Raw genomic sequence first — 72089 nt, forward strand, 5'->3', positions numbered from 1 at the left:
GAGTTCCGTCGGTTTTCTGTTCTCTCTCCTTTTTCCTCACCGTTTTCGTTTCTTTGCAGGTTCTTTCAGGGTGGCTGAAGGTCGGGGACGCGATTTGTGGCATCCCAGCCCTCGGCCGCCCTTTGTGGGTCATGTGCGAGTGAAAACTCCAGCGTTCGCCGGAGTTTTCGGCTCTGCCAACGACCCTCATTTTTTTTTGGTTCCGTTACACGTTTATAATCACAATCGTAAGAACAAATATGATAAGATTTTTTTTCCAAGATCTCAACGTGATCTTTAGGAAGAAAATGAGAACAAAGTGAAAAGTTGATGAATAATGGCGGAAAGGACGACAAGAAAATAAATGGACAGATTTAAAGAAAAGATAAACAATAGCAGAAATCAGAGATAAAATCAATTCTAGAAGAGTCGGCCACAAAGATCTAAACATAGGCTCTGATACCAAACTGATAAGGCAACTCTAATCCTCAGCCCAACGATATAAGTTTTTGTTGAAGCAAAAATCCTTGAATCAAAGTAATTAACACCTCCTTATACGAAATTTGGATCAACTAAGAGATAAGGCTAGAATTAGATTATCTAAGATTAGAAGCAAGATTTGGAAACCTTGTTCTAAATTGACTCACTCCACAATCGAACTTGATCAAGGCTGGATTGAATGGCTCGGGTGCAATTCTACCACAAGAATTGCTTGAAACTTAGAAATGACGAATATGATGCTCGGATTTCTAAGAAAACGTCTCAATTTGAGATCTGAATTACATTCATCCATGAATCTGAATTTTACATAACATATTGTGGGTATTTATAGTCTCCCGACAAAAGACGTCTGTGGACGGGATTTATTCTCGATCATCTTTAATCTCCACAAAAGAATAAGTCAAATTGACCATTTGACTTTTACATAATTTATGAAATTAAAAATAGTTTTTTTTAACAAATGTTGATGTGCTTGAGTCGCTAATGCGACAGGTTTGAAATTAATTGAGCTATTCGCGTGTAGGTTCGAATTCTGTTGTTGACATATTTATATTTATTTATCTTAGGACCTAATTTATTCCTTGGGCTCTACTTCCTCTTCCGGTTAGAGTTGAATGCATAATACTTCTCTGTACGTCACTTGACTATGGACTAGTTCACATTCACATTACTGAAAACCGATAGAAAAGAAAGAAACACGAATAATATTGCATGTATGAGGTCCTATTAAACATGTACGATATCATCGTTCAATGAAACAATGGAAGCAATACTTCCGTATTAGTCATGTTGTAAATTCTATACGAGACGTACAGACATATCCAAGGTATTTCATTCATACGTACAGACATATCCAAGGTATTTCATTCATTCTTATCAAACACGATATATCATAGTGTCTCGAAGGGCATAAACATGGTAGATAAAAAGAAATTACATACATACATCATATTGTTCATTCATATCACATAACATAAATAATAGCACATAAATAAAGCCATAGAGTACGTGTGGTTGATGCACAAAAAAGCCAATGGAAGCAATACTTCCGTATTAGTCATGTTGTAAATTCTATACGAGACGTACAGACATATCCAAGGTATTTCATTCATTCTTATCAAACACGATATATCATAGTGTCTCGAAGGGCATAAACATGGTAGATAAAAAGAAATTACATACATACATCATATTGTTCATTCATATCACATAACATAAATAATAGCACATAAATAAAGCCATAGAGTACGTGTGGTTGATGCACAAAAAAGCTCATCAAATCTAGCTCATTGACGGTTTAGACTCTCCTGTGTTTAGTTTTAGTTTTAATAGCACATAAATACATCATATTGTTCATTCATATCACATAACATAAATAATAGCACATAAATAAAGCCATAGAGTACGTGTAGTTGATGCACAAAAAAGCTCATCAAATCTAGCTCATTGACGGTTTAGACTCTCCTATATTTAGTTTTAGTTTTACTTGGTTTAATTTAACCTACAATATTCATCCATTTAGAAGAACGAGCTTAGAGTTTATTTGTGGAGCCAACAAAACTTAAATCTTCTAATATCGTCTTAAAAAGCAAAAACGAGGCTAAAACGGTTCAAAATAATAGAATGAGACAAAAAAATCAAATTGTAAAGCTTATTTTTCATAAAAGTAATATGCATGTCACCTTAGAAAATGAACACCACCCTCTAACAAGTTTTGCTATCTATTTTATTGTTTTATTTTTAGTAATTGTAACGACCTAGGCCCACCGCTAGTAAATATTGTCTTTTTCAGGTTTTTTTTTTTTTGGGCTTCCCCTCAAGGCTTAAAAAAAAAACACGTATGTTAGAGGAAGGTTTCCACACCCTTGTAAATGGTGTTTTGTCCTCCTCCCCAATCAATGTGGGACATCACAATTCACCCCCTTTGGGTCCCAGCGTCCTTATTGGCACACTGCCTCGTGTCTATCCCTCTTCGGGGAATTGCGAGAAGGCTGGCACAACGTCCGGTGTTTGGCTCTGATACCATTTGTAACGACTCAGGCGCACTGCTAGCAGATATTGTCCTCTTTGAGTTTTCTCTTTCGGACTTCTCCTAAAGGCTTTAAAATGTGTCTGCTAGTGGAAGGTTTCCACATCTTTGTAAATGATGTTTTGTCCTCTTCTCCAATCAATGTGGAACATCACATTAATATTCCTTTGTTTTAGGTCGTGACATTATCTTTCACAAATTTATAATTTGCATTAACACGACACATTAATAAATGAAAAACAAAGTCAAAATATTCACATATATATTTCTCTCATGGAGTAAGGAAACCTAATTTGATACAAATTATATCACCCAAAAACTCTTATTAAATTTTTATTAAATTAACATAGATATTTACACATTCTTCAAATTAAAAAAATAAATAAATAATCAATTTAAATTTCTCCAATCAAAATCTTAAGATTTAAAACAAAAGGGTAAATCTATTTTTGGCCTAGAAATGAGAAAATATTTATTTACCTCGTGAATTAAGCTAATATATTTTAATGTCAAAAGATCTCGTCTTTTATTCTATAGAAAAAGACATGTAAGACAAGACTGGTGAAAAGAGATACAAGGTTGAAGTTTTATTAAACAAATTAGGTGTGATCTAAGATGATTAAGATCGAAAAATACTCCCATCCACAAATATTGATCGATTGAAATTGATTTTGAAACTTAAATAATACTTAAAATAGAATCAAAATTAAGTATAAAAAGTGAGGATCACTAACCAAGGAATGAAGAGGCATAGATCAATTATAAAATAGGAGAGTGATAAGAATTTGAACGGGAGAGTAGTTGTGTCTGTGCAAATAGACACAAAAAGTTATCAATTCTTTTAGACAGACACAAGGGGTCAAAATGGTTTTGCTAAAACTATCAATCTTGTTGTGTATGATATTGTTTAGCCCTTCCCTTTCAGGGGCTACTTCTCCCACCAACATATTCATCCTTGCCGGTCAGAGCAACATGGCTGGTCGAGGTGGGGTAGAGAAAATTCAAAACGGGAAACTTGTGTGGGATGGAAAGGTCCCATTGGAGTGTCAATCCGACCCATCCATCCTACGGTTGAACCCTGAGCGCCAATGGGAGATAGCACATGAACCTCTCCATTTGGGGATTGACATTAGTCACACTCCAGGGATTGGTCCGGGGATACCGTTTGCTCACCAGTTCAAAGAAAAAGCTGGACAAAAGGCAGGCACCGTGGGTTTAGTTCCTTGTGCTAGAGGTGGCACTTTAATTGAACAATGGATAAAAAACCCTAGCAATCCTAGTGCAACTTTTTACCAAAATTTCATTGAACGAATTAAAACATCAGAAAAAGAAGGTGGAGTTGTGCGTGCTTTGTTTTGGTATCAAGGAGAAAGCGATGCGGCTATGAATGACACCGCTCAAAGATACAAAGACAACTTAAAGAAGTTCATCACCGACATCCGCAATGATATAAAACCTAGATTTTTACCGGTCATTATTGTTAAGATATCCCTTTATGACTTTTTTATGAAGCACGATACTCATAACTTGCCGGCAGTGAGAGCAGCTGAAGATGCAGTCCAAAAAGAGCTTCCAGACATCGTTACTATCGACTCTCGGGAGTTGCCTGTAAACTTTACCACATTTGAAGGCTTTTCGTGGGATCATGGCCATTTTAACACGGAAACAGAGATTGTTTTGGGTAAATGGTTGGCAGACACATATCTCGCCCACTATGGTCATTTACTATGATCTTATTATGTGTCATTCTCTAATCTCGATTGATTGATCTATTATTCTATCTCAATAAAATCATTTAAACCACATCTTTGTTGAACCATAACATACTTAATACACTTTTGTGGAAGTTTCTTATTTAAATAATTAAAAATAATCAAATTTTGTTCTTAAAGATCAAAATTAAAATAATAACCTAGATGCATTGAGTGGCACATATCGAATGAGGCAAATGAAATTATCCACATTGAAATATTATCTATCAAAGAAACCTAGTTCTTATTGTTTATGAGATTTAAGTAACTATCAGCTAGGTTATTATTGGTGCTATCGTGAGTCAAGACCCTTAATCCACCAAATAAACTTTGCTACTCATAAAATTTTAATGCTAAGAATATTATGGCATGCCAACATTATATATGAAAATGACCAACCTTTCAATTCAATATAAATGGCCCGTTAGAGTTTAAACCAAGAATTAGGGAGAAATGACCAAAATGTCCTTAGAACTCTTTATGATATTTCAGGACCAAATGATCTACTACTTTTTGTAAGGAAATAAAGATATAAGATGACAAATATGGAATCTAAACCAAGTTACGAAAAGAAAAAGGAGGATATGAAATACACGAAATGTATCAATTCAATAATGCTTCTTTTTTAAGACTTTAGCATGTATGGGATTCAGGGTAGTCCTTTTTTCATTCACAAAAAGAAAGGGGGATACTAGATCATATATATCTACATACATATTGAGATTTTTCTATAGTATAGACTATAATGGTATCCACTTATATGGCAATGTTCTATTCGATGGGATGGAATATAAATCAAATAGAAATTCCCTTTTGGAGAGATGGCCGAGTGGTTGATAGCTTCGGGCTTGAAAACCGGTTCGGTATAGTGTTCGAAACAAAGAACTATCGAGGGTTCGAATCCCTCTCTCTCCTTTTTCTCGGCAAATAGATTTGGTTCTTTCTTTTCTTGTGCCCGACTCAGTATCATAAAAGGGAATGGCGGTTGATATTATCCGACATCCCTCCAAGACCAGAACTTCTTGTTTCAGAGGGCGAATGGCGAATCTATCAAACTGGATCAACCATTAACGAGTAATCCGAATGTGGGAGGATTTGGCAACCATTAACGAGTAATCCTAATGTGGAAGGATTTCTTGTTTCAGAGGGCGAATGGTGAATATATCAAACTGGATCAACCATTAACGAGTAATCCGAATGTGGGAGGATTTGGCAACCATTAAAAAGAAATTTTGGCATTTGGCAACCATTAAAAAGAAATTTTGGCATCTGTTCTTTTTTGCATAACGTGCCCAAGACCTTTGTTCTTTTTTGCATCTGTTATTTTGGCACAAATCTTTTTAGTTCTTAAAAAGAAAACGTTTGAGAAGGTTCAATTGTCCAAGATGAATTTCTAAATCTACGTATTTATCAACATCAAGTCATTTCTAAATCTGCGTATTTATCAACATAAAGTTCGTAAAATAAATAAAATTTTTCCTTCTAGAATTTTCTAGAAAAGGAATTGTGATTTCATGACATTTTGAAGTCACGTGGTTGGACCATTAAACCCTAGGAGGGTGGGTGGGGAAGCTATAGGAGCACCCTAGTTGTTGAAAGCATGTATGTAACGACCCGGGAAAGAAAAAGAAAAATAAAAGAAAAAGGGAAAGAAAAAGAAAAGGAAAAAAATAGAAAAAAAAAACTCAGTCACTGGAAAACTCGCCAGTTTTCCAGCGACAGTCGAGTTTCACGAGCCCCACACGAAAGGACGGTCACACCACGCCTAGCCTTCAGCCCATGACTCCCAACACCTATCACAATACCTGCAAAGGGAGAAAAGAAAGAAAATATGAGAGAGAGAGAGATTTCGGATAAACGTCGGCAAGTTTCCAGTTTCTCCGACGAGCCTCCAAACCACCCAAAAACCGACACCAAACAATCAGTTACCACCACGAGAAGGATCTCTAACGAAAGCACAATAACTCAAGGTACGTTTTGTGCTTTTTCGTAAGCGCCGTCGTCGGTAACCGAGGTCAGAAAATTGGATTTTCCTAATTGTTCTTAGATATGTGGTTTTAGGAACTTTTAGGCCGCAAAACTCATAGAAAATAAAGAAGGACGACAAATAAAGAGGAAAAGAAAGAAAGAGGACCAAAATCGGCAACGGAAACGCCACGGAAAGGAGAGAGAAAACTCACCGAAAAATCGGCCGAAGTCGGGTAAGGAAGACGAGATCCACGGATCTGGGTCAACCCGAACCCAAAACTCGAGAGAGCCAGCCCATTCTTTCCCTAGGCCTCTGCCTTCGGCCAAGCCCAACTACAGCGGCCCAAAGCTCAAACCAACCCAAAAGCTACGGTTCAGTTGAATCAACCCGAGACCAGACCCACGATCTATCAAGCCAGCCTGCAACCCAAACACTTGCGGCCCAGCCTAGTAAGCCGAGGCCCAACGATTAGTCTTGGCCCATTATGTAACGACCCTAAATTTCCACATATCTAGAGTCGCCACTAACATCTTATGCTCATCTCTAATGCATAATATAAATCTAAGAATGCTCATCTTTATTAGCGAAAAAATTTTAAACTTCAGAATACGTTAAAACATGAGAAAACACTACCGGACTTACGTGTTTCAAACATCGTACTCGAGTTCAAAATAAGATAAAAAAACAATTACAAATTAAATAATTTAAATAAATGAAATGCAAGCACCATATCCTAACCAAATCTAGGTATTTTAAATATGCAACTATCCTATGCACGCGCCACAGTCTCTGATCACGATGCCACCGTCAACGATACATGAGAGTCTTGCCTTTACCTGCAAAAACAATATGGCACACGACCTGAGTATTTCGAAGAAATACTCAATAAGTGACCCCACTATAGGGGCCATGCTAATGCAAACACATGCAATCTTGAATTAGGGACCTATCTCTAATAATTTTAAGGGTGGCCTTCAGTCTCGGACAAATTGGATGTGTAGTACTTCCCTACACACGACTCACACGTGCGAGTGTGAATCCCAGGACGCTCGCACACCCCCTGGACCCTCTGGTCAAGCTAATCTGTAGCGACGTCCGGAGGTCAGCGAAACCCCATAGTGTCATGCACCTCATGAACACCCTCATCTGTGTGCTTTCGCATCTGTGTGCTTTCGCACCTGTGCGCATTCGCACTCATCATACGGTGCGCGTCCGCACTCATCATCTCTAGGGGAAGTAGCCCTATGATTATGAACATACAATATGCATGAGGTCCCTCTAAGTCCAATTATACATCTCTTCTGACACAACCCTCTAGTCTCATCTCTTTGTTACACTTTGTAACCCGTGCTCGTGGATATTTTCATTAATATCATTTTCATACTCTTAGGATTGTGTCCTATGTCGATTTAATGACATGATGCAATATGGCAAACAACATCATAAGGCATGTTCAACATGGAAAACATCATCATGTTAATAACATCGTCATGCATACATCATACTCATCGTAAAAGCCATTAAGTGCATCAAATATAACATGTACGTCATGCATCGAAACATAAATAGCGTACATTCAATAGACATCACAACCAATGTCATACTTACACATCATCATAACTCAAATAATCTTTAGACTATCGTATAGTAAGGCCACTTACTTGGTTGACCTTGGCTGAAGTACTCCCTAAATAGCTAAATGTAAGCTCCCATTCCGTGAGAGCTGCTTTCTACGTTGCCGGGGTTTGTTTCCTATCACACCGTTCACCACTTTTCGTTAGTATTTCACAATTAATTTACGTATAATTCAATAAATGTGAAATACTACTCTAAAACAGCCTCGAATACCTTAATCGGGGCCGAAAACAGATTCGGGAGGGTTGAAACAGTGGAAACTGAGCTGAAAACAGGTAAGCCGAGCCGAACAGCCATTGGGAGCCGCCAGAGGAGCTGCCGGAGCATCACCGGTGGGAGCCCGAGCAGTTTAATCTGAGCCGAGCCAAGGGACCACCTGTGCCACTATGTGACAGCAGTAGAGCGAGCCACGTCGTGCGGTAGCGTCGGGTCGAAGCGCGGGTCGCAGTCCGGTTCGGGTTGTGGTCCGGGTCGCGGGCTGCAGAAGGCTACTGGGCCAAGACTAATCGTTGGGCCTTGGCTTATTGGGCTGGGCCGCAAGTGTTTGGGTTGCAGGCTGGCTCGATTGGACCGTGGGTCTGGTCTCGGGTTGGTTCAACTGAATCGTAGCTTCTAGCCTTGTTTGAGGCTTGGGCCGCTGTAGTTGGGCTGGGCCGAAGGCAGAGGCCGAGGGAAAGAATGGGCTGGCTCTCTCGGGTTTTGGATTCGGGTTGACCCGGATCCGTGGATCTCGTCTTCCTTACTCGACTTTGGCCGATTTTCTGGCGAGTTTTCTCTCTCCTTCCCGCGGCGTTTTCGTTGCCGATTTTGGTCCTCTTTCTTCCTTTTCCTCTTTATTTGTTGTCCTTCTTTCTTTTCTGGTTGTTTTGGGGCCTAAAAGTTTCTAAAACCATAGATCTAAGAACGATTAGGAAAACTCAATTTTTTGACCTCGGTTACCGACGACGGCGCTTACGAAAAAGCACAAAACGTACCTTGAGTTATTGTACTTCTGTTTGGGATCCTTCTCGTGGTGGTAACTGATCGTTTGGTGTCGGTTTTCGGGTGGTTTGGGGGCTCATCGGAGAAACTGGAAACTCGCCAACGTTTATCCGAAATCTCTCTCTCTCATATTTTCTTTCTTTCTCCCTTTGCAGGTATTCTGATAGGTGCTGGGAGTCGTGGGCTGAAGGCTGGGCGTGGTGTGGCCGTCGTTTCGTGTGGGGTCCGCGAAACTCGGCGACTGAGTTTTTTTTTTCGTTTTCTTTTTCTTTCCCTTTTTCTTTTTTTCTTTTTCTTTCTGGGTCGTTACACATTAGCCTTCCGCAGCCCGCGACCAGGACCAGGACCCGAACCGGACTACGACCCGCGCTTCGACCCGACGCTACCACACAACGTGGCTCACTCTACTGCTGCCACGTGTCACACAGCGGCGCAGGCGGTCCCTCAGCTCGGCTCGACGCAAACGGCTCGGGCTCCCTCCGATGACCCTCTACCGGCTCCCAGCAACTATTTGGTTCGGCTCACCTATTTTCAGCCTGGTTTCCACTGTTTCGACCCTCCCGGATCTGTTTTTGGCCACGATTAAGGTATTCAAGGCCGTTTTAGAGCTGTATTCCACATTTATTGAGTTATAGGTAAATTAATTGTGAAATACTAATGGAAAGTGGTGAACGGTGTGATAGGGAACAAACCTCGGCAACGTAGGAAGCAGCTCTCGTGGAACGGGAGCTTACGTTTAGCTATTTAGGGAGTACTTCGGCCAAGGCCAACCGAGTAAGTGGCCTCACTATAGGATAGGCTAAAGATTGTTTGAATTATGATGATGTGTGAGTATGACGTTGTGTTGTGATGTCTGTTGAATGTACGCTATTTATGTTTCGATGCATGACGTACATGTTATATTTTATGCACTTAATGGCTTCTATCATGAGTATGATGTATGCATAACGATGTTATTAACATGATGATGATTTCCATGTTGAACATGTCTTATGATGTTGTTTTCTATATTGCATCATGTCGTTAAATCGACATAGGACACAACCCTAAGAGTATGAAAATGATATTAATGAAAATATCCACGAGCACGGGTTACAAAGTGTAACAAAGAGATGAGACTAGAGGGTTGTGTCAGAAGAGATGTATAATTGGCCTTAGAGGGACCTCATGCATATTGTATGTTCATAAGCGTAGGGCTACTTCCCCTAGAGATAATGAGTGCGAACGCGCACCGTATGATGAGCGCGAATGTGCACAGGTGCGAAAGCATACAGATGAGGGTGTTCATGAGGTGCATGACACTTTGGGGTTTCGCTGACTTCCGGATGTCGCTACAGATTAGCTTGACCAGAGGGTCCAGGGGGTGTGCGAGCGTCCTGGGGATTCACACTCGCACGTGTGAGTCGTGTGTAGAGAAGTACTACACATCCAATTTGTTCGAAACTGAAGGCCACCCTTAAGATGATTAGATATAGGTCCCTAATTCATGATTGCATGTGTTTGCATTAGCATGGCCCCTATAGTGGGTCACTTACTGAGTATGGCCGTGTGCCATATTGTTTTTTAGGTAAAGGCAAGGCTCCCATGTACGGTTGACAGTGGCATCGCGATCAGAGACTGTGGCGCGTGCATGGGATAGTTGCATATTTAAAATTCCTAGACTTTGTTAGGATATTGTGCGTGCATTTCATTTATTTAAATTATTTAATTTGTAATTGTTTTTTTTTTATCTTATTTTGAACTCGAGTATGATGTTTGAAACACATAAGTCCGGTAGTGTTTTCCAATATTTGAACGTGTTCTGAAGTTTTAAATTTTTTCGCTAATAAAGATGAGCATTCTTAGATTTATATTATGCATTAGAGATGAGCATAAGACATTAGTGGCGACTCTAGATATGTGGAAATTTAGGGTCGTTACAACGTACAAGGACAGGGAAACGAGGAATTGTTCCCAAGAGGACTATATAGTTTGAAACGTCTTCATCATCCATAGGTTGATGTGTAATTGTTCCAGTAGTCATGTGTTAGTAGAGTTACCAACAAAACAATGTAGCAACTTAGGTAAGGAAAGTAGACAAGAGAATGTCCTACTCTTGTAATTGGGCATTAGAGCTTTTGAGAACAAAAGTTTTTAAGGAAGGAAGAATTTGTAACACTCGAGCCTCCACGAAAAAATTAAAACTTGATTTTTTCTCTAAAGTCAAACTTCTTGGATTTTATTAAGAATCTTAGAGACCGAATTTGAAGATGAGTTAGAAGAGAAAAATGCTTACATAATCTTAGAGACCGAATTCAAGAAAAAGTTTTAAATGTTTGTTTATGTTTGTTATAATTTCATTTTGGTGTCATCCATTTAAAACTCTTTAATATTTACCATACATTTTCTTTCCTCCTACTGAGTGTTTCCTTTTCTTTTTATTTTAATTAAGTTCGCAATTATCTTTGGCCAATTTTAATAGGTTCTTGAATTGTACAGATAATCAATTCTATATCTCCCATTTTTTTACTTTTATGTATTTCAACTGTGCTTTCACAGAATCTTATCTTCCATTTTTTTTTCTCTATTCCCTATTTACTTTTTTTTTTTCTTTTAATTTTGTTGACAAATATTGGCCTCTTTGATTTGAGTTATTTCTCTAACCTAACATGATAATTAAAATCTAAATAACTAGCCAATACATCTAATTGTGAATAATTAGATAAAGGAAAAGGAAATCTGATTCCAACTGATTTCTTGTAACACGATTGCATATATGAGAAGGAGATCTCACTCCAATTATATATGAGAAGGAGATCTCACTCCAATTAAATCTCCTCTATCTCTCCAATTAAATCTTCAGCTCTCTGTAAATTTGGTATTTTTTTTTCTTAATTGATGTAGGAACACCTATGCTTCTTCTAAATTTTGACGAAGTAGTTGGGAGAGGAAGAGGGGTCAATGGAGATTAGTTTTAGGGAAAATTATTATTTTTATTATTTTTATTATTTAATTATTAATTATTATCATTATTATTATTCTTTTTTTTGTACGGTTGTTATAATTCGAGAAGTACCTACATATTCTTCGATTTCATACATTCTTATCAAACATGATACGTCATAGTGTCTCGAAGGGCATAAACATGGTCACATCAACATTGCAGTCATAATCAAAGATAAAAGAAAGTACGTACATATATCACATTGTTGGTTCAGATCACATAACATAAACAATAGCACATAAATAGAGCCAAAGAGTACATGTTATTGATGCATCAAAAAAAATCATCAAATCTAACTCATTAACGTTTTAGGCTCTCCTTTGTGTTCTTAATCTCATTTTGGTCAGACGTTCCTAGGTTTAGTTTTACTTGGTTTAATTTAACCTACAATATTCATCGGTTTAGAAGAAGGAGCTTAGAGTTTATTTGGGGAGTCAACAAAACTTAAATCTTCTAATATATTTTAATGTCAAAAGATCCAATCCTTTATTCTATTGAAAAAAACATGTGAGACAAGATTGATAAATAATAATAATAATAATAATAAAATAAAAATAAAAATAAAATTCATAGTTGAAAATTTATTTTTATACTTCTACATATATAGATATATTAGACAAATTAGGTGTGATTTAAGACTATTAAGATCGGAAAATACTCTCAATCCACAGAGATATTGAGAGATTGAAATTGATTTTGAAACTTAAATAATACTAAAAATAGAATCAAAATTAAGTATAAAAAGTGAGGATCACTCACAAAGGGATGGAGAAGCATAGATCAATTATAAAATAGAAGGAGAGTGATAAGAGTTTTAACGGGAGAGTAGTTGTGTTTGTGCAAATAGACACAAAAAGTCTGCGCAAATAGACACAAAAAGTAGCTTTTCCTTTATACTTTTCTTCTTCTGTGTCTATTTGCAGACACAAGGGGTCAAAATGGTTTTGCTGCAACTATCAATCTTGTTGTGTATGATATTGTTTAGCCCTTCCCTTTCAGGGGCTACTTCTCCCACCAACATATTCATCCTTGCCGGTCAGAGCAACATGGCTGGTCGAGGTGGGGTAGAGAAAATTCAAAACGGGAAACTTGTGTGGGATGGAAAGGTCCCATTAGAGTGTCAATCCGACCCATCCATCCTACGGTTGAACCCTGAGCGCCAATGGGAGATAGCACATGAACCTCTCCATTTGGGGATTGACATTAGTCACACTCCAGGGATTGGTCCGGGGATACCGTTTGCTCACCAGTTCAAAGAAAAAGCTGGACAAAAGGCAGGCACCGTGGGTTTGGTTCCTTGTGCTAGAGGTGGCACTTTAATTGAACAATGGATAAAAAACCCTAGCAATCCTAGTGCAACTTTTTACCAAAATTTCATTGAACGAATTAAAACATCAGAAAAAGAAGGTGGAGTTGTGCGTGCTTTGTTTTGGTATCAAGGAGAAAGCGATGCGGCTATGAATGACACCGCTCAAAGATACAAAGACAACTTAAAGAAGTTCATCACCGACATCCGCAATGATATAAAACCTAGATTTTTACCGGTCATTATTGTTAAGATATCCATGTATGACTTTTTTATGAAGCACGATACTCATAACTTGCCGGCAGTGAGAGCAGCTGAAGATGCCGTCCAAAAAGAGCTTCCAGACATCATTACTATCGACTCTCGGGAGTTGCCTGTAAACTTTACCACATTTGAAGGCTTTTCGTGGGATCATGGTCATTTTAATACGGAAACAGAGATTGTTTTGGGTAAATGGTTGGCAGACACATATCTCGCCCACTATGGTCATTTACTATGATCTTATTATGTGTCATTCTCTAATCTCTATTGATTGATCTATTATTCTATCTCAATAAAATCATTTAAACCACATCTTTGTTGAACCATAACATACTTAATACACTTTTGTGGAAGTTTCTTATTTAAATAATTAAAAATAATCAAATTTTGTTCTTAAAGATCAAAATTAAAATAATAACCTAGATGCATTGAGTGGCACATATCGAATGAGGCAAATGAAATTATCCACATTGAAATATTATCTATCAAAGAAACCTAGTTCTTATTGTTTATGAGATTTAAGTAACTATCAGCTAGGTTATTATTGGTGCTATCGTGAGTCAAGACCCTTAATCCACCATAAACTCTATCGAAAAATGGAGTGCTATCATATAGCTTTAAATCAGCTAAGTTCATGAATTGGAGATAAGCGGCCTCGAACCGCTTACATCCGCCACAGGGTAAACCACCGCCTCTCAGGCCCTAGAATGATTCTACCATAGAGGCCAACGATAGACAATAACTCCCCCCGAACATAGCTTACAACTTTCATCGTACTGTCTCAAAATCTCAAAAGGTATTGAGTTAGAATCTCAAAAGGTACTGAGTTAGAATACCATTTTAACTAAAGATTCTTGTGGTTTCGGAGAATCCAGCTACAGGAGAACGAGGAACGGAGAGCTTTCCCCTCTTTTCCGCCCGCCTCCTGGAATTCCTTCCAAAACTTGTTGAATAATTTGTATGGATTCCGTATATGAATCTGTTGCCTCTTTTATCTCAAGTCTTGGATCACCTACTAACTACTGCTACGCTACAAGGACTGAACCTGTAACCATATGAAGGGGTGGAGTGTATAGGTCTCGATCACGTGGTTGGGAACAAATTGGATGTATAGTACTTCCCTACACACGATTCACACGTGCGAGTGTGAATCCCAAGGGCACTCGCACACCCCCTGGACCCTTTGGTCAAGCTAATATGTAGCAACGTGAGGTTAGCGGAACCCCATAGTGTCATGCGCCTCATGAACACCCTCATATGTGCGCATTCGCACTCATCATCATACTGTGCAAAACCATATATATATCTGGTCCGGTAGAGCTTTGAAAATGCACTTTTCTATTCTCTGTACTCTCTCTTGTTGTACATCCCTGGACCCTCTGGTCAAGCTAATCTGTAGCGACGTCCAGAGGTCAGCGGAACCCCATAGTGTCGTGCATGTCCGCACTCATCATCTCTAGGGGAGTAGCCCTATGAACATACAATAGGCATGAGGTCCCTCTAAATATGGAAAACATCTCATATTAAGGTAAACGTCACGCAATCATCATACTCATCATATTGCCACAAAGTGCGTCAAACATATCAAGTACGTCATTCATCAAAAAATATATATACTGCACACATCATCAAGTATCGTAACCCACACATCATCATAACTCATACATCATCATAACTCATATACCGCATTGTACGACATAGTTCATACATCATCATAACTCATACAATTTTTAGTCTATCCTATAGTAAGACCACTTACCTGGTTGGCCTTAGCCGAAGTATTCCCTAATTTATTTAACGTAAGCTCCCGTTCCTCGAGAACTACACCAAATGTTGCCAAGGTTTGCTTCCTATCGCATCGTTCGTCACCGTATCGCATCGTTCGTCACCTTTTGTTAATATTTCACATTTTAATTAATAATCCAACTAACCGTGTGAAATACAACTCTAAACGGCCTCAATAAAAATCCAATTCCATGTTTTCATTGTTTCTAAATTATTTAAGATAATAAATTAAAAATATGTCAATATTATTAATATTTTATGTGGCTTGGATAAAAGTTTAATGTTATATCCTATAGATACAAATGTAATTATTTCTTATATCTTCCATTTTTCTTCTCTCACTCTATTTCTCCTCTATGTTATATTTTAATTCTGTTTGAACAATATTTGCCATTTTCAAACCGTTCTAATTTTCTTTTCTTTCCTAAAATCTTCCCTCTCTTGTTTTTTGTTTTTTTTTTTCTTTTAACTCTAATTTTTTAAGCAGTTCAATTCTACTTTCATATATAATAAATCTAATTTTTTTAATCCGTTTCTTCGGTTTAACTCTACTCCATATCTAAATCATTTAATTCTATTTTCAGATTTTTTTTGTTTTACTCTTTTAAGCAGTTCAATTCTACTTTCATATCTAATAAATTTAATTCTTTTAATCAGTTTCTTCGGTTTAATTCTACCCCATATCTAATTGTTTAATTCTATTTCCAGATCTTTTTTGTTTTACTATTTTTTTTATTTGATCTGACCAATTTTAATGGACTCTAAGATAGATAATTTCTAATTGAGATTATTGATACGGAATGATTCAGGGGAGGTGCGAAGAGATTAAAGGAGAGGTGGTCAATTTTTTTTTCTTTTATTTATTTTGTTATTTTTATTTTAATATATATATATATATATATATATATATATATATATTTATATATATATTAAACCTAACGGGGCGTTACATAATCTATATAAAATATATTAAATAAAGAATATGTAGTTGAAACTAGTATGAGACTCAAATGATTTAAATATGTATTAGGATATCTTATAATATTTAAATATGATACCAATAGGATTTCATATTTTCTCTCTCGAGAGTCATGATTTTCTTTAAAGCTCTACTTTTCCAATCCATTTGGATATATCTACAAGACTCGCCATAATTTTCTCATGTTTTTTCAATATAAGTTCGCTTAATTTTTAGTTTTGTTTAATTCTAAATAAAATCAAAATCGATTTCAATGTCTTCTATGCCAGTGAAACATTCATTACCAACATTTTCTTTTTGATTACATAATGATAGGAATTTCAAAGTTGAACGTGTTTGACTTGGACCAAATATTTGTTGGGTCATCTCCTAGAATGTTTTTGAGGAGGACAAAACATGTTAAAATGACCAGGTTGGTGTGTAGGAATAATCTTCACTTCTAGAAGCAGTTTCAGACGAGACAAGTCAAGTAGGTAAAGCATCATATTGTTGGGATGTAAAGGAAAGCCGAGACCATTAGATGTCAAATCGAATTTCGAAACATGGGTATGGGGCGTCACATATGATATTAGAGTGAAACCTTCCCTAGTAAGATGTAGTTCGGGGACGAACCAAGACAAAAGATGGTGATAATGTGGCATTCGAGAAAAGACAGTACATAAATGAATCAATATCATATAAATTGAATACATAATCATGCACTGTGTCAATATACGTAATTTTGTATTTACCATCCGTTCTCGATACGTACATCGTTTTCGTCGTGGCATTACCATTTTTGGGGAGCAATTCAAACCTTTCACTTCAAATGGTGAGCCTACTAAAAATTGCCATTTAACATTATTTGGTAAGTTTCGTAACAAAGACACGATGGATAGGCCCAAAAATTTGGTCATCTTTACAAGAATCCAAGCTTGAAGCTGAAGAACATGCCTAATTTTTGTGTTTTGAAGTTCATCGATAAGAATCTGGGCGTCTCCAGCAGTGTTTTTGATACCTGTTCTTCATTCATTCCCATGGAGAATCTCATCTATCTCATCCTTCTCATCTCCATCTTCCCCATTTCAATCCAATCCAAAGTTTCGATTTCGATTTCCCCTTCTACTCTCAACAAATCCGGCGATCCAGTTCAAATCCAATGGTCTGGAGTCGAATCTCCCTCCAATCTCGACTGGCTTGGAATTTACTCGCCTCCAAATTCGTCTCACAAGCATTTCATCGGCTATGTTTTTCTTTCTTCTTCTCCCGGATGGGAATCCGGCTCCGGATCCGTTACAATCCCCTTAGTCAACCTCCGATCCAAATACTCCTTCAGGATTTTTCGATGGACCGAATCGGAGATTGACGATAAGCATCATGACCACGACAACAACCCTCTGCCTGGAACGAAGCACCTCCTTGCATCCTCGGAAGAGCTCCGATTTAGCCCCGGCCGCGGTCCGGAGCAGATCCATCTGGCGTTCACGGACCAGGATGATGAAATGAGAGTGATGTTCGTGACGGAAGATGGATCGGAAAGGTTCGTGAGGTATGGAGAGAAGGAGGAGGAGCTTGATCAGATTGTTGCGGCTCGTGTTGCGAGGTACGAGAGGAAGCACATGTGCGATTCCCCTGCTAATGATAGCATTGGCTGGAGGGATCCTGGTTTCATTCATGATGCTGTTATGACAAACTTGCAGAATGGATCTAGGGTTTATTATCAGGTAACCTTTTTGCCTAATTTTTTGTTCTGTTGTATCTGATGGAATTTCAAATGCTATTAGCTTTGGGTTTTGATCATTGGCATTAGTAGTTTGGTTAGCTAAATCATATGGTTGTTATGATGTTTTCTTGTGATGATTCATGCTGCTTGTTTCAAATCTTGATTCATTGTTGTAGTGTGCCCTGCTATAGCCATGAGAAATCATGAAGGAAATTGGTACTGTATGATGGTTCATTGCTGGTGTTTATGTAACCGTTCAAGCCCACCGTCCATAGATATTGTCATCTTTGGGCTTTCCTTTTTGGGTTTGCCCTCAAAGGTTTTTTAAAACACGTCAGATAGGGAGAGGTTTCCACACCCTTGTAAACAATGCTTCACTCTCCTCCTCAACCGATGTGAGACCTCACAATACACTCCCCTTCGGGGCCCAAGTGTCCTTGCTAGCACACCGCCTCATGTCCACCCCCTTCAGAGCTTAGCCTCCTCGCTTACACATCGCCCAGTGTTTGGCTCTAATACCATTTCTAATAGCCCAAGCCCACTGCAAACAGATATTATCCTATTTGGGTTTTCCCTTTTGGGCTTCCCCTCAAGGTTTTTTAAAACGCATATACTAGGGAGAGTTTTTCACACCCTTATAAAACCCTTATAAAGAATGCTTCAATTTTTTCTTCAACCGATGTGGGATCTCACAATACATCCCCCTTCGGGTCCCAGCGTCCTTGCTGGAACTCATTCCTCTCTCTAATCGATGTGGGACCCTCCCAATCCACTCCTCTACCAGGCTTAGCGTCCTTGCTGGCACACCGCCTCATGTCCACCCCCTTTTGAGCTCAGCCTCCTTGCTAACACATTGCCTAATGTTTGGCTTTGATACCATTTGTAACCGTCCAAGCCCACTTGTTCACTGCTGGCGTATATTGTCATCTTTGGTCTTTCACTTTTGGGTTTTCCCTCAAGGTTTTTTAAAATGCATCTGTCATGGAGAGATTTTCATACCCTTATAAATAATGTTTCATTTTCCTCCTCAACTTACGTGAGATCTCACATTATGATTTGGAAAGTTAAAATTATTAACTCTGCATTCAAATTAGAAATGAAGTTGATGGTACCTTTTTTTTCCTTTTTTTTTTTTGTGTTTTTTGTTGAGTTGACCATACCATAAAGGTAAAGAACTATAATGCAATGGTGTTCGCTTTTACCAGGTCGGAAGTGAGTCCAAAGGTTGGAGTAGCATTCAAAGCTTTATGTCTCGTAATGAGGACTCAGATGAAACAATTGCTTTCCTTTTTGGTGACATGGGAGCTGCAACACCATACACGACCTTTGTCCGAACACAAGACGAGAGTATATCGACTGTTAGGTGGATACTTCGTGACATCGAAGCTCTCGGTGACAAACCTGCATTTGTCTCTCACATTGGAGATATCAGCTATGCAAGGGGTCATTCATGGTTGTGGGACGTTTTCTTCAATCAGATTGAACCTGTGGCATCCAAGGTTGCATACCATGTATGTATTGGCAATCATGAATATGATTGGCCTCTTCAGCCATGGAAGCCCGACTGGGCGTCCGGTATATATGGTAAAGACGGGGGAGGAGAATGTGGGGTGCCATACAGTTTGAAGTTCAACATGCCAGGAAATTCATCGGAACCGACTAAAACCAACGGCGTGCCTACTCGAAACCTTTTCTACTCGTTTAACATGGGATCAGTGCATTTTGTATACATATCTACAGAAACCAATTTCCTTAAAGGAAGTAGGCAGTTTTCATTCTTAGAGCATGATTTGGAGTCTGTTGATAGGAAGAAGACGCCGTTCGTGGTAGTACAAGGACATAGACCGATGTACACGACGAGCAACGAACTTAGAGACACGCCATTGAGGGAGAAAATGCTGCACCATTTGGAACCATTGTTTGTGAAAAACAACGTGACATTGGCATTATGGGGTCATGTTCATAGGTACGAGAGATTTTGCCCACTTAAAAACTACACTTGTGGAAGTATGGGTGTGGATGGAGAAGACTGGGAGGCATTACCCGTCCATCTTGTTATTGGGATGGCTGGACAAGATTGGCAGCCTATCTGGGAGCCGAGACCAAACCACCTCGATGTCCCAATCTTCCCACAACCAAAGAGATCAATGTACCGAGGCGGCGAGTTCGGGTACACCAGATTGGTTGCTACGAAAGAGAAGCTAACAATCTCTTATGTCGGAAACCACGACGGAGAGGTACACGATTCGGTTGAGATTTTGGCATCAGGGCAGGTTGTAAATGGCGGTGTCGGTGCAAAGTTCAACGGGAGCGTCGAAAACTCATGGTCGAGAAATGGGATGCTAGAGTCCGCATTCTCGTGGTATGTGATGGGAGGAAGTATTTTGGTACTTGGAGGCTTCATAGGATACATCGTTGGATTTGTATCACATGCAAGGAAGTCAAGAAATAACTGGACTCCTGTGAAGACTGAAGAGTTGCAATGAAGTGAATGAAATTGGTGGAGATTATGTGTGTGTGTATAGTTGCAACCATGTTTTGAATCAGAAAGGGAAAGTGTTTGTAAATAGGTATTCGACTTCCTGGTGCTGATCAAGAGCAGTGTGAGGTATGTATTAGTGGAATATTTGTTTTTTTTTTCTTTTTTTTTTCTTTTTTTTTTTTTTTTTGTATCTAATGAAATTGCAGAATATTACTGATGAAAAGAGTTCAATACAAATAAAACTTGATGTTTGGAATTCATAGCTTCTCGGAGCTCATCGCTCGTTGGAGCTCGTCCGAGCTAATCATATGATCTTAGTTCCTAAAAGCTGATTGTTGCTCAAAATCTAGCTTCTCGAAACTCATCGTTTTTCGTAATCTAGTTCATTGGAGTTCATGTATCTCATTAAGATTATCCTAGGTTTTTGGATAGTTTAGCTCTTTACTATTCTATTTAATCATAGGTATGCATATAAGTGAGACATCGTAGCTCGTATTCATAATCTATTGATTAGGATGATGTATTATTAGAGATTAATTGACGACTCTCTAATAGTACTCATAATCATTATCATCATAATCTTGAGGGAGTGACCCTCGTGTCTGTCAACTACTATATACTTATGTGGACCCTGCTCTTATTCGAACAAGTTTACGACTATGGGATAATTGGATGTCTTCTAATCGTCTCCATATAGAGTATGCTTATGGTGCCCATCATGTAATACATCTAATACAAGTGCAGACTCTATCGTGATCATCCCTACATTTTTATAATACTATGTGGACCCTATCTTGAACGGTTCACGAAATTTTATCACATAGTAACATAAAACACATCATCACATATGATATCGTAAATCATTAATTAGAGATAGGACATTGTAAATTGCATGACTACTAAATCATTAATCATACCTCAGAGTTGTCTAATTTCACGTCGTTTTTAGTAATTCATCAAGATTAAACTTACCCAAATCATTTAAAGATTCAGAACACATACTTTTAACTCATTTAAAGCTTTTTTAACTAACCGACCACTTACCCAAATCAAAAGTAAATAAGATGGAAGAATTACTAGAAATGAGACCAATATCTCACATTTGATAAATAAATGGAAGATTATAGATATAGAAGTAAAAATCATGTATAATTAATATGAGAGGGGTTTATGCCTAAAGTAGACTAAGTTGAAGTTGCATGTTCATAACAAAGAAGAGATGACACTCAATATTTAATAATTGTTGAAAAATCATTACTTCGCTCCCCAAGACACCTTATGTTAATAAAAACTTGTAATTAACTTTCAATTTGAGTTATTCAAATTGCATTGGACTTGTTTTTCAGCGGTCTACGTTGTGGTATCGAGCACGGTGTTTGAAACTGTTATTTCCCTAAGGCATTTTGACTTTAAACTTTAAAATTAACAATACCTTAAGCTTTAAAACTTAGTGTTCACCAATTTTTTTGTTATTTTTGTTATTTTTGGCATATTCTTTTGTCCTTGAAAGCTTTTGTTGATATAAATTGATTTGAACATGATACACAAAGAATTGTCCACGTCAATTCCTCTAACGTTGTTATATCGTTTAGTATCAAAATTACTTTGATACCGTATCAAAGCCTCTTAATTTCAAAAAAGGATATCACAGAAAACTAATCTCCCCTCCGACCCCTACTTGTCATAATTGTTCTAACTTCTATCTTCCTTGCTGAGTAGGGATATCAAAAATCTAGCACAATGAATCTCATAACCACTCTCTCCGAATTTCGAAAGCTATAACTATTTTAAGTAATTGGAAGTAACTAATTAGGTTTAAAACCTAGAAATCAATCACAGATCCAATTTAAGTAACACCACAAAACTTCAACAAAAAACTAATAAATAAAGTCCAAAAGTGATTGAATGCAACCGTTCCTCATTTGTTGACTCTAGAAATAGTAATATGGAGAACTAAGTAGTTATTAACATTTCATTTTGGAAATGTTACAACCACATTTATCCATTAAATGTTAACATTTGTTGTTTAAAAAAAGTATAAACAAAAAAGGTACAAAAAAGGAGAATTCAGAACTAGCTCCTGAACAAGTTTCCATCTCCTTATAACTTAAAAGTTGGTACAAAAAAGGTATAACCCAAATGACAATCCTGCCAAATATTTTCTTTTTCACACCACTCAACTTCACAGAAAACAACCGATACTCATAATGATGAACAGTAATCAATATCAATAATGAACTCAGGAATCTTTTTTTTCCCCATCAAATAAATTTATTACTCCACCTAAACAACCATCATATAATGACTGTCTGATTCTGTTAACGGTAATATTCACAAGACGTATCTATCTACAGTGACAGAACGGGGTTACAGCCAGTGAAGATTAGATGGAATCTTGGTGTGAAATAGGGTCGTTTCCTCTCCTAAGAAAAGGAGAAATAAAAGCACTGATTGATTCAGAATTCTCCAACACCATGTATATACACAACATGCATAAACCTGTTGATTCAGATCTCTTAGCTTCAAAGACAGATTGGTTCCATAAATAAGCAAAAACAATCCAATTTATTCCCTAATATAAACAGAAATGAGCCCTGAAAATTTTTAACACAAAGGAGAAAATTGCAAATAGGTTGACCTCTGCTATCCGAAAAATCAGATGGTAAAGCTAATTAAGCTAATTAAGCTAATTAAGCTAATTAAGCTAATTAAGCTAATTAAGCTAATTAAGCTAATTAAGCTAATTAAGCTAATTAAAGCTAATTAAGCTAATTAAGCTAATTAAGCTAATTAAAGCTAATTAAGCTACTTAAGCTACTACGCCGCCTATATGATGAGTCGAAGAGGAATTAAATATTAATAATAGAAAAATGTCGGTTAAAATACCATGTAGTCATCATACTTTCAACTTTTGTCAATTTTGGTTTCTGTTCCTTCAACATATTCAATTAGGTCCCTCTACTTTCAACATTGTCCATGGTAGTCTCCTTGTACTCTCGAAACATTCGTTTGGGTTCCTATACTCACTTTGGTTCTTTTCTTTTTTGACTCATTTTTTTATCACAATTTCATCCCAACAATACACAATAAATTAGTTGAAATGTGTCACAGTTTTGTGCTGAATAGTTTAATTTGTGTGAGAATTTTGCTAACCAGGATATAAATGGTTACATTTTAAAAATATAAGGACCAAAACAGACTTTTGGAAAGAACAAGGAATAAATGAACAAAAGTTAAAAAGTACATGGGCCAAAATGAACATTCTAAATGAATAGGGACCAAAGCAAACTAACAAAGTATATGTACTAAAATAGTATCTAAACCAAAAATTCATATCAAATTGTCGAGAAATATTTCTTTTCTCATAGGATAGCAGAAATTGGGGCAAGTTGTAGTAGGAAACATACCAGTGTAGGCAACCGTAACACCTGAAACCAGTCTTCCAAGGGCTGAGAGAGCGTAAAGACTGACAATGACCTGGAGAAGGATTTACGCAACTTTAATTTACAATATCCATCACAAAATGAGAGATGAATACAGCTATTCCTTTTAAGAAGATGGTTCGGAAAGATCTTAGTAGGAAGAGCAACTTCGCTCACAAACAAAGTCAAATATAAACCGGTAAATAAACCATGGAAAAAAATATATTATGATGGAACATCTTCGTTTGTCAGTGAAAATCAATACTTATTACTTGATTTTCATTATCTTCTCAACTCTCCAAATGGACAAGTATCTCGATTATACAATTTATCTGATAGATAGGCTTATTCCATTACCTTGAACTTTCTGTTTTACGTCAAATTAGTCCATGGACTTTCAATTTTGTGTCTAATAAATTCTTGAGTATCTATAGGTCCCTAAATTTTCAACTTGATGTTTAATAAGACCTGTCTGATATTTCTTTTAAATACATGAAAGTTTTGTCTACAAAAATAAAAGTTACAAGTCTTATTAGACACAAAATCCTATTTTATGTCTAATAGGTCTATTAATTTTTTAAAAGGTTGGATATGTCATAAGACCTATTAGACACAATATTGAAAGTTCAAGAAACTACTAAACACAAAATTGAAAGTTCAAGAATCTATTAGACACAAACTTGAAGATTTATGAACTTATAATTTAACCTTACTTTTATACTACAACATCTCCAGTGTGGATTATAAGAGAAGTTTGAATTTTACGTGCAATCAAACATGTTCATACGAATTTGTCCAGGTTCACTAGATCCAGCATGAAAGCGCTAGCATACAAAGCTTTTTTTCATTAGAAACAAGGAAAATATTTATTCCAAAATGTCCGGGTAAAGAAAAGGATTTAGGAAAACAATATATTGTAACCCAAACTCAGCCTAACGTGATAACAAAAAGACCCTCTAATTGGTATTAGTTAAACAAAAAGTTGTAATTGACAATCATCTGAATGGTAAAAGAAACAAGTATGCATTTTGGTCATAGATCCAATATTCAGAGTAGTTATTAGTCTAATATGCAAAAATACCATCGATGCAGGATAATTAAAAGTAGATGAGACTAAGTCATGCAGTGAAGCAAAGTAGGTAATTATGTGCAAAAGATCAAAATTATAGCTTGCAATTAAGATATAGCTTTCAATTGGGGTGTTCCCTGCAATTTGGGTTCTGTTTTCTAGCCGGAGAGAAGAAATCTCTAATTTTTTTACATTAGACTAAGCTGGAACTAGGTTTTAATTAGAAATGTCTCTGGTGGAGCTTCTTCAATCTCCATGGACAGTGAGATAGTTAAAGACCTAGAAAAAGAAGAATTGTTATCCCTTTTGGAAAAAAAGCAAATGAAGGGTCTTCTTTTTGGGAGATTATTGAAGAAAAGAGGGGAAAGTAAATGAAAAGGAAGCACCAAGCTTGTTTTGGAGAGGATTTGTAATATTTTCACAATGACATATTTGATGCCTTCCCTCTTTTGTGTAAAGCAGAGGTTGCAAAAGGAATTTTGGGTATGAAAAGAAATAGATTTTGGGAAAATTAACAGGATTGCACTTTTGTCATTACTAAAAGAAATTGGAATGATGACTGGTTTAGGGTTATTGGCGGATTGTGATGGGATAGGTAGGCTTATTCCATCTGCCAAGGATTATATGAATAGGTTGGCTGGAAAACAGAATGTTATTCTCTGTTGTATTGGAGTGACAAAGATTTGAGACGCAAAGCCTCTGCCAGTTTGGAAAAAACAGCCCATTTAAGATTTCAGTGGTTTAGGAAAAAAAACAGATCTTCGAAGCCTTAGGAGTTGCATCTAATGTGCTTCAGAGACTATAAACTTGATTAACTGCTTTGTCAGAAGTTAAAAAGAAGATCAAACTGAAAAAAAAAAAAAAAAACAAAACAAAACAACCCCACCAACATAAGGGAGTCCAAAAGCTAAATACAGAAATGGCCTCTAATCCAGAAAAAAAAAAAAATCAAACCAAGATCATAATTACAAAAAGGGCTAGTAAACGATGCTACAACGATGCATGAAATTCCAAAGTATTCACTTCCCCATGTAAAACAAGCCACACAACAAAAAAAATTACAAGATGGGACGAGGAAGGGATAGACAACAAATGAAAAAATGAGCTATAAGCAAAGCCCCTCAAAATAGCAAGGAACCAAAATCTATTGCCCCTTCTCCCTTGAACCACATGCTGATCGCAAAGAATAGAAAGAAGGCTCACTATCTTTAACGCCTCCCTATCAAATTGAGAAAGCTGAAACCCTAAAGACAAAGATGAGGACAGATCAGAGGCTAGACAATGCAACCACCAAAAATATACAGTTGAGTCATCGCCAATCGAACACCTAACAAGAGAAAAGAAAGGAAGACCAAAGGCAATAGCTAACGAGAGATGTTTAGAAGGCCTATTGGTACCACCACTACAACCCACTCAAAAGGGTCTGGGCCATATCTGCTAAGGATAACTGCCACAAAGTGTCCAATTCCATGGCACAAAGTGTCCAACTACATTAAGAATCGCACAACCATTAGACAGGAGAGCCTCATTACTTAACCTCAAATCCCCTATTCCAAGCCCTCCTAACTCCATAGGCTTAACCATCGCCTCCCAACTGACAAGATGAGACCCACCCAGCTCCTCCTTAACCCCTTCTCACAAAAAAAAATCCTCATCACTCTCACAATTCTCTCTCTAACCAAAGAGTGAATCTTAAAGATCGAAAAGAAATAACAGGGAATCCCACTCAAGACCGATTGGGGTAAGCATACCACCTTTAGAAAAGAAATTTTTTTCCAAGAGACAACTTCTTTTCCACCTTATCCAAGACCAGCTTCCAAAATTCTTGACACCTTGAATTTCCACCAAGCAATAATGATTTGTGTGGCGGGTAGCCCTGTCCAAGAATTTGTTAGATTCTGGTACTTTGACCCATAGGAAAGATTGGTGTTATGCAAATTCCGTTGACAAAATTCAATGGGGAAAATAAGAGAAATGAACCAGATCAATATATATAATGCACATAGGTGGGAGAGTTAGGTTCCAAGAACATTCCTCAATGCTGGTAGTTTGGAAAATACCCAAGAATTTAAAAAGATGCCTACAAGTTCTAATAAATTAATAAAGATGCAGATAATGTAGTCTCTTTCAACCCCTTCCGTAAACAATGGAGTTCATATTAGTCTTCCACAAACTAGGCTACCTTCATCAATAGCTTCTAGGTCCACTGGTATTACCACTCTCATCTCTGCCTTATTCTCAAGCATATTCCCTGCCATTATTGACCCCTTTAGTACTAACTCTATTAAGTTCAGTAGAGGGTTGGCGAGAATTTCATATTGTTGCTATAATTAATTCTTTGTTCCTTCCTGGTTCAAAGTGAAGAATTGCTCATATAGCACATCATGTGGCTCAAAATTGAGCTATAAAAGTTTTTTCAAGTCTATCTACGAAAGAATTGAACTTCATCCCATGAAACTAGGCTGGTGCATCATTGGTCATACTAGTTTTAAAAGGCACAAGTCGCATGTGAAGCACCTTGCCTCAAAAGATCATGGAGCCGGTAGGAAGGCACGACCAAGGCATGTGCCTTCCATGAAACCCCTAAGGCGCTCAACACACCTCTAGGGCTTATTGAATTATTTTTTAATTTTTAAGTAAAACAGTACGTTTAGGTTAGTTGTTATTTAAAAATTTATTAAAACCCTAAACACAAAGGCTTTTGTATTTAGGATTTTATGTTTATTATAATTATTTCATTTCTCCCCCTTCTTCAAATCGAAGTCGCCTCGAAACCACACAACCACTTGCCAATTCCTTGTCGTTGCTGTAAACAGTGTTTGTCGTTGCTATGTTTTCCCTCTCTGTGTCTAGTTTCTTCTTCTTTTCTCTCTATCTTTCTGCCAGCTCTCTCTCAGCCTTTCATCTCCTCTCTTTCTCTAGATCGGATGCTTCTTGCTCTCCATTTCACTCCTCATTTGATTCCCCTCTCTCCATCTCACTCTCAGTTTTTAATTAGTATCGTTTTCTCTCTAACTATGGTTATTTTCTTAAGTTAGAGTTAGTTGGTTTAAGATTCTAATATGAGATAATTAATTTGATCGACTAGGTTGGTTATTGATAACTTGTTAGATGGCTGAGGATAGTCTAAGAAAAGATCTGGACAGAAATATACTCGTTTGAATAATGTTGAAAATATAAATGCATTAGTTTGTGGCTTTTGATTAAAAGTAACAAAAGGAGGGGTTTATAGAATGAAAAAACATGTTGGGGGCTATAGAAATGCAACAGCATGTAGAAAACGTCGGAAGAAATTAAAGCATATATGACCAAGAATATTTGACTCTTGACTCTTATGTTCAAAGACTAATACTTGAACCTTATTTATTGGGTTGAAACTTCATTTCTTCCCATGAAGGATTTTTTTTTTTTTTTTTAATTGTGTGTATATATACCTTATTTTTATATATATAGTGTGCCTTGAGCCTTGCGCCTAAGCCCCAGAAGGCCATAGCACCTTAGTGCGCCTTGAGCCTTTAAAACATTGGGTCATACTCAGAATTATTATTTCTTTTTTCCATTCACTTATCTGAATAAACACCACTCTATGAGAAATATCTAACCATCAAGATTGTTTCCTTCCAACCCTTTTTTTTTTCGGGGGGGGGGGGGGGGGGGGGGGGGGGGGGGGGGGGGAGGATAAGAAACCAAGCTTACATGGAGAAAATGAAAGAATACAAGAGCATACAAGAAACAAGCCCAAACTAATTACAAAAGGGACTTCAAGCCAAAAGAACAAGATCAAGGTCATACAAAACGACCTCGTGACAAACACCCAAAAGAAGGAATTGAACATAACAATCACCCAAACCTCCTCAACCAACTTCTCTTTATTTCTAAGAAACTTATTGTTCCTCTCAAACCAAATACTCAAAAACCCTGCAAAGAAACTAACCTGTCACAACACTTTGTCTTTATCTGTAAAGGAAGAATGCAAAACACACCTCCTCCAACATAGATATTTGATCTTCCCAAGTAAAACTAGCATATTTGATCTCCAACACCATAAATTCTCTAACTTTAATTGGCACTCAACTCAGCTCACTCAATTCCCTTTTCACACTTTCCAACTAGTTCAATTAGTTGTTTCCCATTTGCAATGTCTACTATCCGTGGCCTTGTTGGGTATCCTCTCCATATACTCCACATGCATTAACGACACTCATTCCATCTAAAAGTGCTACAATGTTCTTCTCCATTTAACAGTTTCTTCAACTCCCCGAACATTGTTCCCATTTGCATATTCGTCGCTACAATTCTTTTATTTGTAAAAAGTCAAACATTCATCGTGTAAAATGAAAGAATGTACAAGATCATACAAAAATCAAGCCCGCAAAAAGAAACAACTAACTGTAGGAAGGAATTCCAATCCAAGATAATAAAACTAAGATTATAATACAAATAACCGGATGGACAGGTGCCCACAAGGAGAATTTAACCTAACAACCGCCTACCAAAATGATCCAGCCTCTACTTCGAGCTAAGTAACGACCAAAAGAACTTAGGCACTAGCACCAAAGGGAATAAGCAAATTGGTAACCCCACAACAAATTATTGATGTTCTCCTCCTACCTCAAGTAAAGAATACACAATTGTGGATGAAATACATGGATAGAATATAGGGTGTTCACCATCCCACGCAACACCTGCCAACCAAAGAACTTCATTTTTTGGGGGGGGGAGGGGGGGATCCTAACCTTTTTGTGTTCATTGCAACAATTCAACTATCCATTTTCCTCACCCATGACATGCCCAAAAGCAAAGCTCTGATAGCACTTTAACAGATCCAAGCACACGTATAGTTAAATATATGCCTTTGTGCCATATTTACGTTGCATATCCATGTATATGCTTCTTAGTATGCCATGCACAAAGGGTTTAAGGTTCCTATGCAGGTACTAACTTAATTCATGTAAAGGTTCACCCAATGTTAAGTTGCCAAAATACTTTCGGGTGCCACAAGTCTGACTATGGTACAATTTACTCTGAAGACCTTCAAAAGTCCTAGGCATATTGGATTTTAAAAACAAATGAATTTCTTGCTAGTATGCAATTTCAGATGCTCCTATTCCAATACATATGACAACCTAAAACTCAGTGAAAGGAAGTCTAGTTATTACTTACCAAAACTGTGAAGAAACGGACTAACGTAAAAATTAACGAGATCAAGACCGAGTAGAAGCATGCTAACGTACAAATTGAGGAGAAGAGGAATACCTTCACAAAAAGCCTCTTGTCATGCCCTGTTGCTGCGACTCTCAGTACAGACTCAGCCGCACCTATGGTATTGGCTAACCAAGCTATCATACTATTAGCAGTATCCTGCGAAATTTGCCACTCAAGTGGATCCACAGGTACACTGAAAATCAATTGAATTTTGGCTTACAGGCTAGAGTTCAAGATCACAACGACGATAAAGATATGCATAAAGATGGAGGATCTAAGTTCAACAACATTCCTTAAAAGAAATCCATAAAAATTGAAACCGACTAATATTCCGTGGACATTGAATTCTCCAATCAAGAAAATACCCTACAAGCATAGAGAAAAAAGTGGAGTATGCTTACGAGACATTCATATGGCGGAAGAGAAGGCCGAGAATGGCGAGAGAGCAAAGGAGAACGATGAAAACATCCGCGACGAGGGAGAGGAGACTGGAATTTCGATAAGCGCAATGGTAATAAACCAATGAACCGCAAATCAGAGCTACAAGGGGTTTGCCTACTTCTGTCTTGCAGCTGATGGAGCGATTCGCCATTTCTGCGTCCTTCAAGCTCTCGCTCCTCCCCTCAATTTGGTTCATCGTCAACCCTCAGTGAATTGCCGATTCAAAATACTATTCGTCAACTGGTAACGCCCCCCATTCTTTTTAATTAAAAATTTTAAAATTTTAATTTAATTTAATTTAATTTAATTTTTTATTTTTATTTTCCCCTTAAATTAGTGCAAGTTAATTTATTTATTTTAAATTTTGTAATCATTTAATCTAATAATTTAATTCTTATACTTTAATATTTGAAAATTAGGGGTGTACATTTAACCCGACAACCTGGACCAACCCAACTCGAACTATAAGGGTTGGGTTGGGTTGAGTTAGCATTTCGGGTAGGGTTGGGTTCATTTTTCTGAACTCGAACTGAATCGGTTCGGTTTTGGGTTCATGGCAAAACCTTCGGGTTGACCCGAGCCAAATTAAAATATATAAAATATATTAACAATATTTATTTTTGTATTGATGGGTTTGTCAGAGTGGTATTTTTGTTTTTATTATTATGTTAATATGTTACCATTTTCGGTCCTTATTTTTTATTTTATTTTTAATATATTATGTTAATATGTTACCATTTTCGGTCCTTATTTTTTATTTTATTTTTAATATATTATGTTAATATGTTACCATTTTCGGTCCTTCTTTTTTATTGAATTTATTATTATTATTTTTGTCAATAATTATAGATTGATGTGTGTTTGTGAACTTTTTAATATATTTTATGTTCCGAATAATTATAAATTGTGGGTAAATAAAATTTAAAAAAAAATTGACAACCCAACCCGAAAATAGAGGGTTGGGTTGTGTTACCAATTCGACCAACCCGAATTTTGGGTTGGGTCAAAAAAATCCCCCAACCTGACCCAACCCGGACCATGTACACCCCTAATGAAAATTATGAATAAGATTTAACAAATTTCTAATTATATATATATATATATATATATATATATATATATATATATATTATAAAAATTATTAATAATTTTCTTATAATGAAGACAAAATCATTACCAAATTTTAAAGTATAAGAACTAAATTTTTACCAACCTTCGGCAGTAATCTAGGCCTATTAAGCGTCGTTCAACTTAGCAACTCGCTCTATGTCATCAAATGCCCAACTTGCATGTGGCTTGTGGAAATCATACAGTTCACATGCAGCTCCCCCGATTTTTATTGGCTGGCTAGCGAACGGCTTGTTAGTCAATTCAGCTTCTGTTCTTGCTCCAACCACCGTTTAAGCTTCAATCCATCCACTTGTAGTTGATTCAAGGGTTTTCAGCTCGATGGAGTCAATTTGGTGATTTTTGGACCAAATTAAGCCTAATTCAGGACTATTCAAGTTATTCAGGTTATTCTATCTATGTTAGCTCGATAGTTAGGTAGTTGTAGCTTTATCAATGAGTTTTAAGATCGATTCCTCGTACATTTTGAATGTCATGTGTGAAATTGAACTTCATTAAGGTTAATTTAAGCTTTGGTTATTTCATGAAAGTCATAGATAAATTGGACTAAGGTTATTGAAGTAAGAGTATTTATTGTTGGAATGATTGTTGGATGCATGAATAACACATCTCCGGGATTAAAATTATGTGTTAATTGAATGGAATGATTCTTTATAATTTATGTGATACGTGTGTGCTCGTGTGTGATCGATCATGACTTTATATGATTATGTATATGTTATATAAGACATCATGACCTAGAAATGTCTTACGCAAATAGACACAGTAACGACCCTCAAATGGCAACCATCTGGTCACATGAGGGTTAATATAGACAAGTGTCATGGTGCGACCGAAGAGGATGATGTATCATCCAACACATCAAGAAGAGTGTATTAAAGCTAAGTTGAGGCATAAGCGAGATTGGAGGCAATGGGTAGACAAGAGTGACAAAGATAAGCTTGAAGAAAGCAGGGTAAGGCCTCGAGCCGAAACTTCAAAAGTAGGGGTTTTGATATGCGACTTTGGAGTTAAGTATGAAAGATGAAAGTTTATCAAATTTGGTGTCAATCGGACAACCGACGTACACTCCACGGCACTATATGGCCGCTCGCCAAAATCACGTCTACTTTTGTCATACAAAAAATGCCTTAAAATGTATTATAGCGGGACACATGGTGTCAGCTCTCTACTACTCCTGGACCTTGTGGCCTATGTGAGCTACCCCACAACAGATATATGTGTTATGGTGTGGGCAAATGTTGCAAGATGAGCATCTTGGACATCTTCCTTTGAAAATTACTTTTTTGAGGACAGTGTTGGACAACATGGGTGTGTTGGCATTGCGTCCTATAGCCCATGAGTCAAAGGTTGGTGATATGAACCACGACCAAGGATTTTTCATACCTCAAGGTCCAATTACAAGGACGAGAGCCAAAAAGCTACAACAAACCTTGTACACTTATATTCAAGCTATGATTAGCTCAACAAAGAAAATTTTAGAAGACGTTGGAGACCTCCCTTATATGTTGTGCAAAGTTGAGCTTCAAGAAAGAGATACATTAAAGCACTAATTAATTTGTTGCAGACCTCCCTTTCATTTGTTGCACTATTTAATTATAATTTAAATATTTGTTTGTCATATTTAAGCTAGTTTTTAAGTATAGGAGTATATAACACACGTAGGTTACCATATTCCACCATTAACCGACCATTTTAATATGGAGGTTATGAGTATTTCTCATATACTAGCCAATTTAATTTAGGAGTTATGTGTCATAGGTTATTTTGAAATTAAAAAGAATAGAATTTCTATTTTTTTTTTTTTGCTTGGTTGGAGAGGTAAGATTTTATTTACAAATATTTGTGTTTAGAACTTGCATGCTACAGTGATTCAAGTGGTATTGATCAAACCTCTTGTGGAGTGATTCGAATCATTGTTTAGAAACAAGTTTTCTTTACTCCTGATCTTGATCATCAAAGTAATCCGTTCCATACTTTCCCTTGGGTGGTTGATTCCATATCAGTTGGTATATGAGGTTACTCTCCAATACAATGTCAAAGATGGATAGATCTTCGAAGTGTCTTGACGATAAAGGCGACTCATGTGTCGATTCTTGATAAGTGTGCCTCGAGTGAGTAGCAAAAGCCCATGTCTCAAGACTTGGGATGGTGTTACAAACCATGAGCCGTTTTGTTGGGAATCACAACGTCAAAATGAGATGCAACATTGCAGACATTAACCTAGAGTAGAGAAAAAGTTGAATGGGTGACTTGCCCTAGAGTACGAACAAGCTGGCTAGAGTTGCAACGAGAGAATATGCATGCACAAATGGTGTATATGGCCGAACGATCTTAGTTTTTACATGAATTGTGTTCGATTGGTGAGACAGAACCTCACCTAAGATTTGAGTTCTACCTCAAACTTGTTATGAGCATGTCAAGATCATAATGTTGTATAGTACAAAAATTGCATTAGAAAATAATTTATTAAAATTTGAAATAAAAATAATTTATTAAAATTTGTTAATTCTGGCAACTGTTAAACAGAAACAAAGAAAAATCCCCAAATAAAAGCCACTCGAACTCCATTGCCAGACTTCCCAGTCCCTCAAATCCACAAGAACACTCACTGCTCATTGCCAGGCCAGTGGGAGAATTGGAAACCCACACCACAAATTCGAACTTCGCAGCAACTACAATGCGGCACAGATTTTCATTTACAGCATTCTCCATAATCTTCTTCGTTTTTGTTTTTGCTCACCAATCCGTTCTCTGCAAAACCTTGAAACGAGATGGTATCTTCTCATGTCCTTCTTTGCGATCTTGCTCAAGGTTTATTTGGTTGAGTTTTACTCTAGGGTTTTATTGTTCTTTCTCTTACAGTGAAAGCATTGAATGAGATTAAGGCCTCTCTCGGTTGGAGAGTGGTGTATTCCTGGGTTGGAGATGATCCCTGTGGTGATGGCCACCTTCTACCTTGGTCCGGCGTTACCTGTTCCACTCAAGGGGATTACAGAGTCGTCACTGAATTGTATGCCTATCTTCAACCGAAACTTCGATTTCTTTTCTCGTTCCATGTAATTGTTGCTTTATCATAAATTTACAGCTACTTCATGAGACGGCTTGCTTTGGGAAGTGCGATTTTCATATTTATTTCTGATCATTTCTTTGCAGAGAAGTCTATGCGGTTTCAATCGTTGGACCTTTTCCTGTCGCGGTTACCAATCTCTTGGATCTTACTAGGCTGTGAGATTTCTTCTTTCTTTGATTTTTGTCGTAATTTCTTCTTCTTTTTACTCTAACCATGGGGATTATGAACTGGGAGATTGATACGTGGATATGCTTTCTTGACATTCATCAATTGAATTCATCCTCGTGCTATACTCTTGTACATTGTTTCTGTCTTCTGATAACGAGGAGCCAATTTCTAACAATTTCATATTCGACATTTAGACTTCTGTGTTACGTATTTTGTTTATCGTTGTGTTTTTGAAAATTAAACTTTAAAAACTACATATACCATTTTTCTTTTCAAGATTTTCACTCTTAGAACACTTTTCATTTTAGCCGAATTTGTAGGATAAAAACAAGTTTTTGAAAACTATGGTCTGTTTGCTAACAGTCTGGTTTTTGGTTTTGAAATTTGGGTTTGTTTTCTTATTATCTCTGGCTTCATCTTTCTTAAGAGAACATTTGAATTCTAAGTCAAATTATCTTAGTTTCAAACAAACCCCCATAAGTGGAGTAGTATTGACAAACTTGATTTTCAAAAACCAAATGAAAAATCAAACATGTCCTACATTTTTTTTATATAGATCTTGGCTATGATTCTAAAGAACTTTGAAAGTAGATCAAAACACAGAAACGGTAGTAAATAAACATAATTTTTGAAACAGAAAGGTTATTAAAATGGGCCGTTATGATGTTCTAAGTAGTTTCGCTCATTAGCCAACTCTTGCATTTTCACATCCCGGTGATTCACTAAGCTATATATAATTATTGCTGGATACAGACATTCTTTTGCTTCGAATGCCATCTAGTGTTATTTTCTTTATTGTAGATTCATTAACCCTTTTTATAATTTAAATGGAAAATTGCACAATGTGAATTATGAAGTTTGTTACAATAATACCCTTGAACTTTTAATTTGATCAATCAACCTCATGTACGTTGTTAAGCGTTGCAATTACACCCATGTATTTTTAACTTGATCTGTTAGTCCCTTTACTTTATTAAGTACTGCAATAAGACTCCTTTGCAACACTTGACAAAGTGGAAGAGGCTGATTGATCAAATTAATAATTCATGGGTATGATTACAACATTTAAAAACCAATACTTAACAAAGTACAGGGATTGGTTGATCAAATTAAAAGTTTTAGAGTGTGATTGCAACAAACCTTATAGTTCAAGGGTGGTTTGTGCAATTTTTCCTAATTTAAATAAAAGGGGTTAAGAGGGAGGAGTATCTATTTGCACCTCTTCAAGATAGTTATGATTTGTATGCCTTCGTTTGTTCTTATAACAGGGATCTTCATAATAACAAGTTGACTGGACCAATTCCTCCTCAAATTGGACGGTTAAGACGCCTCAAAATACTGTATGTCCACGTGCATTTTTTAAAAATCATTTATCTGGTTCAACTATGTATGTGATATGTACATGTGGTGGTTCATGATTCAGTTGCTGAAATCTCACGTTTTGTGTTTTTTTTTAATCTGCCTAGTTGATTTATAGTTTTATGTCTTCCCTTTCTCAGTAACTTAAGGTGGAATAAACTTCAAGATGTCATCCCTCCCGAGATTGGTGCGCTAAAGAGTCTAACTCATTTGTGAGTAATTTTAGTTTCTACTACACATAGTTTGATCTATATCTTTTCATTTTCATCTATTCACATCTGTTGCCATTTTGAGATCATGCAGATATTTGGGTTTTAATAATTTCAAAGGGGAAATCCCCAAGGAGCTTGCTAATCTTCGGGAGCTTCGCTATCTCCATTTGAATGAAAATCGCCTTTCAGGGAGAATTCCTGCTGAACTGAGCACCCTCCCCAATCTTCGTCACCTGTAAACTTCTGTTATTTGGATCATTTTGTTATGGAAAACAATAGAATATAGGTGTTTATATTTGACTTGACATTTTGATTTTGTAAGGGATGTTGGTAACAATCATTTAGTAGGAACCATCAGGGAACTTATTCGCATTGAAGGTTGTTTTCCATCGCTCCGAAACCTGTAAGCCGTGTGAAGACAGAAACCATCTTTTAGTTAATTTTGTTTGAAATACTTCTTGTCATTAGTTTATTTTTATTTCTGTATGTAGGTACATAAACAATAATTATTTTACGGGAGGAGTTCCATCACAGCTTGCAAACCTGACTAATTTGGAAATCCTGTAATCTACTGACTCTTAGCTCTCTATCTCCTTCCTATCATCAGTTTTTTTCTGACCATTTGTTTTGTTGGGTGTAGGTACCTCTCCTACAATAAGATGTCTGGAATCATACCACCTGGGGTAGCTCATATTTCCAAGTTGACTTATCTGTAAGTCTGTTCTTGATCTTTCTTCAATTTCCATATTTAATATTTGGTTGAATCTGAATTTATGTTACGCTTGTAATTGTTAAGAAGTTAGTAATTGCAAAATTTTCCCTTTCTAACGGGCAATAATTATATAAAAAACTCTTTAAATAAATTTGTTATAATTTTCATGAAAATTACTATTTTTAAAATCACGCATGGGCTTGTTTGGGGATAATTAAGACACTGATTTTAGCACGATTAATTTGTTTATCATTAATTTATTATAAGTAATTTCATATAATCATTTTGATGTTTGGGTTTGACATTTTTAATATCTTAGGACATGTTTAAGCTAAGTGATTGAATTATAATTAGTCTTATACAAGTGTTTAGTTATAATTAATTATGAGAACCCACAGACTAGTTGTTTTGTTAGGACAGGGGAGAGTGGTTTTGGAATAGCCACAGACTAGTTGTTTTGTTAGGACAGGGGAGAGTGGTTTTGGAATAGACAAATTCATTTCTTTTTTCCTTCATATGATCATTTGTTTCCTTCCTTCAGTGTCCTTTTATGAACTGCGAAGGTTTTAATTCTAGGTACTTGGATCACAACCAATTTAGTGGAAGAATCCCTGATGCCTTCTATAAACACCCGTTCTTAAAAGAGATGTGAGTGTCTTCTGTACCCTCAATTCTGAACTTAAATTTCATATCAATTGTTAGGCTGTTAGTTATTTTTCTGAGGCCATGTTCTTCATAGGTACATTGAAGGAAATGCTTTTCGGCAAGGCGTGAAGCCGATCGGTATCCATAAGGTTCTTGAAGTCTCTGATGCAGAATTCCTTGCTTAATCGGTAAGTCGAATCGAGACTATATAGCTATCTTGTTTAAATTTAGTGTGTTGGCCAAATTTGGCTCTGGATGATGGCCATTATAATATATCTATCTATATGGAAGTAGGTAAAGGCTGTGCAATGTATATATAGGAGCATGATACATTTGTTGGAACTAAACCATATTTGTCCTAATAGAATGTAAAGTGAGTTTATCCACTTGTCCTAATTGAGCATTATTCAAAGCTGAGGAATCAGGATTTGCTGAATTTGAAATATTTTAGTTTTAAAATACAAAATTAGCTAAGGTTTTCACTTCCTTTCGGGTTCAAATATTGGTCGGTATAATAGGTTTACTTTGAAAAGTTTCATTTTTGCCCTTGAACTTTGAAATTTTGAGATATTTTCATTATAACGAACCCTAAAATGTTACCGTTAAGAATATTTAATACTAAATTATAGTTTATCATATTTAATATTTTATTATAGATAAATATCTAGATAGATGTCTTCTTAGCATAAGTATCTTTCCTTATATTATATCCATGTAATTTATTTGATTATAAATAAGATAACTCACCATTTTAGGTGCGGTGGATTAAGCAAACATTCTCAGTTACCTTATGTTCTTTCGGATTTGAACAAATTAAATGTTTGACTTGATATTCTCAATATATATTATAAAGAAACTCGGGTGAAATTCAGACTCCAAACCGCCATTTGGAGCAGTGAATTTTTTTTTTCTCTCCTGATTTTCTTCATTTTTCACTATTTTTTTTATTTATTTACATTGTTCTTGTTTTTCAAGCATTTTCTTTAAAGTTCAGACCTTTGAAGGCTTTTAATAAAAATTTGGAAATTTGGGTTAAAAAAAAAAAAAAAAAAAAAAAAAACAAGATAATGAATACCTCATCGGGACTTAGGTGCTACAAGTCTGGAAAAATTTCTTAAACAATGATGCCAACATGTATTTAAATAATATAAATCAACAATAAAACGTTCAATCTTATTTATATACCATATTTTTAATAACATGATCCTATAATAGTGAAGATTATATTAATGGTGCAAGTTTTAAATCTTATAATAAATAATCTCGAGTATGAGATGAAAATACAGAAAATATACAAATTTAAATAAGTAAATAATAACAAAAAGTTAAATAAATAAATTAAAAAAAAAAAAAAAAAGTAATTTTAATTAATTAGAAATATAAAAGATCAGGGTGAGAAATTTGTTTATTCAACTCTTCCAAAACCAAGTGAATATCACCAATTTGGAGGTGGGTTTTATCCCCTGCAATGAACTCAGTGACAACTCCATTGACTTTAATGGAGCTGCAACCAGGTACCTTCTCAACCCCTTTCAACTTCATCATCTTCCTCACTCTTTTAGCATCCCCATGCTTCCCCAAAGCAGCATACATATTCGAGAGTAAAACGTAAGCCCCACTATGTCTTTCCAATTCAAACAGCCTCTCAGCAGCACCCTCAGCCTGCTGCATTTCCCCATGCTTACAGCAAGCACTCAGAAACGCCCTCCAAGCCACTGCTTCCTCTGAAGCAGTGGCTGTGTTTGGAAGTCTCTGTATCACTCCCTCCGCTTCCTCGAACCGCCCAGCTCGACTCAGCAGGTCGATTATGCACCCGTAATGTTCAGCTTTTGGCTCAATTTTGTGTATTGTACACATTTTGTTCAGTATCTTCAAGCCTTCATTGGCCATGCCTGAGTTGCTACAAGCTGCCAAAATGGCTATGAATGTTATGTCATCTGGCTTGATTCTTGCCTTTTCCATCTCCTTGAAGAGCTTCAGTGCGCCTTCTCCATCTCCATGCATTGCCATTCCTGAAATCATTACGTTCCAACAAATGGTATCTCTCTGCGGCATTTCATCGAACAGGTGCCTGGTCATGTCTAGATGCCCACATTTTGCATACATATCCATCAGCCCAGTGCTCACTCGCAGAGTTAATGGCAATTCGAGATGACTCAAATACCTGTGAATCCAAATCCCAATGTCAAGAGCTCCCATGTGAGCGCAAGCACAAAGGACTGTCACAATTATGGCTTCATCAGGCTCTACTTCAGTCAGCTGCATCAGACGGAACATGTGCAGCCCCTCCTTGAAGCAATTGTTTTGCACATACCCAGATATCATGGCGCCCCATATTCCCCTATCTTTGATTGGAGCTCGGTCAAACAATCCTCTTGCAGTGTTCACATCACCCATCTTTGCATACCCATAAATCATAACCGTCCACGACACAGCACTTAGCTCAGGCATTTCGTCGAACACCTGTCCTGCATCTCTCATGTTACCGAACGCGCAATACATAACAAGCAAAGAATTACCCACAAATACATCCAATACAAAACCCAATTTCACAGCACAAGCATGAACCGACTCTCCGAGATGAAATTTTTTTATCCTCGCGCAAGCTTTTAGAACGTAAGGATGAGTATAACTATCAGGGGCGATCTCATTTCTTCGCATTGCAGAGTATATAACAATGGCGTTGAGAAATTCACCTCGTAGAAGAAAGGCTTTGATCATGGTGTTGCAGATGCAAATGGTTGGGTATTGAATGTGTTGGAAGAGTTTCAATGCATGAGAAAGGCTGCCATGGCGTGGTTCTGCACAAAAATCCAACAATCTGCTTAACGCGAAGCTGTTGCTGCCGAGTCCAGATGTAAGAACCTGCGCATGAGCTTGCTTTAGCTGCTTCATATTTCTGCATTTTTGCAGCAATAAAAGACATCTCGTAGAACTATTTGACATGGGGAGCGCCTTCAATGGCTACCATCTGATCTGATTTCTTCTTAACTTACGATAAAATGTATGGATCTATTCGTAACTCTCTCCATTGCTTTATCGACCAAAATCAACTTCTGCTCCTTCCTCAATCAGAAGCTCACACAGTTCTGAGTCCCCTGTTCTAAGCTCGTGTTTGACCAGAAATCCTGACCCGTTAACCCGCGCACGACTCGGTTCAGCACCTACAACTTGAACCGACCGGCCTGCCCTCTCGTGAGCTTATGCGTGTGGCTGTACGCGTGGAAATGCTTCCAGTTGGGCGTGAGGGCGCGTAGAGGGCGTGGATGCTGTGTTTTCGTCCCGTTTTTCATCCCGATTTTGATACTAACTCTCATTTTACTTGAATTAAGATCTACGGGTGAGTTTTGAAGAAATTTAGAGCCTCTAACTAGCTGAAAGACAATGGGAGAGGGTGCTTCATCTTGGTAAGTAACCACACGGACTCTATGTAAGTAATTATTGTACGGACCGCTAGTATGCTAGCACGCGAGCATTCCTCACTTTAAGTGGTTAGAATATACATGTTAAGACTTCAAAAGGACATTTAGATGAGAATGTATTGTTTGTCTGTTCGAAAAATTACCATTATACCCCTATGATGAGATTACGAGATGCATGGTGATTTTATATTTACCCCAAAGAACTAGTAAGAGAAAATGCATGATTAGATTATGAGTTTAGCAATATAGATAGTATGCTAGGTAAGATGTAAGAAATTACCAAAATGCCCCTATGATGATATTTGTGATGAATGCTATTTTATATGTTTTCCACTGTGTTAGAAAGGAGAATGATTTATTGCGATATATGTTCCAGGTGATTGATGGATTTGTTTGTATGAATGGTTTTGCTTATGTGATTAGTACTATAGGTGATTGATGAGAATATCTACCTAGTAACTTATGCTTACATGAAGAGATTATGTTTCCCGTGCTTTAGGTGTGATCGATAGAAATATCTCCCTAGCAAAGCATGCATGAGTGAACCAAGTTAAGAATAGGATGTTAAAACTAAACCAATTTTTACGTTGACCAAGGTCATTACATTTCCTATAGACCGAGTACCCTAAGATCGTGAGAGGCGATCATAAGTCTTGACCTGAGGATTGGTTTAGCTCGAGTGACCTAAAAATGCAAGATGCGATATAAAAACCTAGAAGCCCCCAAAACCTCATAAATCTTGACGACACCAAAGGGAAATTATGAGAACTTATGAGTTTGCTAGCAATTTTGACAAATCAATTTGAGGAGTTACTATTGTGTAGAATGAAACCCAAGGTCGATAGGGGACAAGGGACTAGATAAATAGTTGATTTGAAGAGTCATTATTGTGTGTGGATTAAAACCACCTTGAGAGGGGACAAGGAACTACATAAACAAATGACATAATTAATTGCCACTTTGTGTAGAATGAAACCTATCGTGTGTAAAATATAACCTGCCGTGAAGATGGCTAGGGGCGCACGCGGGTCGTCGAATTGGTCAGGTCGTGTTCTTGTGTGCGCGGGTTGCTGACTGGGTTGTGTAACGTTGTGGGTTGATGCAGATGGGTATCCGACCTGAATTCAAGTACGATAGACCTCTTCTTCCTCTCCCGATTTCTTCAAAAACTGACTGCATTTCTCTCTCTTCCCAAGAGTTTTAGGCGTCCTTCTCCACCGTTCTTTTGTTTAGATCTCGGCTATTGTGAGATTGTATTGGCTTGCCTTACACTCTCATGACGTCGTAGTGCCTCGTACGTACCTACAAACGTGATTATTTTTACATTTCAGTTTACCAAAAGTGTATGTTCACTAGCGTTGAAGGAAAAACCCAAGGGATGATGTGGGCACGAGTATCTTACCGTTTGTACGCTCAGAGTCGTTGGTTGTTTACTACCCAGTGTGTCTCGCTCTTTATATCGTGCTAAACACGAGTTCTTTAGTCTTGTCCGCTCGTTTTAGTCTCATTCTCTCATATAATAAGGACGTATTGAGTGGGTAGAGTGGGGTTGAGGGTGATTTTAAAAAGGGAGTGATCTGGGTTGGGTCGTGCGATATCTCGTGGCTGCACCCACCGAAAATCGATTTCTGGCGATGGTTGACCGTCTTTTTTTTAATCTAGCATGCGATATCTCGTGGCTGCACCCACCGAAAATCGATTTCTGGCGATGGTTGACCGTCTTTTTTTTAATCTATTATACTGCTACATGCATGCTAGGCCGTGCAAGGCAATGACTATATCAATGTCAGATGGGATAGGTTGGGAAATTGGGCAGGGATGAGGATTATATAATCCTCATCCCTGCCCTATTTATCTAACTGACAAAAATCTCTCCTCACTCCCTCCCCATGCCCTATTTATCTAACTGACAAAAATCTCTCACTCCCTCCCCATTTCCTGTATCAATAGGGAATCTCCTCACTCCCTCCCAATTTCCTGTATCAATAGGGAATCTCCGCCCTGTTCGTGGCAAGTCCCCACTAGGCCCCGACACCGCGGGTTAAATAGATATATCTAGTCGATATAATATGGACAAGGTTGAGTGTCTTGTCATGGTAACACTATTGATCGTCCTAGTTTGTAATTGTTACATATTATTAGATCTAAATCATTCATAATGACATGCGAGTGAAAGTATCATATACAATGAATTTATATAAGACTGACTACGAAATATTTAATCTCTTTTATAAATCCATTAATTTAGAATATTAATATTTTATAGAAAGATTATAAACGACTCGATTCACTCTGTAAGGCTTGTCCTTTGATTTGTATGCATGAGAGTGACTTTTATAGTTGAGATTTGTATGCATGAGAGTGACTTTTATAGTTGATTCAATAAAAACTAGTTTAGAGACTTGGCCAAATAGAGAGCTGGAGACATAATTTCACGAGATGAAACATAGACCACATTAACCAGTAATAACATACACAATTGTTCGTATATGAACATTTATTTGTCATATCATCATTCATTTCAATAGCTCATAATTTTATATATTATGGCATTTGTTATTCATACATCAAACAATTCATCCAACCAATCAAGTAGGCATCCATCAATAAGATCACTTACCTCAAAGAACAATCAAGTAGGCATCTATCAATAAGATCACTTACCTCAAAGAACAATCAAGTAGACATCCATCAATAAGATCACTTACCTCAAAGAACAATCAAGTAGGCATCTATCAATAAGATCACTTACCTCAAAGAACAATCAAGTAGGCATCCAGTAGTAAGATCACTTACCTCAAAGAACAATCAAGTAGGCATCCATCAATAAGATCACTTACCTCAAAGAACAATCAAGTAGACATCCATCAATAAGATCACTTACCTCAAAGAACAATCAAGTAGGCATCTATCAATAAGATCACTTACCTCAAAGAACAATCAAGTAGGCATCCAGTAGTAAGATCACTTACCTCAAAGAACAATCAAGTAGGCATCCATCAATAAGATCACTTACCTCAAAGAACAATCAAGTAGGCATCTATCAATAAGATCACTTACCTCAAAGAACAATCAAGTAGACATCCATCAATAAGATCACTTACCTCAAAGAACAGACATCCATCAATAAGATCACTTACCTCAAAGAACAAGCATCCATCAATAAGATCACTTACCTCAAAGAACAAGCATCCATCAATCAGATCACTTACCTCAAAGAACAGGTGAGACCCTGTCAACAGAAACGGTTGATTTTTTTTTTTTTTTTTTTTTAATTTTATGTTTTTTTATTACAATTACATATCATTCTTTTCCAACTTTTTGAGTTCTTTTTAACATAATGATAAATGTATAACATGGGCATATATGTAAATTTACATGTCTACGTACACCTCAACTGGACCAACTGGTTTGGGCCTTCATATTTATGTGACTTTTGAAAAAAACTAGACATTTTTGTAAAGTAGAATTATAAAAGATTTCAAAAATTAATTTATGGGTCGTCGTCAAACCATTAAACGTGGACGGAAAAGTACGCATATTTCAGACAACCCCAAAATTTTCTCTGCTATCATTTAGCCTCAAACTTCAATAACAGGCAATGACCAACTTGTATAAGGTTAGGTAATACAATTGATGAGTTGGGCCCAAAGCTTCATTCAATCAAACCAACCAAAGATCTTCAAAATATAGAACTCCAGATTGGTTGGTTGTTCAAAGTCAGAAGAATTAAGAAAAGCAATAGACAAAAAGATGTTAAACAAGACATTTCATGAAGTTATATCACTCATAAGCTTTTCCAGAGCATGGAGTGCAAGGTAAAATATGAACAAAGATGGCAATGCAAACAGTAGAGTGATTAGCAGGTATAGCAGCAAGATGAGTGCACTTCCAGGGATTACAAAAATGACAATCACAACAAATATGACAACCAGTAGAAACTTGAAGATTAAATGGACCGCGTAATCCAAGTGTTTATGGAGAAACAACCGCCATCGCTGCCTCCCTATTCCAGGTAGCCTCGCAGATGCTGCATTGGTTTCGGAAGTCCGAGAAAAAACTGGTTGATTATCCCCATTGAAGGAATGTTCGAGTTTTCCCTCATTACAATTGAAGCTCTCAACCATCCAAAGAAGAATGAAGTTCTTGCTGGGGAACTTCAGGTTCCCCTTGTACACGACCCTTAGCGACAGCTGATGGCACCAAGGACAGAAGATGAAGATCGGGACTCGGATTTGACACGATGCTACTTTCAACACACACCCTTGAAGGCCTAATACACAGTTTTTGCATAGTGAATGACCACACCATAAGACATAAGGTATGTTCTCCACAATGTTAAAGGATTCCCAGCATATCGGGCATTCCAGTTCTTCATCTCTACTACCTTCTGAGCATACCTCGTCGTCATCCGAGCACTCCCAGAAAACTTGCTTCGAAACAGCTGAGTTTTTCTTGGATCGAATGCCAGCAATGGCATTCGAGGCCATCTTCCACATCCTGACAGAACAATTGTTTCAAGAACATGACATCTGGAATAGATGTTCATGTATGAAACAAAAACTACTTGAAACAAGTCTTACACAGTTTACTTTTCCCAATATTCACTCCAAGAAACTGCACTCCTCAATCCCAAACAACACAGTTCTAAATGACAGATGCAACAAAAGAGCTACTTGTTGGTTGTAGATCTTAATAATATCTTTTACAGATTTTGAAAATTTTGGTACCTCTAAAGTGAAATTGACAGTTCAAACAGATGGTTTTACTAAAACACAAAAAGATTTAAACCATCTCCCACCTATCCAAACTCAAAACAATAAAAATAAACAAATCAAATGGTATAAATTCATCATTTGAATCGAAAATTTTAGATAAATAAGTACATATTTCTTCCAAAGATTCCAACATTATTCACTCCTTAATGAATAGGTCGAAATTATCTGTTAGGCGCTACTCATGAAAACTCATAATTTTCAAAATATTTAACTGGCACACTCCTTTGAAAAATCAAACAAACAAGCAATAAAATCACACAAACACTTCTATGCATGCACAATGAGATAATTATGGATCAGACAGCTGCTTCCACATTCTACAGAAGAAAACAAAAGGCCGGACAAAAATCTACAGTCAAGTCTAAAATTGCAGCCGAGCCAATGCATTTGTTCCAGGATGCAATACAGAGTCAATCGTCGATCAAAGATTCGACAGAGAAAATTCACAAAATTACTAACAACAACAAAATGCAACGGAGAAATGAAATCATTCTCATAAACCGACGAGAGAACACAAACATAAATCATAAAATCCGTAAACAGAACCGAACGAAACATCAAAAATCAAAGATGAAGAGTGGAATATGGCGAATGCGGATTTACCTTTAGAGAAACTGGATGAACATGCATTGAGAAGGATTGAGAAAAACAAAAGAGGATCAAGAAAAGGATTTGGGAGGAAGATCGCGATCTGCCCTCTTCATTTTCCCTCCGCCGGACCGAAGTCGAGGAAGCCGATTGCGTTTTGGAGGAGAGCGGATGAAGAAGGTTTGGAATACACATAATTTTTTTTTATTTCTTTTTCTTTTATTTGAAGAGGAAATGAAATTTAAATTTGAAAATAAATAAATAAATAATAATAATAATAATAATAATAATAATTATTATTATTATTAATTAAGACTTTTGAAAACCAAAATTTAATTATAAGGTACGAATTTTGTGGAGGTTGTAATGGGACGTCGTTTTGATGTGACTGCTAAAATTGACACGTGCTTTTAAGATTCAGGAGACAAAGTCAACAAGACTGATCCATCTCCTAACGTCGTTTTTATTGCTACCTTTCTATATTTATTTTTCTCTTTCACTTGCCTTCCGAATTCAACCAATTCGGATTACTCAACCTCGTGGAACTCTCCACAATAGTATGATTTTGCTTTGGGGACGGAGATAGTATTATTTGATTATAAACCCATGATCATTCTCTAAATTAGCCGATGTGAGACTTTCATCATTGTTAATTCAATCCTGATTTCATTTCTTTAGTCTATATATAAATTCCCACCTATCCTATCGGTCTCCATCTTGTGCTCTGATTTTCCATGTCTTCTGTCGGGTAAACCCCGACCACCCAACCTTAGGTAGGAAAGAAAGCGAAATTCATTTTGTGACAGCTGATCAGTTATACTATACTAGGTGGGGTAGTGGCACATTAGGTAACGATTTTCCACAACTCAAATGAAATGACTTAATGGAAATCCCAGGATGACCTCTCATCGAAGTGTTGGACCCTGAAAGGGGTGGATTGGGGGTCTCATATCGATTGGAGAAGGGAACGGGTGCTAGTGAGGATGTTGGGCTTCAAAGGACCCCCTTGTATGATCCACAGATGTTAAAGAAGGGAACGAAACATTGAAAACAAAATTCTAGGTCTTATTATCAATCGAAGAATTTAGAAGTTTGATACCAATAATAGCCGTCATTTTAGTATGCTAAGGATCCATATGTATCCACAATTGAAAATTCGTTAATGCTACATTTTTCCTATATTGGCCGTACCTTATAGTATATGAATACACATATAGCACTGTTTTAGATTCTTATAGACATTAAAATTTTATAAATATTATGACCCAATCAATAATTTGCTTCATTTTTGTAATCCAAGGGGTAGCTCAACGTATGTACCCTTTACCTGCTCATATACCCATCACCAATACATAGCAAGACTCATTATGACACGAGTTTTGGCGCAATTCAGAACATAATGAGGATAATGTACTGGCAAGAATGTTAAACCATAAACAAGTTATCATATTCCATTTAAGTTGATTTCTAAGGCTCCATACTTTGGGACTTTATGTTCATAATTTTGATCTTTGTTTTGTTTCGTTATTCAAACAAAATTTGATTACTTTTAATTATTTAAATAAGAAATCTCCACAAATATTATTGAATTAAAATGGAGTATTAAGTAGATTATGGTTCAACAAAGATGTGGTTTAAATGATTTTATTGAGATAGAATAATAGATCAATCAATAGAGATTAGAGAATGACACATAATAAGATCATAGTAAATGACCATAGTGGGCGAGATATGTGTCTGCCAACCATTTACCCAAAACAATCTCTGTTTCCGTGTTAAAATGGCCATGATCCCACGAAAAGCCTTCAAATGTGGTAAAGTTTACAGGCAACTCCCGAGAGTCGATAGTAATGATGTCTGGAAGCTCTTTTTGGACTGCATCTTCAGCTGCTCTCACTGCCGGCAAGTTATGAGTATCGTGCTTCATAAAAAAGTCATAAAGGGATATCTTAACAATAATGACCGGTAAAAATCTAGGTTTTATATCATTGCGGATGTCGGTGATGAACTTCTTTAAGTTGTCTTTGTATCTTTGAGCGGTGTCATTCATAGCCGCATCGCTTTCTCCTTGATACCAAAACAAAGCACGCACAACTCCACCTTCTTTTTCTGATGTTTTAATTCGTTCAATGAAATTTTGGTAAAAAGTTGCACTAGGATTGCTAGGGTTTTTTATCCATTGTTCAATTAAAGTGCCACCTCTAGCACAAGGAACCAAACCCACGGTGCCTGCCTTTTGTCCAGCTTTTTCTTTGAACTGGTGAGCAAACGGTATCCCCGGACCAATCCCTGGAGTGTGACTAATGTCAATCCCCAAATGGAGAGGTTCATGTGCTATCTCCCATTGGCGCTCAGGGTTCAACCGTAGGATGGATGGGTCGGATTGACACTCCAATGGGACCTTTCCATCCCACACAAGTTTCCCGTTTTGAATTTTCTCTACCCCACCTCGACCAGCCATGTTGCTCTGACCGGCAAGGATGAATATGTTGGTGGGAGAAGTAGCCCCTGAAAGGGAAGGGCTAAACAATATCATACACAACAAGATTGATAGTTTTAGCAAAACCATTTTGACCCCTTGTGTCTGTCTAAAAGAATTGATAACTTTTTGTGTCTATTTGCACAGACACAACTACTCTCCCGTTCAAATTCTTATCACTCTTCTATTTTATAATTGATCTATACCTCTTCATTCCTTCGTTAGTGATCCTCACATTTTATACTTAATTTTGATTCTATTTTTAGTATTATTTAAGTTTCAAAATCAATTTCAATCCGTCAATATTTGTGGATCGAGAGTATTTTTAGATCTTATTCATCTTGGATCATATCTAATTTGTCTAATATATCTATATATAGAAGTATAAAAATAAATTTTCAACTATGAATTTTATTTTTATTTTTATTTTATTATTATTATTATTATTTTTTATCAATCTCGTCTCACGTCTTTTTCAATAGAATAGACATTAAAATATATTAGAAGATTTAAGTTTTGTTGGCTACCCAAATAAACTCTAAGCTCCTTCTTCTAACTGGATGAATATTGTAGGTTAAACTAAACTTAGGAACGTTCAACCAAAGCGAGCTTAGGAGTACCAAGGAGAGTTTAAACTACCAATGAGCTAGGTTTGACGAATTTTTTTTGATGCATCAATAACACGTACTCAATGGCTCTATGTTCTATTATTTATGTTATATGATCTGAATGAACAATGTATTATATGTATATACTTTCTTTTATTTTTTATTATGACTGCGATGTTGATGAGACTATGTGAATGCTCTTTGAGACACTATAATGTATCATGTATGATAAGCATGAATGAAATATCATGAATATGCATGTATGTCTTGTATAGAAGTTATAACATGACTAATATGGAAGTATTGTATCCATCATTTCATTGAACCATGATCATGAGGATTCGAAAAAAAAAAATCAGCGACTCCAACTGACCCACGACCCACGACACCACGCTCCAAAACACCCCTCAACGCTCCAAAACACCCCAACACCTTCTGTTGTTTTTGGAAGGCTTCAGATTTACAATAGAAGAGAGAGAAAATGAAAAGGGGAAGTTACAGAAGGATCCAATGGATCCGGGTCGGACCCAAGCCCACGGATGTAAAAACCTAAATGTGCACGCGGCCCACTACACAAATACAGACCCGAAGTCCACTACGACCCGAAGCCCACCTGAGAACACGACCAATCATACGGCCCACTTGCAGCAATACTTGGAACAACCTCAAAAGACGAACTCAAGCAGTTAAAATTAGGTAGAACACCGGCTAAGGCCAACCAAGTAGGTGACTTTACTATCGACATGGTTATATTTAATGTTGTGTGTTAACACGTGCTCCATGGTTTTGCACATGTCATATAGTTGATACTTGTGAATTGTTTATGAAACGTTATGACTATGATATGATATGTATATGTTACTTGTTAGGATATGTGATAGGTATGATAACGCTTATGGTATGATGTGTAAAATGATATGTCTGACATAGGAAATGAGAAGGATGTGATAAGCGTCCGTGTAATGGTAAGACCATGATATGTTTATAAAACGATATGGTTAAGTTATGTATAGCAAACGATATGGTTAGATTATGTATAGTAAACAATATGATTATGATAGATTTAGATTATGTATAGTAAACAATATGATTATGATAGATTGATGAGACGATATTGTTAGGATAAGTTCAAGCAACGGTATGACTAAGAAACGTTCATGAAACGATTTGAGTAAGATGCGTTTATGATATGATTAAGATATGTTAGGAAACGATATGACTATGTTGTGCTCATGAAATGATACACCTATGATATGTATAAGAATGTTAAGGCTATGCTAAGTTAGGAAACATATATATGGTTGGCCTTAACCATATATATCTATATCTATATCTATCTATCTATATATATATTATAGATAGATAGTAAAATTGTATGAGAACAATATGATATAAGTTATGGTATGATATATGTGATTATTGATATGTTTATGATATGATAAAGTGTGAACCAATATGTCAGGGATATGTTATGTGATTGTTATCATACATGATATGATATGATATGTGCATGATGAGAATTGTTATGTCGGTAAGTATGAAAAGGTTATGTTATGATAAATGTATGCAATATGAAAAAAATGATATGATTGACATGCAAAGCGAAAAACTAGCATGAAATACAACTCTGGTATTCGCATGCAAGATACGATAAATGATATGATAAACGATATGAGAAATGACATGGGAAATGATATGATGTGAACAAACCACTAGCGGGATTGTGTATTAAATAATAATGAAAATGAAAAAATGTTGGGACCTCAGGCATTATTGTGTGTTAATGCATTGGGGGATACACCTATTCCTTTACGATATTACGAACGCATACAATACTAGGCAGGAGAATGTTCGTTATATTTTTTCATAATGCTGCCATGACGGTTGCTATTCCTAATGGGTGTCCAGCATCAACAGTTCTCGGAGAATGCTCACCCGACCAGAAGGGGGCCCAGAAGGTGTGCAAACCAACTGGTGGGTCCATACTTGCACGTATGGACCATGTGTAGGAAAATTAAGTACACATCCCAATTGCCCGTTAGAATGCCTACTGTAACGACCCTAAATTTCTACATACTCAATGATAAGCGCCTACAATGCTGGAATTTGCAAAGCTAGAGGTCCTTCTAGAATCCTTGCAAAACGCTCACAGAGAAAGCTAACTTAACGGATTGATTCCAACCAAGAGTTGGTCAGAAGATGAATGACTCTTAGATCGAATTTGGAATCTATGATGGTCACTCTTAGATACCAAGACAATTCACTCCAGAATTAACTTGATCAAAACTAATTCAATGAATCGGTTTAATCATCAAACCTAAAGCAAGGTTTGAAAAAGAATAACACCAAAAGGTATCAAGAAAACACAAAGGTTTTTTCTGTATTCAACCAAATCCCCCAAACATGAATATTACATGTCTTTAAATAGGCCCAAAAGATAACCCTAACAAAATAAAATTAAGTCACCCACCACTAATAAATACTATTAAATACAAATTGAAGAATATAAGGCAATTCATACAAATTATTAATAAATGCTATTAAATATAAAATGAAGCAAAAAAGGCATTAATAATTTCCTTAATTGGTAATTCAACTACCAAAGACAAGTCTTCTAATTATTTTCCAATATCAACCACTCAATTATCTTCTTGATTTGATATGCTAATGCTATAAAGATGTTCTGGGCTCAAAAGTCTTTGTTTCAACTGGTACACTAGCTAGCTTTTGAAGATGCAATGTATAGGCCTCTTGAATCTTCTTAACCTTGCTTCTTGTAATCGATCCTTCGGGTACATGCACGTGATCAGTTGTTGGATTCATATCATCCAAAGTCGCTACTAACATCTTATGCTCATCTCTAATGTGGAAATATAACTCTTGAAAGAAAACATCATCTAATAATATAAATGTACATTTAAAACATCCTCTTCTCTGGAAAACACCGTCATGGTCTTACGTGTTTAAATACGAAATACTGAAATTTAGAGAAAATAAAAACAAATACAAAATCATTTAAAGTGATGAAATGCAAAACAACCTATTCAAACCTAAGACTAGAAATTTAAATATGAGTCTATCCTATGCACGTGTCATAGTCTCTGTTCACAATGTCGCCGTCCTCCGTACAGGTGCACCTTGCCTTTACTTGAAAAATGATGTGGTACATGGCCTGAGTATTTCGAAAAATACTAAGTAAGCGGCCCCACTATAATAGGGGGTCGTGCAAATGCAAACACATACAATCATGCTCTTAAGACCTATCTCTAGCTCATCTAGGGGTGGCCTCTAGTCTCAAAAAAATCGAATGTGTAGTACTTCCCCACACACGACCCACACGTGCGAATATGAATCCACAGGACGCTTGCACACCCCCTGGACCCTCTGGTCAAGCTAATCTGTAGTGACCATCTGGAGGTCAGCCAAACCCCATAGTGTCATGCTCCGCATGAACACCCTGCTCGTCATACTGTGCACGTCCCCACTCATCATCTCTAGGGGAAGTATTCCTATCCTTATGAACATACAATATATGTGAGGTCCCTCTAAGTCCATCTTATCATCTCTCGTGACACAACTCGATAGTCTCATCTCTTTATTACATTAAGTAACACCTCGTAGATATTTATATTAATATCATTTAAAAAATTAGTTTAATCATATCCGAATCTTCATTTTATATTCATGATTTCCATTAATTAGGTTTACGATTAATTTTTGGCCAATTTAAATGGATTCCTACTCACTTTTTTTTTTTTGTTAAAAAAATTCTATTAATCTTGGGATTTTCTATAACAATAACTAAAAATCTAAATAATTTTATCGTTATCTGTTTGAACGGAAGGCCAATTTTCTTTTTCTCTCCCCAAATAAATCTGCAATTTTTTCTTTTATGTTTTTTTTTTCTCTCCCAAACAAAACCATCGTTCTGGCATTGGAGAAGGAGTTGAGGAGAGATATTTGGGGAAGGAGTTGTGTGAGAAATTGGTGGTGAGAAATGAACCTCATATATATTTGCGTAGTATTTTGAGTCTTTCAAGGTCTTGAAAATATCTTTGAATTATCATAATGGTATTTTGGTCCTTTACCATTCCAAATCTTTGTTTAATTCTTCTATTTCAATGGCCTTGTAATTTTGTATAATCCTTTTAAACCATGACATAAGCTCCTAGCTAGTGGTACATAGTTATAAGGGTATTTTGGTCATTTTACACCTACCCTTGGTTCAACCCATTCTCATAGTCTAATGGTCACCAAAATTCCGTAAATAACCTTGTCATGTCACAGTGATTCTTCGCCTAAAATTTCATGAACAACAAAACTCGTTTAGTAGGTTTTTGATTCAGGCGCTTCATTGAAATTAATGTTCACGTGGACACTAACGTTGACAAACTTACTCAACCTTAATCCCAAGATCCTCACTTTTTTTCATGATGATTGCCTTCTTCCATCAACTAGATCATTAGTTGTACTCGTTTCCTCTATTACATTGTCTTCCAAGTTAAATTCTCTAAACTTTGGTAAACGTTCAATAATTGACCTCTAAGCCCATACATATTTGAACCATTGTCCTATAACCATAAGGGAAGACACCACAAATTTTTTTTCCAACTCTGATGTAATACCAAGAAGGAAGCTTAACAAAATTCTCTTCTAACCATTTGTATCTTAAATTTGGGTACTTTTCTCTTATCTTATCTCACGTTCCTGTGATCTCTTTCATATATTGGTTTTGTCTCAGTATTTTGAGGAAGGCAATTTCTTTCTTGCTAAGGCTTTCAACTTGCAGATTTTCCTAGGCTTCCCCTCATAACTTAAGTCCTTATTAATTTGACAGGGTTTATAATCTATTTACGTCAATGAGGTATGTCAGGTAGTACTAGTCTATTTGTCACCGAACTTTCTGTTAATTTGTCTCCAAAGTTTCATTCAAGTTAGGGTCCTTATATTTTGTTTCCTATGATTGATGTCTAGACACATCAAGTCATCTTTCTACTTGACCATTAATGTTGGTGCAACTCAAGGAGGGACTTTATGATAGATAAAGCCCTTACCAATAAGCCTTGTAATTACATCTCAAGTTCCTTTAATTCTATTGATGCCATGCTATAAGGGCTTTGGGGACGGGGTATTTATTGTAGGTCTTTCGGAAATACGTTCGGGAACTCATTTACTATTGGTATGTTGTCTAAGGTCTTTTCTTTTCCTCTTACATCTACGACACATGCTTATGTACCCAGCCGCATTGTTGGACTAATCTCTCTTTGCTTTCATCATCGAGACTACCTTTGGGGTAGTCTCGGTACGTATGCCTTTAAATTTAAAGCTTGGTTCCTCTAGTGGTAAGAATACTACTTCATTTTTGTGACAGTCTATACTAGCATGATCCATGCCTAGTATTACGTCGAAATCGGTCATCTTTACTACTATCAGGTCTACGCTTAGAGTTTTGTTTCCCATGATTACTTGATCATTATTTACTCTATTCTTAGCTACTATGTCTACCCTCACAGGTGTGCTTACTAACAATATGTGCAATAAAGGCTCCAATTCGAACCTTGTCTCTAACCTCGAAGCAGGCTCTATTCAGCCCACCTCGTCTTCTTCCTCTAATAGGGTTGTCCCCTTCCTCGTCTTACTCTTTCACATGGTCTGGGCGGCATGGTTTTAGAAACCAAGATAACTTCTCTTAATTCTAAGGCTCATTACTTATGAACATACGATATACATCACGTATACTAAATTTCATGTTTACATACTTTATAGTGACAAAAATTTCTTTCTGACACTACCACTTTTAATATTTATAGCATACTATAAGATATCGTCATTTAACAAGCTTCTTGGATCATTTTTATTTCGTTTGAAACTACTTACTCATTAGTATAGATTGGTACATTCGTTTCCATCTCTATGGTCATAACACTGCATAATTTATCTATGTTCGAGACGTCTAATTGAAACATATGACATTCTTTAGCAAAATCATTTTCATGCATACACTAACAATGAGTAGCCTACTAGAATTATATCTCCCATTTACAGTACCAACCTCACTAAATCTAAGCATCATCGATCCATCAATGTACATTTAAATGAGAATTCAATCCTTACTCCAAAATCTTTGCCATAAAACAATTTTCTCCAATTGGTCAAGCTTCGAGACTTGTTAGCCTTTGTGGTCTTCTACAAAAATGTTTCTTGGAGGTGTGGGGTTGGTCTCTCTTTATGAATTGCTTGTAGGCTTAGATTGAATTTTCAAGTGTCAACCTCTTCCTTCAATGGCGGCTTAGATTGGGACCTTAATCTAAGTGTAGGAACAAATATGAAGGAATGGTGGACTTAGCTCGATTCTTGCTCAAAATGAAGTCCCTACTTCAGACTTTACAAGGGACCTTAATCTGACATTAAAACCTCTACAATTATCGTGAATTGGAGTTTGATGGCTCCATAAGGGTATTTTGGTAATTTACCATTTTTTTGAATATTTTATACTTGTTGTTCGGAAAAATAAAAAAAATGGAAATTTCGAATTGGATGGATCGTAATTATCGTAATTCAATTTTTAATGAATCCGTTTGTGGGATCATTTTTGTTACCGATGTCCAATACGATGCCCAAGGATAAATGAAAATTTTATCAATAAGACCTTTTCAATTGTACTAAGACCTTTTGTTGTATCTTTTTCTTAGTCTTTATTTTGATTTACAAATATCATTCATCTCATTCACTACCATCATCAAAATTATGGACATTGATTAATATTTCAAACTTTTTGATAAATAAATTTATTTATCAGTTTTAGTCTTTAGTTTTCTTAAAAAAAATTGTCAATGTAGATAATTTCATTTGCCCCATTAGATAGGTGCCAATCAAGGCATCCATGTTATTATTTTAATTTTTGATCTTTATGAACCAAATTTGATTATTTTTAATTATATAAATAAAAAACTTCGAAGTGGAGTAGTAAGTATGTTAAGGTTCAACAAAGATGTGATTTAAATGATTTTATTGAGATAGAATAATAGATCAATCAATAGAGATAGAGAATGACACATAATAAGATCATAGTAAATGACCATAGTGGGCGAGATATGTGTCTGCCAACCATTTACCCAAAACAATCTCTGTTTCTGTATTAAAATGACCATGATCCCAAGAAAAGCCTTCAAATGTGGTCAAGTTTATAGGTAACTCCCAAGAGTCGATAGTAATGATGTCTGGAAGCTCTTTTTGAACGGCATCTTCAGCTGCTCTTACTGCTGGCAAATTATGAGTATCGTGCTTCATAAAAAAGTCATAAAGGGCTATCTTAACAATAATGACAGGTAAAAATCTAGGTTTTATATCATTGCGGATGTCGGTGATGAACTTCTTTAAGTTGTCTTTGTATCTTTGAGCAGTGTCATTCATAGCCGCATCACTTTCTCCTTGATACCAAAACAAAGCACGCACAACTCCACCTTCTTTTTCTGATGTTTTAATTCGTTCAATGAAATTCTGGTAAAATGTTGCACTAGGATTGGTAGGGTTTTTTATCCATTGTTCAATTAAAGTGCCACCTCTAGCACAAGGAACTAAACCCACGATGCCGGCCTTTTGTCCAGCTTTTTCTTTGAACTGGTGAGCAAACGGTATTCCCGGACCAATCCCTGGAGTGTTGCTGATGTCAATCCCCAAATGGAGAGGTTCGTGTGCTATCTCCCATTGGCGCTCAGGGTTCAACCGTAGGATGGATGGGTCGGATTGACACTCTAATGGGACCTTTCCATCCCACACAAGTTTCCCGTTTTGAATTTTCTCTACCCCACCTCGACCAGCCATGTTGCTCTGACCGGCAAGGATGAATATGTTGGTGGGAGAAGTAGCCCCTGAAAGGGAAGGGCTAAACAATATCATACACAACAAGATTGATAGTTTCAGCAAAACCATTTTGACCCTTTGTGTCTGTGCAAATAGACACAGAAGAAAGTATTAAAAGAATTAAAAGCTACTTTTTCTTGTCGGGAAGAATTGATAACTTTTTGTGTCTGTTTGCACAGACACAACTACTCAGACACAACTACTCTCCGGTTCAAATTCTTATCACTCTCCTATTTTATAATTGATCTATGCCTCTTCCTTCCTTTCCTAGTTATCCTCATTTTTTATACTTAATTTTGATTCTATTTTTAGTATTATTTAAGTTTCAAAATCAATTTCAATCTGTCAATATTTGTGGATCGGGAGTATTTTTAGATCTTATTCATCTTGGATCACACCTAATTTGTCTAATATATCTATATATAGAAGTATAAAAATAAAACTTCAACCTGTATTTCTTTTCACCAATCTTGTCTTACATGTATTTTTCTATAGAATAAAAGACGATATCTTTTGACATTAAAATATATTAGCTTAATTCAAGAAGTAAATAAATGTTTTCTCTTTTTCTAATTTTCTAATAATAATTTTAATATCGGAGTCAAAAATAGATTTACCCTTTTGTTTTAAATCTTAAGATTTGGATTGGGTAAATTTAAATTGATTATGTTTTTTTTTTTTTTAATTTGAAGAATGTGTAAATTTCTATGTTAATTATAAAAAATTTAATAGGAGTTTTTGGGTGATATAATGTATCAATTTAGGTTTCCTTGCTCCATGAGAAAAATATATATGTGAATATTTTGACTTTGTTTTTCATTTATTAATGTGTCGTGTTAATGCAAATTATAAATTTGTGAAAGGTAATGTCACGACCTAAAACAAATGAATATTACTTGTAAAAATAAAACAAAAAAAAAAAAAAAAATGGATAGCAAAACTTGTTGAAGGGAAAATAAAGAGTATATAACAATATAGCATGAGTTAATCTTTTTATATTTGGGGTTCATTTTCTACGGTGACATGCATATTAATTTTACAGAGAATAAACGATATAATTTGTTATTTTTGTCTCATTCTATTATTTTGAGTCATTGTAAACTCGTTTTTTGCCATAGTTATAACTTAAGAGTATTAGTATACGACCACAAAGTGTTTACGATATGATATGATTATGATACGATATGTAGATGATAGATACATATATGTTGTCATATGATATGTAAATGATATGAAATATGTTATGGTAAGAGATATGTGATAAATTGATTTGTTTATGATGTGATATATTGTGATGCAATATATTATGGTATGATATGTATATGATGAAATGTTATGTTAAAAGCATGAGACGTTATGTTATGTCTCCTAAATTGTGTGTATACAATATGATATGAATGACATGAAATCACGATAAATGACATGAAATATAACACCATTAAAATTACATATTATATGAGAATTGAAGGATGAGAAATGATATGATATGAATGATGAACGATATGTGAAATGATATGAAAAACGATATGATATGTTCAAAACGCTAGCGGGGTTGTATTAAATGATAATGATAATAAAAATGAAAAAATGTTGGGATCTCATGCATTATGTGTGCTCATGCATTGGGGGATACCCTACTCCATCATGAGGGTACGGACGCATACATTCATTAGGCAGGCGAAGTATCGTTATGTTTTACATAATGCTGTTGTGATGATTACTAATTCTAATGGGTGTCCGGTAAAAGTTGAGCTACCAGAGAAGGCTCGCTCGACAAGAAAATGGTCCAGCAGTGTGCGAACTGTCTGGTGAGCCCATACTCGCACGTATGGGCTGTGTGTAGAGTATATGGTACACATCCAAGATATGATAGGTCCCATCATTGCATTCACATGTTCTGGCATTTAACCCCCAATAGTGGGGTCATTTATTGAGTATTTCTTAAAATACTCAAGTCACGTGCTACCTTCATTTCAGGTTAAGACAAGACATTCCTGTACGACTGACGATAACATCGCAACTCGAGACTATGACACATGCATAGGGTAGTCGTATTTATTTTCTTAGACTTAGACTAGGATAGGATGTTTTTAATTTAAACGTTTATTTATTTAATTTAGCCTTTTGTTGTGTCGTTTTTAAAGGTGTTTTCGAAACACGTAAGTCCATGACTGTGTTTTAAGCTGAAGGTTATGTTTTATGAAAGTTTAAATGAAGTATTTCCGCATTCAATGTTTATAATATGTATACAGTAGTGACCTTAAATTAAGTAGAAAATTTCAGGTCGTTATAGTTGGTAACGTAGCTCTAGGTTACAGATCTTGTAGACGAGCCTACAATGTAGGCTTAGCATGTTCCATGGTCCCACCGTCGATGCCCCGTCTACTTCAGGTATGTCTTGCATAAGATAAGAAAATGAAATGTCGTTGATTACGTATGTTGTTATTTCTTGGTCATTATAAAATATAACTCATAATTGAATTTTTACACCATTGACTGTATCATAATTGACTGTGTTATTGTTAGCTTAATTCTATATTTATTATAATGTAGAATATGTTATGTTTTACCTTGCATGGAATTTGAATGTAAATTGATGTATTGATGATGTTTAGATTTATTGAGGTTGATACTGTGAATGGATAACTATAGTTTTAGTAAGCTACTAAATGTTGATGTATGCGTGAAAATGATTTTGTTAAGGAAGGTCATACGTTTCAGTTAGACATCTCGAACATAGATAAATTACTTAGTGTTATGACCATGGAGATGGAAAGGAATGTACCAACGTATGTTGATTAAGAAAGTAATTTCAAATGAAATGAAAATGACCTAAGAAGCTTGATAAGTGGCAATATCTAATAGAATGTTATAGATATGAAAGCTGGTAGGGTCGAAAGAAAACTTTATAACTATGAAGTAGGTAAATATGAAATCAAATTACGAGAAAAATAATTGAATTAAGACCATAAAAGTTTAAAACGTTGTATACTTAAATTGATCGGTGAATGACATAAGTGCCTTTAATGGGAGTTGAGATTTGGAAGTAGTGAGATGTAGAATACTTTTTTGCCTTAATATGAATTGAAAATTTTTAAAAATACAACCACATGTATGAAAGTTAAGAGGTAATCTAAAAGTATCAAGCCACAGTTTGGGTGAGACATTACGATCATGGTCAAAATTTTAGAGGTATATGGAGAGGGACTACGGTATGAGATTGTCAAGATACCTTAAATTTAAGATGTACTTGGGTGGGGATACACGAGGACTACAAAGGTGGGATATGGTCTCTAAATCAACTAGAAGTTTTGTGGTAATCCTCCTTATGGTACACGAATGCATTCGAGGAAACTCAACATAAACAAATTGTTGTAGAAAATTATCAATGAATTTTTCCTAGTAACGTCAACCTGGTTAAAAGGTATTACCATAGTTAAGGTTTCAAGATTGTCATTTTAAGTTTGATTTTTAAGTATCCCAAATTTTAATGCATTGAGGATATCCATATAATACCAATTTTTAGAAGAGAATTTTGTTAAGCTCCTTCTTGATATTATAATGGCGTTGAAAAATAAAAAAGGTTGTGGTACCTTTTCGTTATGGTTATAGGAACTTTAGTTTTGTGCTGTGTACCAGATAAGGTATACTAAGAGAAAAGCCTAGTTAACAATGTTTACAATGAAACTTACCAAATTCTCAAACTCTAGGTTAGCCACAAATCAAATACAGTAAGTCGTTCGTAGATCCAGGTGTTTTACTAGTGCATTCGATTTGCATTGGGTTAGATTGGAGTTTTTAACCGGTTTCATGTCATGATTTAGACTCCAAAAATTTACTAGAATTGGGGTAAGTAGCCCAAAGAGAAGAACTATTACAAATGTCTTGATTTTGTATGGGAAAATAGACAAATTTACATATGTAATTCATCTACAAAGATGAGACATTAATGATGAACCAAATCAAGTGAATAGTTACAAACAAGAAACATTCATGTAATGAATTCCTTGGAACTTCTATAATAAATGGACTATACATCATTGTGATCAGACAAATATTGCAAAGCCCCGATATCTATTACTTGTCAGAATTGGACCATACCAGAATTTCGTTCTATACCAGCACCATAATATTTGATTGGAGAGGAAGATTAGAATTAAAGATTGATCGAAAAGTAAAGATATGGGCTGGTGTGAGTAGGAAATTCTAGTTCTATGATTAGCTATGGGTTCGAATCTAAGACAAAATTCTCGAGAATGTTTGTTACCCTTAAATTTGTTTTTGTCTTTCCTCGATGATAAGGAGAGGAAAAAAAATTGGATCAAAAGAAAATGCCATTTTGGAGTTTTATCAACAATTTTCTTGTGTAGACGGAGATCGAGATTTTGAGGATGTAAGGACAAAAATGTCAATAATTGAACGTTTAGCAAAGTTTAGAGAATTTGATTTGGAAAATAGTGTAATGGAGGAAACTAGTAAAACTATGGATCCAGTTGACTGAATCATCATGAAAAAAAAAAAGAGAGGATCTTGGGATTAAGATTGAGTAAGTTTGCCGACCTTATTGTACACGTGAACATTTATTTCAATGAAGCGCCTGATCCACAAACCTTAGATGAATTATGTAGCCCATGAAATTTTATCCAATTAATTAGATTTTAGTTCGTTTTATAAATCTCAGTAGCCAAACAATCGATTAAAATTTGCCAATAATATCTGTTTCCAGAGAGGATAGTTTAGAGAATGAAAATATGTTTAGAAAATAATTGCAGAGAAGAAGGGAAGATTAAGGAAAGATATGGTGAACAAAATTTAAAAATAAAACCGTAAATATGAGAGTACAAGAAACTCCATTAAATTTTATTATGTAACAACAATAAAAATAGAAAACAAGATATGTATGGAAATAACATTATTTATATATATATATACAACATTTCCAGACTTCTAACAATGAACCTAGGTAAATTAGAGAAATAATTTACCATGTCATGGGTCACATAGGTTGACTTGGATTTCAAATGACGAAATCGAACTTTCATTAAGGATATATTCGTGACGATGACTTAAGCTAACCAGGTAAGTGACCTTACTATTGACATGGTTATATTTGATGTTGACACATGCCTCGTGGTTCAGCACGTGTCATATATATTGATATGTGTGAATTGTTTGTGGATCAATATGCTTATGATATGTTATAATATGTGAATTGTATGATAATAATTACGGTACGATGTGTTCAATGATATGTTTGAGATAGGATACAAGAAGGATGCACAAAATGAAATGCAACGATAGGAGTAAGATACGTTCATGAAACGTTAAGGTTAGGTTACATACCGAAGTGCTATGGATACGAGAGACTAATAAAAGAATACGGTTAGGTTATGGATAGAAAGAGATAGGTGTGTGATAGATTGATAGAATGATAGCGTTAGGATACATTCCTATGATGATATGACTAAGGTACGTTCATGTAGGATACATTCCTATGATGATATGACTAAGATACGTTCATGTAACGATATGACTGTGATAGGTATAAGAACGTTAAAGCTATAATAAGTTAGGGAACGATATGACCACGAAGTGTTTACAATATGATATGATTATGATACGACATGTGAATGTATATATATATATATATATATATATATATATATATGTTGTAATATGATATGAAATATGTTATGGTATGAGATATGTGATAAATTGACATGTTTATGAATGATATATTGTGATGGAATATGTTATGATATGATAGGTATATGATGAAATGTTATGTTAAAAGCATGGAACGTTATGTTATGTCTCTTAAATTGTGGGTATACAGCATGATATAAATGACATGAAATCACGATAAATGACATGAAATATATCTCCGTTAGAATTATGTATGATATGAATAATGAATGATATGTGAAATGATATGAGAAACATATCATCTTAAAATTTTCATAAGGGTCGTCTGGTCATTTACCACCCCAAATCTTGGTTTAATTCTTCAACATATTCCAACGACCTTGTAAGTTTGTGTAATCCCTCAACATAACATAAGGCTCCTCATCAAATTTCATGTAAACACTAAGGTTGGAAAAACTTAAAATACTAGCTCAACCTTAATTTCAACTTTCTCACTTTCTTCCGGACTTCTTCCTCCCACCAACTAGATCAATATTTAATTAATTTCTTGTATTTCATCGCCATCTTAGTGTTTTTTTTTTTGTTTTTTTTTTAATCCTTACATCATATATGTAACGACCCGGGAAAGAAAGAAAAAAAAAATATATATATATATATATTAATAATAAATAAATAAATAAATGAAAACGAAAAAAAAAAAAAAAAAAAAAACTCAGTCGCCGGAAAACCCGCGAGTTTTCCGGCGACCGCCGAGTTTCGCGGAACCCACGCGAAACAACGGCCACAGCTCGCCCACCCTCAGCCCAGCATCTTCAGAACGCCTGCAAAGGGAGAAAAGAGAGAAAATTTCGAGAGAGAGAGAGAGAGTTCGGACAAACGTCGGCGAGTGTCCAGTTTCTCCGACGAGCCCTCAAACCACCCTTAAACCGACACCAAACAACCTCTTACTACCGTAAGAGAGATCCCTAACGAAAGCACAATAACTCAGGGGCATTTGGTGTTATTTCGTAAGCGTCGTCGTCGGTAACCGAGGTCGGAAAGTTAGGTTTCTTAATCGATTCTTAGATCTATGGCTTTTAGGAGCTTTTAGGCCGCAAAACTCCCAAAAAGGAAAGAAGGACGACGAACAAAGAGGAAAAGAGAAGGAAGAGGACCGAAATCGGCAACGAAAACGCCGCGGGAAGGAGAGAGAAAACTCGCCGGAAATTCGGCCAAAGTCGGGTAAGGAAGACGAGATCCACGGATCCGGGTCAACCCGAACCCAGAACCCGGGAGAGCCAGCCCGTTTCCCCCCTTGGCCTCTGCCTTCGGCCCAGCCCAACTACAGCGGCCCAAACCTCAAACCGGCCCAGAAGCTACGGTTCAGTTGAACCAACCCAGACTAGACCCACGGTCCAATTGAGCCGGCCTGCAAACCAAACACTTGCGGCCCAGCCCAGTAAGCCGAGGCCCAACGTTTAGCCTTGGCCCAGTAGCCTTCCACAGCCCGCGACCCGAACCACGACCCGAACCGGACTGCGACCCGCGCTTCGACCCGACACTACCGCCCGACGTGGCTTTCTCTGCTTCTGCCACGTGTCACACAGCGGCGCGGCAGTCCTCGGCTCGACTCGGCGCAAACGGCTCGGGCTCCCTCCGGTGACGCTCCGGCGGCTCCTCCAGCGGCTCCAGCGGCTGTTCGGCTCGGCTCACCTGTTTTCAGCCCGGTTTCCACTGTTTCGACCCTCCCGGATCTGTTTTCGGCCCCGATTAAGGTATCCGAGGCCGTTTTAGAGCCGTATTTCACATTTATTAAATTATAGGTAAATTAATTGTGAAATACTAACGGAAATTGGTGAACGGCGTGATAGGAAACAAACCCAACGAAGTAGGAAGCAGCTCTCACGGAACGGGAGCTTACGTTTAGCTATTTAGGGAGTACTTCGGCCGAGGCCAACCAAGTAAGTGGCCTTACTATAGGATAGGCTAAATAAATTGTATGATGCTTGATGATATGTGCGAGTTTATACATATTGTGTTGAGTGACGCTTAATATGTTTGACGCACGTTGTGGCATTATGATGAGCATGATGATTGCATGATTTTTACCTTAATATGATGATGTTTTCCATATTGAGCATGCTAGATGATGATGAGTGCCATATTGCATTTTGTCGTTAGATCGACGTAGGACACAACCCTAAGAGCATGAAAATGATATTAATATAAATATCCACGATATGCGTTACCTAGAGTAACAAAGAGATGAGACTAGAGGGTTGTGTCAGAAGAGACATTACGATGGATTTAGAGGGACCTCATGCATTTTGTATGTTCATAAGCATAGGGCTACTTCCCCTAGAGATGATGAGTGTGGACGCGCACCTTATGATGAGCGCGAATGTGCACAGGTGCGAAAGCACACAGATGAGGGTGTTCATGAGGCGCATGACACTATGGGGTTCCGCTGACCTCCGGACGTCGCTACAGATTAGCTTGACCAGAGGGTCCAGGGGGTGTGCGAGCGCCCTGGGGACTCACACTCGCACGTGTGAGTCGTGTGTAGGGAAGTACTACACATCCAATTTGTCCGAGACTGGAGGCCACCCCTAAGATGATTAGAGATAGGTCCCTATTCATGATTGCATGTGTTTGCATTAGCATGGCCCCTATAGTGGGGTCACTTACTGAGTATTTCTTCGAAATACTCAGGCCGTGTGCCATATTGTTTTTCAGGTAAAGGCAAGGCTCCCATGTACGGTTGACGGTGGCATCGTGATCAGAGACTGTGGCGCGTGCATAGGATAGTTGCATATTTTATTCCTCGTCTTGGTTAGGATAGGGCTTTTGCATTTCATTCATTTATATTAATTAATTTGTAATCATTTTATTTTATCTTTTTGAACTCCAGCACGATATTTGAAACACGTAAGTCCGGCAGTGTTTTCCAATATTTTAATGTATTCTGAAGTTTTTAAATTTTTCCGCTAATAAAGATGAGCATGCTTAGATTTTTATTCTGCATTAGGGATGAGCATGAGACGTTAGTGGCGACTCTAGATATGTGGAAATTTAGGGTCGTTACAGTTGGTATCAGAGCTCTAGGTTTTAGATTCTGTAGACTAGCCTACGATGTAGGCTTGGCACGCTCCACGGTCCCAACGTCGATGCCCCGTCACCGTCAGGTATGCCTTGCACAAGATAAGAAAATAGAAACGTTTTCAAACTCGCATGCATTTTATGTTAATGTTACTGAAATTGTTGTGATATTTCACGTATTTATTTAAGAGCATGATGTGATGTGTTGCATGCTGAGTGCTTTTGTTTGCAATATGATGTGAACTTTGTAGATGTGATGCATAGTATAATTTCATAGGTAATGAGCCTTAGACTTAAGAGATGCTATCTTGGTTTCTAGAACCATGCTGCTTAGACCATGCGAAAGAGTAAGACGAGGAAGGGGACGACCTCCTATTAGAGATAGAGAACGAGGTGAGGCTGAAGAGAGCCCACCTCGAGAGGGATCAGAGACAGGGTTTGAATTAGAACCCTTGTTGCATGTATTGTTGGATCGGTATGGCAACCCTAGAGGGGGGGTGAATAGGGTTTTAACGATAAAAGTGTTTAATTTTTCTAATGATAAAACTTTTTTACAAATAAGTAGAAGATGATAATTACTAGAACAAAATAATTAAAGTCAAAACAATAATCAAGTAGAACATACAATAACTCACAATAATAATTTTGAAATTAAATAGGAAAGAGTTAGAGAAAATGACACCGTAGTTTTATAGTGGTTCGGTCAAACTCGACCTACTCCACTCCCCAAGCGCCTCTTGGGAATTTGAATAAAGAACTTTCTCGACTCTTTCCACGGATCTGAGTCAAACCGCTACACCGCTCTTTTTACGAGTTCAAGAGCAAACTCAATCCTTTCCACGGCGCAGGATCAAACCGATACAAGTATTTGAGTTTGATAATAACACACCACAACTCTCTCAAAGAGTAGATTTACAATTTGGGATACTCACAACTATTTCCTCACAATACAAAAATAATCCCTCTCAAGAATAAGATGAAAAGAAATAAACTTGTAAGCTTGGAGAGAGCAACAAACAATGGAGACTTTGAACAAATGAGGATTGGAGAATGTATGTAAGTTGTGTATTTTAAAATGTGGGGAAGATGAGTTTATATAGAGGAGAAAAGTGGCAAAATGTAGGATTGAATATTGACCATTGGATTGTGTTAGAAATAATGGAAGGTGGAGATTAAAAGTAAATAAATAAGAAATGTTTCTAAATTCATTTATTTCAAAATTTTAATATAATAGTAATATAATATAATAATAATAAAAAGTTATGTGAGTAACGGTCAAATGAAATTCAAAATTTATTATAAATATAATAATATAATAATAATAAAAACTATGTGAGTAACCATCAAAATTTTAAAATATAATAATATAATAATATAATATTATAATAATAAAAATCGATGTGAGTAACGGTTAGATTCAAATTTATATTTTGTAAAAATAACTTTATTTAAAAATATAGTAATAAGAAAAACTCCACCATTTGTTACTCTCCCAAAATCATAAATGTCATACTTTGATATATTTTGATTTGTCCATCATTTTGATTTTGCTGCCACATCATCACGTCGGGTATGTTGTCTCGACTGTAATTTCTTCGTTTTAGCTCTGATTTGAGTGATTGAAAAGTCGTTGAAATTGTTATTCCCGACCTTATACTGTGGACAGTTCAAAATACTGAAAATAATTAATAATTAAAAAGTAGGTTTGTTATCATCAAAACATCAATTAATTGATTGAAATTAATTAAAGTGAGATCAAGGCCAAAAAGCCAACAATCTCCCCCTTTTTGATGATGACAAACCATTTCAAGAAAAATTCATAAAAACCAAGGTAATACACCATCCATGTAATAATACTAATACATGCTAATATATTATCATAAATTTTACTCATGCATATTCTCCCCCTATATTAATGCCTCAAGAAATTATGAAACATCAAACAAGTAAATGATTCATAAATAATAAAACTCATAAATAATAAAACAACAAACTTAGAGCATATTTTTCTTAATTTTCTCCCCCTTTGTAATCATCAAAAACAACAATTGAAAGAGAATACATTTAAGAATGACGTAATGGCTCCCCCTAAAAACATGCATTAAAAAATTATAAAATTCAAGATATATCACAACGAATAATACCAAGCTCAAGCCTATTTTTGCAAAAATTTTCTTCATTTAATGGCTTGGTAAAAATATCGGCTAGTTGATTATTAGAGTTTACAAAATCAAGAATAATATGTCCATTTTGCACATGCTCTCTAATAAAATGATGTCTAATGTCAATATGTTTAGTTCTAGAATGATGAATAGGATTTTTAGTTAAATTAATAGCACTTGTATTATCACAAAATATAGGCATACTATGAAATTTTAATCCAAAATCACAAAGAGTTTGTTTCATCCAAAGAATTTGAGCACAACAACTAGCAACCGCAATATATTCCGCTTCGGTAGTAGATAAGGCAACCGAATTTTGCTTTTTACTAAACCAAGAAACTAAGGAACTACCAAGAAATTGACAAGTTCCACTAGTACTTTTACGATCAAGTAAGCTTCCGGCAAAATCCGCATCAGAATATCCTACCAATTTAAATTCAACATTTCTAGGATACCACAATCCTAAATAAATAGTTCCAAGCAAATATTTAAATATTCTCTTAACCGCATGTAAATGAGATTCCTTAGGAGAAGATTGAAATCTAGCACAAAGACACACACTAAACATAATATCGGGTCTACTAGCGGTCAAGTAAAGTAAAGATCCAATCATACCTCGATAAGTTTTAATATCCACACTTTTACCTTTTTCATCCTTGTCAAGCTTAGTGGATGTGCTCATGGGAGTTCTTGCAATCTTACCTCCATTGAACTTGAATCTTTTGAGCAAATCTTTAGTGTATTTCTCTTGATTGATGAAGATACCATCCTTGAGTTGTTTGATTTGAAGTCCAAGAAAGAAACTAAGTTCTCCCATCATACTCATCTCAAACTCATTATGCATACATTTAGCAAATTCTTCACATAAAGAAGGATTAGTAGAACCAAATATGATATCATCCACATTTTAAATAGTTCATAATTATGAACTAACATGCTACTTTTTGTTTCTTTAACTTGGTTTGTTCCCTCATGAGTTACTTCAAGAGTTTTCCATATTTCATATGCCGAACAACACATAGATATTCTATTAAACTCATCATTACTTAGGGCACAATAGAGAACATTTATAGCACTAGCATTAAGAGAACATTTTTTTTTATCATGCTCATCAAATTCCTCTTCTATTTTAGGCACCTCAATATTATTAACAATTTTTATTGGTATGTAAGGACCTTTACTAACATTTAACCACAATTGATAATCAATATGTTGCAAATAAATTTTCATCCTAGCTTTCCAATATATATAATTTGTTCCATCAAAATAAGGGGGCCTAGAGATTGATTGTCCTTCACTAAAACAACTATTAACACGTAGGTTTGCCATATGCTTAAACAATAAAGCTTATATGAAAAATATATAAAGCAACCTGCTCTGATACCAAATGTTGGATCGGTATGGCAACCCTAGAGGGGGGGTGAATAGGGTTTTAACGATAAAAGTGTTTAATTTTTCTAATGATAAAACTTTTTTACAAATAAGTAGAAGATGATAATTACTAGAACAAAATAATTAAAGTCAAAACAATAATCAAGTAGAACATACAATAACTCACAATAATAATTTTGAAATTAAATAGGAAAGAGTTAGAGAAAATGACACCGTAGTTTTATAGTGGTTCGGTCAAACTCGACCTACTCCACTCCCCAAGCGCCTCTTGGGAATTTGAATAAAGAACTTTCTCGACTCTTTCCACGGATCTGAGTCAAACCGCTACACCGCTCTTTTTACGAGTTCAAGAGCAAACTCAATCCTTTCCACGGCGCAGGATCAAACCGATACAAGTATTTGAGTTTGATAATAACACACCACAACTCTCTCAAAGAGTAGATTTACAATTTGGGATACTCACAACTATTTCCTCACAATACAAAAATAATCCCTCTCAAGAATAAGATGAAAAGAAATAAACTTGTAAGCTTGGAGAGAGCAACAAACAATGGAGACTTTGAACAAATGAGGATTGGAGAATGTATGTAAGTTGTGTATTTTAAAATGTGGGGAAGATGAGTTTATATAGAGGAGAAAAGTGGCAAAATGTAGGATTGAATATTGACCATTGGATTGTGTTAGAAATAATGGAAGGTGGAGATTAAAAGTAAATAAATAAGAAATGTTTCTAAATTCATTTATTTCAAAATTTTAATATAATAGTAATATAATATAATAATAATAAAAAGTTATGTGAGTAACGGTCAAATGAAATTCAAAATTTATTATAAATATAATAATATAATAATAATAAAAACTATGTGAGTAACCATCAAAATTTTAAAATATAATAATATAATAATATAATATTATAATAATAAAAATCGATGTGAGTAACGGTTAGATTCAAATTTATATTTTGTAAAAATAACTTTATTTAAAAATATAGTAATAAGAAAAACTCCACCATTTGTTACTCTCCCAAAATCATAAATGTCATACTTTGATATATTTTGATTTGTCCATCATTTTGATTTTGCTGCCACATCATCACGTCGGGTATGTTGTCTCGACTGTAATTTCTTCGTTTTAGCTCTGATTTGAGTGATTGAAAAGTCGTTGAAATTGTTATTCCCGACCTTATACTGTGGACAGTTCAAAATACTGAAAATAATTAATAATTAAAAAGTAGGTTTGTTATCATCAAAACATCAATTAATTGATTGAAATTAATTAAAGTGAGATCAAGGCCAAAAAGCCAACATGTATGGTCGGCAAGCAACCCTAAGAGGGTAGACTTAGTATCTAGGGATAGAGTAAACGATGGCCAAGTAATCATAGGGAACCAAACTTTAAGCGTTGACCTGATAGTGGTAAACATGACAGATTTTGACGTCATACTAGGCATGGATTGGTTAGCTGAAAATCGAGCTAGTATAGACTGTCGCAAAAAGGAAGTAAAATTTTCACCACTGACAGGACCTACCTTTAAATTTAAAGGCACAAATACCGAGATTACCCCTAAGGTAGTCTCGATGATGAAAGCAAAGAGGTTAGTCCAACAAGGTGGATGGGCTATATTAGCATGTGCTGTAGACGTGAGAGGAAAGGAGGAGACCCTAGTAAACGTGCCAATAGTAAACGAGTTCCCAGATGTATTTCCGGATGACTTACCTGGTATACCCCCTTCCCGAGCGGTCGACTTCGTCATCGAACTCGAGCCGGGAACTGGGCCTATTTCCAAAGCACCCTATCGCATGGCGCCAGCAGAGTTGAAGTAACTCAAGGCGCAACTGCAAGACTTACTAGATAAAGGATTCATTCGACCTAGCGTGTCCCCCTGGGGTGCGCCAGTGTTGTTTGTTAAGAAGAAAGATGGATCGATGCGTCTGTGCATCGATTACAGAGAGCTAAACAAGAGGACCATAAAAAACAAATATCCTCTGCCTAGAATAGAAGACTTGTTTGATCAACTCAGAGAAGCAACAGTATTCTCTAAGATAGATCTTCGGTCCGGTTACCACCAAATTAGGATTAATGAAAAAGACGTACCAAAAACAGCGTTTAGGACAAGGTACGGTCACTACGAGTTTGTAGTGATGTCATTTGGCCTCACCAATGCCCCAGCTGTATTTATGGAGTTAATGAACCGGGTATTCAAAGAATGCCTAGACATGTTTGTGATTGTGTTCATTGACGACATCCTCATATACTCGAGAACCGACCTAGAGCACGAGGAACACCTCCGAAAAGT

General features: G+C 36.2%; 5 protein-coding genes, 1 long non-coding RNA gene and 4 pseudogenes across 9 annotated transcripts; 5 read left to right on the forward strand and 5 right to left on the reverse strand.

Annotated features, from left to right (window-relative positions):
* Window positions 1-3263: 3263 nt before the first annotated feature.
* LOC147791621 (putative carbohydrate esterase At4g34215 pseudogene) lies at window positions 3264-4263 on the forward strand (annotated as a pseudogene).
* Window positions 4264-12717: 8454 nt separating this feature from the next.
* LOC147791622 (putative carbohydrate esterase At4g34215 pseudogene) lies at window positions 12718-13705 on the forward strand (annotated as a pseudogene).
* Window positions 13706-17073: 3368 nt separating this feature from the next.
* On the forward strand, window positions 17074-20601 carry LOC111798624 (putative inactive purple acid phosphatase 2). Its single transcript, XM_023681880.2, has 2 exons — window positions 17074-17862; window positions 19067-20601. The coding sequence occupies exons 1-2, from the start codon at window positions 17089-17091 to the stop codon at window positions 20345-20347; spliced, it is 2055 nt and encodes a 684-aa protein (XP_023537648.2). The 5' UTR covers window positions 17074-17088; the 3' UTR covers window positions 20348-20601.
* A 1990-nt stretch (window positions 20602-22591) lies between these two features.
* On the reverse strand, window positions 22592-30728 carry LOC111797993 (Reticulon family protein). 2 transcript variants are annotated; one of them, XM_023680925.2, is made up of 4 exons: window positions 30441-30728; window positions 30091-30232; window positions 23751-23820; window positions 22592-22766 (listed from the first exon to the last, which is right to left on the reverse strand). In XM_023680925.2, the coding sequence occupies exons 1-4, from the start codon at window positions 30674-30676 to the stop codon at window positions 22711-22713; spliced, it is 504 nt and encodes a 167-aa protein (XP_023536693.2). In that variant the 5' UTR covers window positions 30677-30728; the 3' UTR covers window positions 22592-22710. The 2 variants fall into 2 exon arrangements, with proteins under 2 accessions (XP_023536693.2, XP_023536692.2); XM_023680924.2 differs by having other exon boundaries at window positions 22592-22842; window positions 30441-30727.
* Window positions 30729-34166: 3438 nt separating this feature from the next.
* On the forward strand, window positions 34167-38163 carry LOC111798007 (uncharacterized). Its single transcript, XM_023680945.2, has 11 exons — window positions 34167-34385; window positions 34474-34621; window positions 34765-34836; window positions 36118-36189; window positions 36349-36420; window positions 36512-36655; window positions 36743-36823; window positions 36912-36983; window positions 37061-37132; window positions 37709-37780; window positions 37872-38163. Exons 1-11 carry the CDS (start codon window positions 34289-34291, stop codon window positions 37960-37962), a joined length of 993 nt encoding a protein of 330 aa, XP_023536713.2. The 5' UTR covers window positions 34167-34288; the 3' UTR covers window positions 37963-38163.
* Window positions 38164-38998: 835 nt separating this feature from the next.
* On the reverse strand, window positions 38999-41178 carry LOC111798816 (pentatricopeptide repeat-containing protein At1g08070, chloroplastic). Of its 2 annotated transcripts, XM_087125265.1 has the most exons (2): window positions 40474-40606; window positions 38999-40240 (listed from the first exon to the last, which is right to left on the reverse strand). In XM_087125265.1, the coding sequence occupies exon 2, from the start codon at window positions 40226-40228 to the stop codon at window positions 39149-39151; it is 1080 nt and encodes a 359-aa protein (XP_086981391.1). In that variant the 5' UTR covers window positions 40229-40240; window positions 40474-40606; the 3' UTR covers window positions 38999-39148. The 2 variants fall into 2 exon arrangements, with proteins under 2 accessions (XP_086981391.1, XP_086981390.1); XM_087125264.1 differs by having other exon boundaries at window positions 39000-41178.
* A 3775-nt stretch (window positions 41179-44953) lies between these two features.
* On the reverse strand, window positions 44954-46765 carry LOC111798304 (uncharacterized). 2 transcript variants are annotated; one of them, XM_023681363.2, is made up of 2 exons: window positions 46581-46765; window positions 44954-45699 (listed from the first exon to the last, which is right to left on the reverse strand). In XM_023681363.2, exon 2 carries the CDS (start codon window positions 45696-45698, stop codon window positions 44970-44972), a length of 729 nt encoding a protein of 242 aa, XP_023537131.2. In that variant the 5' UTR covers window position 45699; window positions 46581-46765; the 3' UTR covers window positions 44954-44969. The 2 variants fall into 2 exon arrangements, with proteins under 2 accessions (XP_023537131.2, XP_023537130.2); XM_023681362.2 differs by having other exon boundaries at window positions 44954-45731.
* Window positions 46766-48195: 1430 nt separating this feature from the next.
* Window positions 48196-49237, reverse strand: LOC147791623 (putative carbohydrate esterase At4g34215 pseudogene; annotated as a pseudogene).
* A 7409-nt stretch (window positions 49238-56646) lies between these two features.
* Window positions 56647-57709, reverse strand: LOC147791624 (putative carbohydrate esterase At4g34215 pseudogene; annotated as a pseudogene).
* A 6140-nt stretch (window positions 57710-63849) lies between these two features.
* Window positions 63850-65979, forward strand: LOC147791625 (uncharacterized). The gene is made up of 3 exons (XR_015421756.1): window positions 63850-64915; window positions 65012-65101; window positions 65877-65979. It is a non-coding gene; the product is annotated as an uncharacterized LOC147791625 (long non-coding RNA).
* Window positions 65980-72089: the final 6110 nt, after the last annotated feature.

The sequence above is a fragment of the Cucurbita pepo genome, chromosome 7 (genome assembly GCF_057944985.1).
Source record: "Cucurbita pepo subsp. pepo isolate OVF chromosome 7, ASM5794498v1, whole genome shotgun sequence".
NCBI classification, from domain to species: domain Eukaryota; kingdom Viridiplantae; phylum Streptophyta; class Magnoliopsida; order Cucurbitales; family Cucurbitaceae; genus Cucurbita; species Cucurbita pepo.

What these genes read in the sequence shown, in the direction of transcription:
- LOC111798624 (XM_023681880.2), top strand. Translation starts at nt 17,089, where the DNA reads ATGCCTAATTTTTGTGTTTTGAAGTTCATCGATAAGAATCTGGGCGTC. An exon ending in GATCTAGGGTTTATTATCAG is followed by an intron (nt 17,863 to 19,066) that starts GTAACCTTTTTG and finishes CGCTTTTACCAG; the next exon opens with GTCGGAAGTGAGTCCAAAGG.
- LOC111797993 (XM_023680924.2), bottom strand. Translation starts at nt 30,676, where the DNA reads ATGAACCAAATTGAGGGGAGGAGCGAGAGCTTGAAGGACGCAGAAATG. An exon ending in TTCCGCCATATGAATGTCTC is followed by an intron (nt 30,233 to 30,440) that starts GTAAGCATACTC and finishes ATTGATTTTCAG; the next exon opens with TGTACCTGTGGATCCACTTG. An exon ending in ACAAGAGGCTTTTTGTGAAG is followed by an intron (nt 23,821 to 30,090) that starts GTATTCCTCTTC and finishes ATCCTTCTCCAG; the next exon opens with GTCATTGTCAGTCTTTACGC.
- LOC111798007 (XM_023680945.2), top strand. Translation starts at nt 34,289, where the DNA reads ATGCGGCACAGATTTTCATTTACAGCATTCTCCATAATCTTCTTCGTT. An exon ending in CTCCCCAATCTTCGTCACCT is followed by an intron (nt 36,656 to 36,742) that starts GTAAACTTCTGT and finishes TGATTTTGTAAG; the next exon opens with GGATGTTGGTAACAATCATT. An exon ending in CACCCGTTCTTAAAAGAGAT is followed by an intron (nt 37,781 to 37,871) that starts GTGAGTGTCTTC and finishes TGTTCTTCATAG; the next exon opens with GTACATTGAAGGAAATGCTT.
- LOC111798816 (XM_087125264.1), bottom strand. Translation starts at nt 40,723, where the DNA reads ATGTCAAATAGTTCTACGAGATGTCTTTTATTGCTGCAAAAATGCAGA.
- LOC111798304 (XM_023681363.2), bottom strand. Translation starts at nt 45,698, where the DNA reads ATGTGGAAGATGGCCTCGAATGCCATTGCTGGCATTCGATCCAAGAAA.